Source organism: Arachis stenosperma, chromosome 9, assembly GCF_014773155.1.
Source record: "Arachis stenosperma cultivar V10309 chromosome 9, arast.V10309.gnm1.PFL2, whole genome shotgun sequence".
In the NCBI taxonomy this organism is placed as follows: domain Eukaryota; kingdom Viridiplantae; phylum Streptophyta; class Magnoliopsida; order Fabales; family Fabaceae; genus Arachis; species Arachis stenosperma.
Genome location: NC_080385.1, coordinates 121617741 through 121689829, shown reverse-complemented (window position 1 = coordinate 121689829; position 72089 = coordinate 121617741). Strand labels below are relative to the sequence as shown.

At 39.4% G+C, this 72089-nt stretch overlaps 2 non-coding genes across 2 annotated transcripts; both read left to right on the top strand.

Moving 5' to 3' along the window:
* Window positions 1–56364: 56364 nt before the first annotated feature.
* Window positions 56365–56472, top strand: LOC130952317 (small nucleolar RNA R71). The gene has a single exon (XR_009074498.1). It is a non-coding gene; the product is annotated as a small nucleolar RNA R71 (small nucleolar RNA).
* A 15177-nt stretch (window positions 56473–71649) lies between these two features.
* LOC130952860 (small nucleolar RNA R71) lies at window positions 71650–71753 on the top strand. The gene has a single exon (XR_009075036.1). It is a non-coding gene; the product is annotated as a small nucleolar RNA R71 (small nucleolar RNA).
* The last annotated feature ends 336 nt before the right edge of the window (window positions 71754–72089 follow it).

Here is a 72089-nt window from a genome sequence, read left to right as displayed (position 1 = left end):
AATGGTTCAAGAGTTCTATGCCAATGCATGGATCACCAAGAACCATGATCAAAGTGTGAACCCGGACCCAAAGAATTGGCTTACAATGGTTCGGGGGAAATACTTAGATTTTAGTCCGGAAAATGTAAGGTTGGCATTCAACTTGCCCATGATGCAAGGAGATGAACACCCTTACACTAGAAGGGTCAACTTTGATCAAAGGTTGGACCAAGTCCTCATAGACATCTGTGAAGAGGGTGCCCAATGGAAGAGAGATTCAAGAGGGAAGCCGGTTCAATTGAGAAGGCACGACCTCAAGCCCGTGGCTAGGGGATGGTTGGAGTTTATCCAACGCTCAATCATTCCCACTAGCAACCGGTCCGAAGTTACTCTAGACCGGGCCATCATGATTCATAGCATCATGATTGGAGAAGAAGTAGAAGTTCATGAGGTTATAGCCTAAGAACTTTATAAGGTGGCGGACAAGTCCTCTACCTTGGCAAGGTTAGCCTTTTCTCATCTCATTTGTCACCTCTGTTATTCAGTTGGAGTTGACATAGAAGGAGACATCCCCATTGATGAGGACAAGCCCATCACTAAGAAAAGGATGGAGCAAACAAGAGATCCTCCAGCAGAGCTATCCAAAGACATCTTGGACAGTTCAGACAGACCATCATAGAAAATACCTATGATGCTCCATTCAGAAAGCATGTCAGAGGGACACTTTCTGATCAATTGTTTGTATCTTTCCCAAGCTTCATAGAGGAATTCTCCTTCCTTCTGTCTGAAGGTTTGGACTTCCACTCTAAGCTTACTCAATTTTTGAGGTGGAAAGAACTTTGCCAAGAAGGCATTGAATAGCTTTTCCCAAGAGTTCAGGCTTTCTTTAGGTTGTGAGTCTAACCATATTCTAGCTCTGTCTCTTACAGCAAAAGGGAATAGCATAAGTCTGTAGACTTCAGGGTCAACCCCATTAGTCTTGACAGTGTCACAGATTTGCAAGAACTCAGCTAAAAACTGAAGAGGATCTTCCAATGGAAGTCCATGGAACTTGCAATTCTGTTGCATTAGAGAAATTAATTGAGGCTTAAGCTCAAAGTTGTTTGCTCCAATGGCAGGGATAGAGATGCTTCTCCCATAGAAGTCGGGAGTAGGTGCAGTAAAGTCACCCAGCACCTTCCTTGCATTGTTGGCATTGTTGTTGTTTTCGGCTGCCATGGGTTCTTCTTGTTTGAAGATTTCTGTTAGGTCCTCTACAGAGAGTTGTGCCTTAGCTTCTCTTAGCTTTCGCTTCAAGGTCCTTTCAGGTTCAGGATCAGCCTCAACAAGAATGCTTTTGTCTTTGCTCCTGCTCATATGAAAAAGAAGAGAACAAGAAAATATGGAATCCTCTATGTCACAGTATAGAGATTCTTTGAGGTGTCAGAGGAAAAGAAAAATAGAAGGAGAGGTAGAAGAATTCGAACTTATCAAAAGAGATGGAGTTCGAATTGTTCATTGAGGAATAGTATTAGTCCATAAATACAAGGATGTGAGAAGAGGGGAAGAAATTTTCGAAAATAAATTAAAAAGATTTTAAAAACATTTTGAAAAACACAAATTGATTTTCGAAAACTAAGATTGAAAAAAATCAAGTGATTTTTGAAAAAGATTTTGAAATTAGAAATCAAAAAGATATGATTGAAAACTATTTTGAAAAAGATATGATTAAGAAGATATGATTGAAAGGTTATGGTTTTAAAAAGATGTGATTGTAAAGATATGATTTGAAAAACAATTTTAAAAAGATTTGATTTTAAAAATTAATGACTTGCCTAACAAGAAAAGATATGATTCAAACATTAAACCTTTCTCAACAGAATAGGCAACATACTTGAAATGTTGAATCAAATCATTAATTGATAGCAAGTATTTTTGAAAATGGAAAGAAATTGATTTTGAAAAAGATTTGATTGAAAAGATATGATTTGAAAAAGATTTGATTTTGAAAAATTTTGAAAACTTGAAAAAAATTTGCATTAAAAACAAAATCTTCCCTCTTGTGCCATCCTGGCGTTAAACGCCCAGAATGGTGCACATTCTGGCGTTTAACGCCCAAAGCACTACCCTTTTGGGCGTTAAACGCCCAGCCAGGCACCCTGGCTGGCGTTTAAACGCCAGTTTTCCTTCTTCACTGGGCGTTTTGAACGCCCAGCTTTTTCTGTGTAATTCCTCTGCTGTATGTTTTGAATCTTCAATTCTCTGTATTATTGACTTGAAAAGACACAAAGTAAAATATTTTTGGATTTTTAATAATCAAAATGCAACCAAAATCAAATGACAATGCATGCAAGACACCAAACTTAGCAGTTTGTATACTATTGACACTAACAAAATGAGAATGCATATGAGAAACAATAAAACACTCAAGTCAAGAGAATTTAAAGATCAGAGCAAGGAAATCATCAAGAACAAATTGAAGATTAATGAAGACACATGAATGAATGCAAGAAGAATAGAAACATGCAATTGACACCAAACTTAAAATGAGACACTAGACTCAAACAAGAAACATAGAATATTTTTAGTTTTTATGATTTTGTAAAATTTTTTTGGATTTTTCGAAAATTAAGTGGAAAAGAAAATAAAGGTATCAAAATTCTTAATGAGAATTCCAGGAATCATGCAATGTTAGTCTAAAGCTTCAGTCTAAAGAAATTAGACATGGCTAGCCAAGCTTCAGCAGGACATTGCATTCAAGAGCTAAATTGATGAGAATCAATCAGCTTTGGTGATGATAAGAACATCACCTTGAAACACTAGAATTCATTCTTAAGAACTCTGAAGATAAATACCTAATCTAAGCAACAAGATGAACCGTCAGTTGTCCATACTCGAAACAATCCCCGGCAACGGCGCCAAAAACTTGGTGCACGAAATTGTGATCACTACTTTTCACAACTCAAATAATCCCCGGTAATGAATCCAAAAACTTGGTGCTCAATACCATGGTATAAACACAACTTCGCACAACTAACCAGCAAGTGCACTGGGTCGTCCAAGTAATAAACCTTACGCGAGTAAGGGTCGATCCCACGGAGATTGTTGGTATGAAGCAAGCTATGGTCACCTTGTAAATCTTAGTCAGGCAAATTCAAATGGTTATGGATGATATATGAATAACGCATAGAATAAAGATAGAGATACTTATGTATTTCATTGGTGAGAATTTCAGATAAGCGAATGGAGATGCTTTGTCCCTTCCGTCTCTCTGCTTTCCTACTGTCTTCATCCAATCCTTCTTACTCCTTTCCATGGCAAGCTATATGTTGGGCATCACCGTTGTCAGTGGCTACAGTCCCGTCCTCTCAGTGAAAATGTTCAACGCACCCTGTCATGGCACGGCTAATCATCTGTCGGTTCTCAATCAGGTTGGAATAGAATCCAGTGATTCTTTTGCGTCTGTCACTAACGCCCAGCCTTCAGGAGTTTGAAGCTCGTCATAGTTATTCAATCATTGAATCCTACTCAGAATACCACAGACAAGGTTTAGACCTTCCGGATTCTCTTGAATGCCGCCATCAATTCTAGCTTATACCACGAAGATTCCGGTTAAAGAATCCAAGAGATAAACATTCAAGCCTTGTTTGCTTGTAGAACGGGAGTGGTTGTCAGGCACGCGTTCATAAGTGAGAATGATGATGAGCATCATATAATCATCACATTCATCAAGTTCTTGAGTGCGAATGAATATCTTGGAATAAGAACAAGCTGAATTGAATAGAAGAACAATAGTAATTGCATTAATACTCGAGGTACAGCAGAGCTCCACACCTTAATCTATGGTGTGTAGAAACTCCACCGTTGAAAATACATAAGAACAAGGTCTAGGCATGGCTGAATGGCTAGCCTCCCAATGATCAAAAGATTCAAAGATCTCCAGATGAAAATACAATAGCAAAAGGTCTTATTTATAAAGAAATAGTAGCCTAAGGTTTACAGAAATGAGTAAATGACAGAAAAATCCACTTCCGGGCCCACTTGGTGTGTGCTTGGGCTGAGCATTGAAGCATTTTCGTGTAGAGACTCTTCTTGGAGTTAAACGCCAGCTTTTGTGCCAGTTTGGGCGTTTAACTCCCATTCTTGTGCCAGTTCCGGCGTTTAACGCCGGGCATTCTTGAGCTGATTTGGAATGCCGGTTTGGGCCATCAAATCTCGGGCAAAGTATGGACTATTATACATTGCTGGAAAGACCAGGATGTCTACTTTCCAACGCCGTTGGAGCGCGCCAATTGGGCTTCTGTAGCTTCAAAAAATCCACTTCGAGTGCAGGGAGGTCAGAATCCAACAGCATCTGCAGTCCTTTTCAGTCTCTGAATCAGATTTTTGCTCAGGTCCCTCAATTTCAGCCAGAAAATACCTGAAATCACAGAAAAACACACAAAATCATAGTAAAGTCGAGAAAAGTGAATTTTAATTAAAAACTAATAAAAATATAATAAAAACTAACTAAAACATACTAAAAACATACTAAAAACAATGCCAAAAAGTGTACAAATTATCCGCTCATCACTGGCCGAGAGCTCAAGTCCTGGCCGTGCCAAGATGCTACGCCATGCACCAAGAAATGCTGCCCTGCCCTTGTAGAGGGCAGGGCAATGTGCCAATGGTGAAGTCCCACGTTCGAAACTCGGTGGAGGCACATGTTGCTCCTTTTTTCTTGGTTTTCTTGGCACCAAAGTCACGCCTAGTTCCTTACTTCCTCATGGTGCCGTGTTCGATTCTTGGAGTTTGAAAGCAAGCTTGTTTTTCTTTTGTTTGAGCGCTACTCCTTCCCTCCTTGTCCTTGGGTTCGAAACCCATAGGAAACACTAGGAAGCAATTTCCATTGAATTATTCTTGGGTGAAGCCCGATATTGCCCTTGAGGAGGGCAAGGCAGAGTTTTTGCTTCCTTTGGTCATTGGCAACAAATTGTGCTCCGCCCTTGTTGTGGGCAGGGCAATGTTGCTTTTCAAGGCTTGGTTCAATATGTTGCTCTCCTGGAGGGCATTGTGCTCTTGTGGAGGGCAGTGTTTGCCTCCTCCTTCTTTGTTGCACTACACTTCTCAATTCTTGGCCACACTTCTTAAGCCACGTTTTTCTTCTTTTCTTCCTTTCTTCACCTACAAGAAACCAAAACAACCAATCAAAGTATCTCTAAACTCATAAGGTTTATAATTCATTAAAAATCAATTAATTTTAGCTCAAACCTCATGATTTAGCATCAATTTAATGGTGGTTGTTTGATTTAAAGAAGTTATGCATTTTCATTCCAAATTGCTTACTTAGGATGCAAGAAAGTGCATAAAGACTAGTAAAACAAGTGAAATTAGCTTGAAAAATGGGTATATGATGACCTGTCATCACAAAGCATGAGGACATGCTAATGTTTAAGTGTGGGGAGGTTGATAAACCATTATTTTATGATTCATATTGTGTTTAATTGAGTCATTTTTATCAAGCTTTTACCCACTTATTCATATGATTAGCATGTATTTACAATTCCTTCCCAAATTATTCTATGATTGAAAACTTGCTTCCTAAAGATCTTTTAATTGTATATTTTTATTCTCCTTTACACCATTCGATGCCGTGATCTGTGTGTTAAGTGTTTCAAGCTTCATAGGGCAGGAATGGCTTAGAGATTTGAGAGAAAGCTTGCAAAAAGGGAAGGAGCACAAGAAATAAAGGAGACAACCAGCGGACAGCGATGCGCACGCATGGCTGACACGTGCGCGCGAATTGGATAAAATCACAGTGATGCGTACACGTGCTTGACGCGTACGCGTTGATTGGAGTTCACGCAAACGACGCGAGCGCGTGCCTGACGCACACGCGTGGAGAGGAAAATCGCTGAATGACGCGTACGCGTGTCCGACGCGTATGTGTGTCTGACGCGTACGCGTGACATGTGCGATCTGCAGAAATTACAGAATACGCTGGAGACTGTTTCGGGCAGCGTTTTAACCCAGAGTTCAGCTCAGAAACACAGATTAAAGTCAGGGAGCATGCAGAGACTCATTAGATCAGATCATACAACATACATTCATACATAGTTTTAGGATTTAGATGTAGTTTTTAGAGAGAAAGGTTCTCTCCTCTCTCTTAGGAATTAGGATTAGGATTTTGGATTTCTATTATGTTCAGACTATTTCTCTTTAATTACAGGTTCATTTTTCATTTATTTTCTCAATTTAACTTATGAACTTTTCCATGTTGGATGTGATTTCTTTTATTAATAATTGAGGTATTTCAGACATATGGTTTTTATTTAGTTTCTTATATTCTTGGTTCTAGTTGATTAATTGGTAACTCTTGAGTTATCAAACTCATCGTGATTGATAATTGTTATCTTTGCTGATTGATTTAGATTCCTATAACTCTAGTCTTTCCTTAGGAGTTGACTAGGACTTTAGGTGTTAAATTGGTTTGTCCACTTGACTTACCTTCATAGTTAGAGGTTGACTGAGTGGGAGCAAAAATATAATTCTCATCACCATTGATAAGGATAAGTAGGATAGGACTTCCAGTTTTCTTACTTTGCCAGGAGTTTTTCGTTGCTATTGATTTATTAATTCCTGCAATTTATTTCTCTTGTTCAAACCTTTTCAAAACCCAAAAATACTCTTTTCCATAACCAATAATAAAACACACCTCCCTACAATTCCTTGAGAAGACGACCCGATGTTTGAATACTTCGGTTTATAAATTTTATTGGGTTTGTTACTTGTGACAACCAAACTTTTGTACTAGAGGATTTTCTGTTGGTTTAGAAGCTATACTTACAACGTGATCATTATTTTATATTTCTTTACCGACAGGAAATCCGATCGTCACTACCCTAAATTCTAGAGAGAAGGAAAAGCTTCTCTCTCTAGAATTCTAACCTAAAACATGATGAAAACTATACTATGACTACCCCCCTAATTCCCTTACAAAGAAAAGAGTGGGTCAAGAAAGACAATATGAGGTCATATCAATGCAAAGAGTCATAAAAGATTAAGCATTGATCTAAAAGTTTCATTACCCAACAATATCAAACAAGTCAAGAAGTACCAAATAATCCAAAAAATTCTCAACAATTGAGTAGGAGAATTCAACACCAATGTTAAAATAAGAAATTTAGAAAAGAAAATAAGAACAAGCTACAAAAATAAAATAAAAATGCAATGAATAAAAGCATGCAAATGTAATAAACAAAAGAAAAGAAAGGGGATAAAAAATGAGAAGTGGAGTTTTGAAGAGAGAGAGAGAAGAAGAAGGTAAGAAAGGAAGAAGAAAGAAGAAGAAAGGAAGAAAGAAAGAAGAAGGATAGAAGAAAGAAGAAAGAAAGAAACAAAAACAGGGCAGCTGAGGCGCGAAGGTGACGCGCGCGCATGGGTGTCGTGTGCGCACGAAAAGCAGAAAGGCAAGTGACGCGTAAGCGTTCCCCATGCGTATGCGTGAGATGCCAAAAAGAGAAGGTGACACGTATGCGTGGGCATAGATTTTCCTCTTCGCACAAAAGCCGCACAACTCCAGCACAACTCTCTCGTTTTTGTACCAGAAGTTCAAACATAAGCATACGACGCGTACGCGTTGTCCACGCTTACGCGTGGAGCGACCCCTTTTTTTTCTTTTTAAAGAAGCCTAAAAACAGAATTAAACACTCTCTTAACATGTAAACACTCTAAACTAACCAAAATTCAAATCTAACTAAAAATCTTTTAGATTTTGAAAATTTTTTCAAAGATAATGCAAACAAAACTTGCACTTCAAGCAAAATGCAATTCAAAAACAACTATTCTAATCAAAACATGAATCTAATAAACAACCTAGCAATCAAAGTAAGATATGCAAAAGTATGAAAAGAAGAAAACTAACTAAAAATGGCGACTCAATTCATTCATTGATTATATATACAAGAGAATGGAAAGAGTTTACCATGGTGGGGTGTCTCCCACCTAGCACTTTTATTTATTCTCCCTAAGTTAGACAATTGGGAGGCTCCTTATCAAGGTGGCCTGTGCTTGTATTCTTCATTGAGCTTCTACCAATGCTTAGACTTCCAATAAGCTCCAAAGTTCACAATTAATGACACCAAGCTTTGATGAAGCTCCACACAAGCTAAGGGCTCCCAAAATTGATCTTCATCTATTTTCGGATCCCAAATCTTGTTTCTACACCCATCTTCAAGTTGATCAAGGCAATTCTATTTGGGTGACAAGTGATCCAAATTCTCAAGTAGACACAAAAGCATCTGCCTCCCCTTTTAATTGAGAACTATACCAACCGTTGCACTTAGACTTTGAGTTTCTGACCATAAGGAACCTTGATTGGCATTTCCACCCACTAACCAATTCTCTCTTGCCCTTAACTCCACAAAGAGCTCTAAGTTGCCCATCCGTCTCAATCAAACCATATTCAAGTGGAAAAGTAAGTATTAGAGATAATAATTTTACCCACTTGAATGTTGTGTTGGATGGTGACTTAGGAAGGGATGTCTCCAATGGTTTTGCAAGTGTCATCCCCTTGTGCTCTCCTTTGATTACATTCACCTCTTGACAAGCTTCCTCAACTTCAGTTTCTTGTTCACCAACTCCTTATATACATCCCTCATTGCTCAAGTCATGTGGCGGAGGTTGTGCACGGTCCTCCTTGTCATCAATTTCACAACACAATGAGAAAGATTCAACAATTTTAGAAAGCACATTAGTTGGTGCGATATCATCTTCAATGATGGAGTTCACTTCTTGCTCAACCTCTTCCAATCTTTCATCATCTATAATATGCCCAGGAGGTTGTATATTATCCTCCTCAACATGATCTTCAATTTCAATGGAAGAAGGTTCAACAACTTCCACAAAGTCATCAACAACATCACTTGGTGTGGAAGTGTTCTCAAGCTTGAAATCCATCTTTTGTTCAACTTTGCCTAGGTCTTCAACCACTTCTTCTTCTTCAACAATCTCTTCCTCCTCCGCTTGCTGCAAGACATACCCCATCTGCTTGTCCTTATATTGGGATTCTAAAACCTCCTTCATGCTCCACTCTTCAGTTGATTTTTCATATTCATCCATGGAGATGCTTTGTCTACAGTATAAGTCCCATGAGTCCAAGTTGGCTTTAATTTTGGCAACGTTAGCCTTGATAGCTTCATTCATCCTTTGGGCTTCCTATTACTTCTTTTGACGGATGATTGCTTGAAGCCGATCCATTGCTTCCTTGAGACGATCCATTGGCTTTAGTTCCACTTGGCTAACATAGGTAGGATCATATTGCTCTTGGATTGATAGATTTAGATGTTCTTCTATGGAGGGTTGTGGTGAAAAGGGAAATTCATCTTATGTTTGAAAGTTCTCATACATGGGAGGTGGTTTATCTTGGTAACAGTATAGAGGTGGTCGTTCTTGGAAGTATTGAGGTTAGAATGGTTGTGATTCTATGTGTGGTGTGTATGGCTCATATGGTTGTTGGTATAGTGGGTAAGGATTAGGGTCATATGGAGGTGTTTAGTGGTATAGAGCTTGTGAGTATGGTGGTTGAAGGCTATATTGAGAAAGAGGTTCATAGGCATATGGTGGTGGTTGTTGATAATGACAAGGAGGTCCACCATAGCCATTGAATTGGTATGCATCATAGAATGGTTCTTGCTCATAGCACATTTGGGAAGGTCGTTACCAAGAGGGTTGATCAAATCCTTGAGGCTTCTCCCATCTTTGATTGTTCCATCCTTGATGCACGTTGTCATTGAAATTTCTATTTTCTACAACATAGTTATAACCACACTCATAGCCAAAGTGATGAGAATTCAGAATAGTAAAAGAAAATAAAACAAAAACTAATAAGAAACAAGAGAAACAAAATTCTACAACTAGCAAATAAAGTAAAAATCAAACTATTCACAAAATTCATATATGAACAATAGCTAATAATATAACACCATTGTAATTCCCCGGCAACGGCGCCAAAAACTTGATGTGAGTATTACCATCGGTAGGAATTTCACACAAATAATTACGTTGATAGTATAGTTCCCAACCAACAAATAATACTCAATCAAAGTTTTAATATGGTTGTCACAAATACAAACTCCAATAAAAACCGAGAGTATTTAAACCTTGGGTCGTCTCACAAAGAATTGCAATAAAGTGATCAATTATTGGCTATGAAAAAATAAGAGGGGTTTGATTTGGCAATTGACAAGAAAAATAAATAATAAGAAAGTAATGACAATTAACTAATAAAGGAAAGGAAAAGAGCTCTTGGCTAAGGTATGGAAATTGAGATCACCATCCTTGTCTACAAACCATGTATTGACAATTATGAGGGACCAACCCATCAAGTCTACTTCTATACTTGAAGTACTTCAAATAGGCTTGATCAACATCAACCCATAAGTCCTAACCAAGCTACTAATTGGCTTAGTAGTAGGCTAGCATTAATGGGTATCAAATCGACCACTAAGGGTTCTCAAATCACCAATTCAATGAGACCCGATGACTCAAGGTCACCCAATTCCCTTAGCCTAGGCCAAGAGTATAGAAAACTACTCTAAAACTAGTGAAAACATTTTATCAAACACCTAGAGTGCAATAAAAGTAAACAACACAAAATGCAAGAATTAATAAAAGCTATAACTAACATAAGCGAGAAATCAACAATAGCAATTAAGATAAACATAAAAAGACATGGAAACATAAAATTGCATAAAAAAAATAAAAATCAACAAGAGTACCTGAACATAAAAGCAACAAAATAAAGGGAATGACAAGTAAAACTAGAAAAGTAAAGATGTAATAACAAGAAATTTAAAGGGAAAACCAAATCAAAACAAGAATTTAAAGTTGAATCTAAGAAAATTTGATCTAAACTACCCTAAATTCTAGAGATAAGGGAGAGCTTCTCTCTCTAGAATTCTAACCTAAAACATGATGAAAACTATACTATGTCTACCCCCCAATTCCCTTACAATTCTTGGGTTTAAAAGCATAAAAATGAATTGGATTTGGGCCTCCTTGAGCTCAGAAATTGCCCCCAGTGTATTGCCTTTAAGTTGATCACGTGCTGCTTGTCACGTGTACGCTTGGTTCACGTCGGTCACGCATACGCGTCGCTTGACGATTCCTTCCCACGCGCACGCGTGGGCCACGTACACGCATCGCTGGACAGATTACCTAAATCCCATTTCTTCACGAATGCTCCATTTTTGCATGCTTTTTCTTCATTTTTTCAACCCAATCTTTGCTTTCTAAACCTGAAATCACTTAACAAACATATCATGGAATCGAATGTAATTAAAGTGAATTAAATCTAACAATATTAGGGCCTAAAAATCATGTTTTCACTTTTAAGCACAAATTAGGAGAAATTCAGAAAACCATGCTATTTCATTGAATAAATGTGAGGTAAGTTGATAAAATTCCCTAAATTTAATACCATATAAACCACAAAATTGAGGTTTATCAAAAGCTTTCTCCTCCAATTTGGGGAGCTGCTCCATCAGGCATGTCGAATTGTAGGCCATTGTAGAAGCTGATGGTTGAATTTGACTCGCTAGCGGCTATCAACTTGATTAATGATGGGTGCAGCATTCTCCACCGCTGTAGATCCCTGGTCGATGACATAAAGACCCTCTCCAGCCGAATCCATATTTTCAAATGGGTGCACACCTTGCATGAAGCTAACCATGTCGCAGATCTACTAGCAAAAAAAGGTTAGGAGCTCCCTGATAAGAGAAGATTTACATCGGTTCGGAATTCCACAAAATAACTCCGTTGTTAGTATAGTCCAAACCTATAGTCAATCCTCAAACCAAACTAAATTTGGTTGTCACAAGTAACAAACCCCAAATAAGAATTAACCGGAGTATTTGAACTCCGGGTCGTCTCACAAGAAATTGTAATGAAGTGCTCAATTATTGGCTATGAAGAATAAAGGGGTTTGATTTTTATATTTTTGGCAAGAAAATAAATGGCAAAGAAAGTAAATGAACAATTAACTAATAAAAGAAAGGACAAATACTCTTGGCTAGACATAGGACATTGAGATCACCATCCTTGTCTACAAACCATATATTGACAATTATGAGGAACCAAGCTCATTAAGTCTACCTCCAAGAGCTTTAAGTACGTATTATCTACTCCTAAGCTTGAGGTACATCAAATGGCTTGATCAATATCAACTCATAAGTCCCAACCTATCTACTAATTAGATTAGTAGTGGGTTAGTGTCAATGAGTATCAAATTGATCACCAAGGGTTCTCAAATCACCAATTCATTGAGATCCAATGACTCAAGGTCACTCAATTCCCTTAGCCTAGGCCAAGAGTAAAGAAAACTACTCAAAAACTAGTAAAAGTATTTCATCAAACACCTAGAGTGTAAGAAAAGTAAACATCACAAAAATGCAAGAATTAATGAAACCAATAACTAACATAAGCAAGAAATCAACAATAACAATGAAGATAAACATCAAAGAGGCATAGAAATATAAAATTGCATGAAAGAGAAATTGAGATCCAACAATTGTTCATAAACATAAAAGAGAGCAAAACAAGAAATTAACAAGAGAAACTAAGAAAATTAAAACAATAGAACACTAAAATATAAAGAGAATTGAAATCAAAACAAGAATTGAAAGATAAATTTGAGAGAGATTAACCTAACTTTACCCTAATTTCTATCCTAAATCTAGAGAGGATGGAGAGCTTCTCTCTCTAGAATTCTAACCTAAAACATGATGAAAACTAAACTATGACTACTTGGTTCATTCCCTCTCAATCCTTGGGTTCAATAGCATTAGAAATGAGTTGGATTGGGCCCAAAATGCTTCAGAATTCGCCCCCAACGAGTTGCCAAAATGGACCCACGCTGATCCTGGGACACGTGCGCATCATGTGCGTGTACGCGTCTCTATACGTCAGGCAACTATGGCAAATTTTATATCATTTTGAAGCCCGGATGTTAGTTTTCCTCGATGCAACTAGAACCGCCTCATTTGGACCTCTATAGCTCAAGTTATGATCGATTAAGTGCGAAGAATTCAGGATTGACAACTTTGCAATTCTTTGATTTCTTCATGAGTTCTCCCACTTTGCATGCTTTTCCTTCATTCCTTCAATCCAATCCTTGCCTTCTAAACTTGAGATCACTTAACAAATATATCAAGGCATTGAATGGAATTAAAGTGAATTAAATTTAGCTATTTTAAGGCCTAAAAGCATATTTTTACACTTAAGCACAAATTTAGGGAGAATTACAAAACCATGCTATTTTATTGAATAAATGTGAAAAAAATTGATAAAACTCTCCAAATTGAGCACAAGATAAACCACAAAATTGGGGTTTATCAAACCTCCCCACACTTAAACCAAGCATGTCCTCATGCTAAGAATAAAGAAGGACAAGAAAAGGGGTATGAACATTTATTCAATGCAAATAAACTATATGCACCTATCTATATGAGTTCAACTAAATACAAAATGATTCTACCTTCTTGGTTAAAAGTAAATCAATCCCCAAGAACACATATGCACATGTAGGGATAAGTAGTATGATGATTCATAAATCCTACCAATTCAAAAATGTAGAAATGAAGTTCAAATAGACTTGCAAGAAGAAAGCTCATGAAAGCTAGGAACAAGGAATTGAGCATCGAACCCTCACCAAAAGTGTATCCGCTCTAATCGCTCAAGTGTATAGGGTCAATCACTCAATTCTCTTTTACTCATGCTTTCTAAGATTTGTTTTTCATCTAACAATTAACAATTATTCAATGCATGCATACATTCATCATGAGGGCTTATTCACAGGTTGTAATGGGGCTAGGGTAAAGGTAGGGATGCATATGGTCAAGTGAGATTGAAATTTGAATCTTTGATCAACTTAAACTTCCCACCTAACCTATGACCACCTATACAATTTGAGTACTAACTTAACTATCCATTCTTCACTTTTTCACATACTCATGCATTCCCTTTAATTCACATTCTATATGCATTGATTTTTATTGTACTTTACTTTAGGGCATTTTGTCCCCTTGTTATTTCTTTTTCTCTTTTTCATATATATATATATATATATATATATATATATATATATATTCTTTTTCTTTATCATTTTTTTCTAAGGTATATACAAACGTATCAATGCATATAGTTTTACATATTTAATACAGGAGTATGTACCCAATTCCCAAAATTTTGATGAAAATATAAAAATACCCTTTTATCCCAACCTAATGTTCCCAACTCTCCCAAACTTGAATAATAACCACTCTCACTAGCCTAAGCTAATCAAATATCCAAATAAGGACATTTATTATTTTTTTTTATTTAAGGCTTCTAATGTGCTAAAATTAAGAACAAATGGGTTAAGCATAGACTCAAAGTTGGCTAACAATGGGAGAAAAAAGGTAAGGCTATTTGGGTAAGCGAGCTATTTGAAATGACGGCCTCAATCATATAAATGCATGTATACATGGAATAATGGATATATAGACTCAAAAAATCAAAGATTACAATCATAGAAAGAGAACAATGCACACAAGAATAGAAAATAAGTGGTTATAAGATGTAACCACACAATTGGGCTTAAAACTCACATGCTTGTGTTCTTAGCTCAAAACCCATATTCCAAAATAAATTCTTCAAGCAAGTTTATCACAAAAAAAATTTTCAAATTGGTAGGGTGCCCTAAAAGCAATTTTTTTTAAAAGAAATCATCACCCTAACCAAGTAGTCCTAACATAAAAAGAAATGATAGAATATATACAAATTATAACTAACATGCAACCTATCATGCAATGCAACAACTAGCTAACAAAGAAATTGGTGTTGAAAAAGGAAATTGTTACTCATGGAGATCGGTCGAATGACCTCCCCACACTTAAAAATTTGCACCGTTCTTGGTGCAAGCAAAGAAGAGCAAGGTGGACGGGTTGCTACAACTTGTTGAGCTTCTTCAAAAGGTTGTGCGGATGACTTGTTTGTTTCTCCATTTAGAAAATTTTCCTTTCCCTTTCCTTCTTGGTGGCCAACCTCAAAGGGGAGAAAAAGAAAGAAAATTAAACCTACAACAAGGATGTCAAAGCAAATAGAGCATAGGCGGGGGCTAATGCCAACTAAGAGTAAAGTTTTCAAATACATGGTAGCTACAACATGTAAGTGAGAAAATAATGTAAGCGAATGGCATACCAATTAACACTTGATGCAAGAGTAAAGTCAAAGCATGAAGAGCACTCAAAAGCATCAAGTCCAAATAGAAAGACTGGGTCATGAAAGACATGCAAGTTCATATCAATGCACAAAGAATATACGAGTAATACAAGATTAAGCATTAATTTAAAAGTTTCATCACCTAACAATATCAAACAAGTTAAGAAGCACCAAGATTAACTAAGAAATTTTCAACAATTGAGTAAGAAAATTCAATACCATTATTAAAATAAAAGACTTAGAAAAGAAAAGAAGAACAAGCTATAAAAACAAAATTAAAATGTAAGGAATGATAGTATGCAAATTTAACATATAGAAGAAAATGAAAATCAGGAAAATAAAAAGTGGGATTTTGAAAAGAGAGGAAGGAGAAAGGTAATGGAAGAAAGAAGATAGAAGAATGAATTGAAGTAAAGAAAGAAAGAAGGGCGCGCATGTTTAAAAATTGCGTCGAGCAACCGACGCGCGTGCGCACTGCACGCTTACGCGTGGGTGTGCAGAGGAGAGAAGGACGCGGAAGTGCCAGGTGCGCCTAAGCATGGATGGGGATATGCGCATGGACGCGTACGCGTGATGTACGCGTCCGCGTGGGTCGAGACTTGGGCCAGAGACACAAAGTTGGCCCAGAGTTGGCACAACTCTCGGGTCCTTGGCATGGATGCTGCAGCAGCGTATCGACGCGTACGTGTGCATCGCCCCTTTTTTATACTTAGAACAAAAATAGGGCACTCTCCTAATCTACAAGCATTTTAAAACAATCAAAAATCAAATTTAACAACAAATCTTTTTAGTTTTTGGAAAACTTTCAAATACCAAACAAACAAAACTTACACTTCAAGTAAAATACAATCTAACAACAACTACTCTAATCAAAACATGAATTTAACAAGCAACTTATCAATCAAAGCAAAATGTATAAGAGTATAGAAAATAAGAAGAACTACCTACAATGGCAACTCAATTCATTTATTGGTTATATTTACAAGAGAATGGAAAGAGTTTACCATGGTGGGGTGTCTCCCACCTGTCACTTTTAGTTTAAGTCCTTAAGTTGGACATTTGGGAAGCTCCTTGTCATGGTGGCTTATGCTTGAACTCATCTTGGAACTCCCACCAATGCTTGGTTCTCTATTGTGCTCCAATATTTCCAATAAGTTTCACCAAGTCTTAATCGGGAGGGCTCCTGTTCCGAGGGTTACCTGAAACTGTAGGTCGATCTCGGTCGAGATCTTCTGTGTTGGTCGGAGCTGACGTGTCCGGCAAAAGTATAGCAGCCGGAGCTGGTGTGTCCGACTTGTGGGACTAAAAGTGCAGCTGATTCTTCATCCCCGGAGGGTGGGGGGTACCTGCAAGGGACTCCGATGCTTAAGTTAGCAAGGGTATTAAGCAGGTATTGAGTAGAATCAGAGTATGAGTTATACCTTGGTGCTCCAGTGTATTTATAATGGTGAGATGTGGCCTTCTGTGGATAAGATAAGTTAGTTATCTTATCTTATCTTTATCTTATCTTTACGTGAGGTCATCTTATCTTCAAGGGAACCGCCCTTCTCTCTGTAGGCTTAGGCTACCTTAGGATTTGGGGCATGTTCCTCTATTTGGGCCCTTCTTTGGGCTTTCCTGGGGACTTGACCGAGCTCTTTGGAAAGAGGTCGGTCGCTTTGTCTGTCGAACATCCCGGGTCGGACATCTCGACCCAGGGTATGAACAGTGCCCCTGCTTGAGCTCGGTCTTTCTTTTTTGAGGTCGAATCCTTGACTTCGGTCCTTCTTTGGTGAAGCCGAACTCAAGCATTTTGTCGATTCCTTTGTAGCAGCTTTTGAATGTAGAACGTTTCCTCTAAAAAGCACGCGCTTTTATATCGGCGCTTTGGGAACGTGCGAGGGTTTAATGCCTTCTTTAATTTTAGCATTTAATTTTCCCGTTTCCCTTTGGCTCTTTATTTCGATTTTGAAAACTCAGAAATGGTTTCTCTCCTTTTGCCCTTTTCGTAACTTCTCCACTCTCTCCGCTCTCTGTTTTTTGTTTGCGCTTCTGCTATCTTTGTGTTGTGGCGTTGTTTGGCATTTTTGGAGCCTGGAGTCTTGCGTTTCTTCCTGCGACATTGCTCTTGTTTGCGTTCTTTGTGAGAAGGCGTTCCCCGATTTTGTCTTCCATCTTCAGTTTCTTTGAAGCTCGCTGCTCTTTCCAAGTTGGTACTAGCTTTTTTGCTTCTTTCGTAGCTTCATCTTCAGTTTTTTGGTGAAGTTTTGATTTTGCATGTTTGAAAGTTTGAATCTTTTCGTGGTCTTGTATTTGCTTGTCGCTGTAACATGTTTTTCCTATCTTTCTCTTATGGATTTTCTTGGCATTTCTGTTGAGGCTTTCTAGGGTTTTATTGTTGCTTCTGGTTGTTTCCTGTCTGATACCGATAAAAAATCTGCATCTATTCCTCGCTTTTGGAGATTTGCTTTTTGTCTGATCTTGAAAAAGGTTGCATCTTTAATGGTCTCTGCTTGGCGTGCTTGATGTTTGGGAATGCTTTTTGCTTGGTAGACTTGTAATGATTTTTTGTGTTTTTTGAATTTCTTTTTGAGACATGCTGGGATGTAAGCTTGTAGATTGATTTCTGGAAACCTTGCTTTGTTACTGCCTCCAAAGGATGCCCCAGGACTTTGGTTTGAGTCTTGGGGTTTTTCTTTTCTTTGTTCCATCGCCTGAGAGGTAATGACCGAGTTGTTTTCTCCCTTTGTCCGAGATGTTTGTGGTAACCCCATCTTCTTTTCTTACTTGTAGGGTTAGTTGGCCTCATGTCTTCTCGCAATAACATTGTAGAGATGTCTTCCAGAGTTCCCGAGGGGATGTCCGATTGGCTGGACTCCCTTGTTTTGTTGTGTGTTTCTATTGTGGATGCTGAGTTTTGCACAGAGCTGAGGAAGCGCCATAGGATTTGTGGTAACAATGCTCGTGAGGAGGATTACGAGCTTGTAGCTCCTGATTCTGATGAGAGAGTTTGTTTTCCGACTTCTATTGAGAGGGAGCGTCCCTTCTTCTATGCTTATGAATACTTCTTCAGCCAGTTGAACATTACTTTTTCCTTTTACTACTTTCGAGACCGACCTGTTGTGGTTGTGTAATATTGCCCCATCCCAGCTTCACCCTAATTCCCGGGGTTTTATTAAAATTTTTCAACTTCTCTGCCGTGAATTAGATGTAACACCTTCCCAGACTCTTTTCCTTTATTTGTTTGTTTCCGCCAAGCCTGGCGGTTCTTCAAAAAAGAAAGCTTCATGGGTCTCCTTCAGGTCTGCCTAGGGCCATAAAGTTTTTGCTATGTATGATGAGTCCTTTAAGGACTTCAAGAATTACTTCTTTAAGGTTCGTGCTGTCAAGGGGGCCCGCCCCTTTTTTCTTGATGAATATGATGAGCCTTCTTTCCCTCTAGAGTGGCAGAGGGATGTGAGTGTGTCTCGCTATACCTGGGAGATGCTTGATGATGTTGAGCATGCCTTTGTTGTTGTTCTTGAGGATCTATGGGGGAAACCACCCCATCTTAATACAAAAAGGTTTTTGAATGACCCATCCTTGGTTCGGACTGTTTTGGGTACTTATCTGACTTGTCTTTTATACTTGTTTCTTTAATTTTTTCTTCCTCTTGTTTGTGACCGTAACTCTTTGTTGTGGCTATTTCTGTATTTGTAGAGATGTCAAAGAACAACAACTCTATGAAAGCTTTTAAAAGGGCAAAGAAAGCAACTGCTCCTCTGAACATCTCGGCCAAAGTGGCCGGCGAAGGATCTTCTCAGATCCCAGTGAAGCCTCCTGTGCCGAGTTCTCTCGGGCCGAGGAAAGTAATTCCTACTCCTCAGTTTCATCAGGTCGATCCTCCACAGACTTCTGCCGTTGCTTCTGGTGTCCCTCCCTTGAAAAAGCAAAAAACATCCGAGCCTTTTAACCTAGATGCCCCGGACTTTGATGCTATTGAGTTTGCTGACAAGCAAATTGCTCCCTATGGTGGTCTTTCCATGGACGACGTGTCTCTTCTTCAGCATCTGGATTTCATCACCCAAAGTAGTGTGAAGATGGCTCATATGGGTGCGGCTATTTTCCGAACAGTTCAGGGGATTCCGATTCATGCCACAAAATCCTTCATGGAGGAGGCCAAGTCAGAATTTGATCGGATCAAGGGTCTGAAGGATGAGTTGGAGGTGAAGTTGGCGAAGGTGGAGAAGGAGCTGGAGGGTGAAAAGGCCAGCTCTATTGCCCTGGATGCTTCTTTGAAGTTGGCTGAAGACATGGCCTTAAGGCATAAGGATAGCTATGTCTCGGCTTATAGGGAATTAATGCATCTCCGGGATGATTTGGAAACTGCTCGCGTTAATTATGCCGAGCTTCAGGGTCACCTTGTGGGCAGCGTAACTGTTGCCTCTGAGAACCTGATGGAGCAGTTCTGGATTGTTGCTCCTGATGCCGACTTGACTCTCATAAGCCTGGACAATGTTGTGAGGGATGGTAAGATTGTCCCTGATGACCAGGATGATGATGATGCTGACCCTCCCCCAGTGCCTTCTCTTAAAGTGTCGACCTCCTCGGTTCCTCCCGTTACGTCCGATCCAGATTGCCAGATTCTGAACTGGGATGATGGAACTGTAGATGCTGTGCCTATTCAGACTTGCCCTCCTTCTCCCCGTACTGATGCTGCCGGAAAGGCTCCGGATCTTGGTTGACCTCCCTTTTTAAGTATTTGTGTAAATAGCCCGGTTTGTGGGCTTTGAACTCTTTTTTTTGTAAATGATGCTTTGTTGACTGTTGATACTCCAGTTGCTATTTTTAGCAACTTTATTTTGAAAAACAAACTGGTTTCTCTGAGGTTGATTTTGGTGGCCTCTTGAAGCTATATCATACTATGCTTTTATTGTGCCTTAACAGGGTATCTGTTGGAATATTACTGCTTGGCCCATTTAGATTGCTTTCGTACTTATTGTTTGTAGCTTGGATCCTTTTGAGGCCGTGACTGTGGGGGTTCTGACTTGTTTCTCGGTTTCTTCGCTTTTGTTTGTATTTTTAGCGCCTCATAACCGATTTCTTTATGTTGGTCCCCTTCTAAGTTATTTTTGTAATCTGATAAACCCCATTTGTAGGTTTATCTTGTATTGATTTTAGGGGATTTTATAACCTTTTACCCACATTTATCCATTGAAATAGCATGGTTTTATAACTTCTCCTTTAATTGTGCTTAAGAGTGAAAACATGCTTTTTAGGTCTTAAAATAGCTAAATCTAATTCTCCTTGATTCCATTAGATGCCTTGATATGTTTGTTAAGTGATTTAAGGTTTAGGAGGCAAAGATTGGATCAAGGGAATGAAGAAAGAAGCATGAAAAGTTGGAGAACTCATAAAGAAATGAAAGAACCGGAAAGCTGTCAAGCCGACCTCTTCGCACTTAAACGACCATAACTTGAGCTACAAAGGTCCAAATGATGCGGTTCTAGTTGGGTTAGAAAGCTAACATCCGGGGCTTCAAAACGATATAAGATTTGCCATAGTTGCTACACGTATGGTGGCGCGCACGCGCAAAGTACGTGCACGCGCACATGACGCGTACGCGCCACTCTCGAAATAAATGTTCCTATTTGTATTGTTATTGAAAATATTGGGAATTGGGTACATACTCATGTATTGATCAAATGTAAAACCTTATGCATTGAGATTCTTGTATATAGAAAAAAATGAGAAAAACAAAAGAAAAAGAAAAAAAATAATATGGAAAAGAAAAAATATATATATAGAAAAAGAAGAAAAAAAAAGAAAGGAATAAAAAGGGGACAAAATGCCCCAAATCAAAGTATAGTCCAATAAAATCAATGCATAGGTGTTGTGAAATTAAAAAGGAATACATGAGTATGTGAAAGAGTGAAAATGGGTAGTTAGGTTGGAATTTAATTGTATAGGATGTCATAGGTTAGGTGGGAAGTTTAAGCTTATCAAAGATTCAAATTTCAAACTCACTTAACCAAATATGCATCCTACCTTGACCCTAGCCCCATTACAACCTAAAGAAAAGACCTCATGATACTTGTATGCATGCATGAAATATATGTCGATTGTTAGAAGAAAAACAAATCTTAGAAAGCATGATTAAGAGAGAATTGAGTGAATCAACCCTAAACACTTGAGCGAATAGAGTGCAAATACATCCAGTGAGGGTTTGATGCTCAATTACATGTTTCCACCAATGATCATCTCCTTTCATGCAAGTTTGTAAAAATATTTAATAGCTCAATTCAATTGTGGTTTGGCATGGTTGTTAATACCTTTTGCCCTTGTGCTTATATATGCTTCTTGGGAATTAATTTATTTTGACCAAGCAATTGCATTCATGTAGATAGTTGCATATAGGTAGATTGCATTTAGTTAGTTTTCATTGAATAAATGTTGATCCCTTTGCTTTCTCTTGGTTTTAGCATGAGGACATGCTTGGTTTAAGTGTGGGGAGGTTGATAAACCCCATTTGTAGGGTTTATCCTGTATTGATTTTAGGGGATTTTATAACCTTTTACCCACATTTATCCATTGAAATAGCATGGTTTTATAACTTCTCCTTTAATTGTGCTTAAGAGTGAAAACATGCTTTTTAGGTCTTAAAATAGATAAATCTAATTCTCCTTGATTCCATTAGATGCCTTGATATGTTTGTTAAGTGATTTAAGGTTTAGGAGGCAAAGATTGGATCAAGGGAATGAAGAAAGAAGCATGAAAAGTTGGAGAACTCATGAAGAAATGAAAGAACCGGAAAGCTGTCAAGCCGACCTCTTCACACTTAAATGACCATAACTTGAGCTACAGAGGTCCAAATGATGCGGTTCCAGTTGGGTTAGAAAGCTAACATCCGGGGCTTCGAAACGATATAAGATTTGCCATAGTTGCTACACGTATGGTGGCGCGCACGCGCAAAGTACGCGCACACGCCGTTGGTGCACGTGATCACTTCATGCAAACTCGTGGCTAGCGAATTTACAAGCCTTGTGGGCCCAATCCAACTCATTTCTAATGCTATTTAAGCCAATGATTAAAGGGGGAATGAAGACACTTTTCATACTTTAGATACTTTTGATCATTAGCTTAGTTTTAGTAGTTAGAGTTAGTTTCTAGAGAGAGAAGCTCTCTCTTCTCTCTAGAATTAGGATTAGGATTAGGTTTGGTTCTTAGATATAGATTTTAATCTTTGCTTTCTTCTACTTCTACATCTCAATTCCTTGTAGTTACATTCATTCTTCTTCCACTCTTTTGTTGTAATTTCCTTTATGTTGTTCTTATATTTTGTTGTAGATCTAGTATTGTTCCTTCTACATTCTTCCAATTCAAAAAGAGGTAATTCATACTAAATGTGTCTTCTTTGCTTTTCTATTGTTGATCTCTTGTTTTTGTAGTTGTAGATTCCTTTAATTCTTGCATTTAATAATGATTACTTCTATTACACTTTATGTGTTTGTTGAAATGTCTCTTTTAGTTTTAGTATAGATTTTGTTCCTCTTGGCCTAGGTAGAGTAATTAGTGATACTTGAGTTATCTAATTCCTTTGTTGATTGATAATTGGAGAGATTGCTAATTGGTTTGGAGTGCACTAAAGCTAGTCTTTCCTTGGGAGTTGGCTAGGACTTGTGGCTCAAGTCAATTCATCCACTTGACTTTCCTTTCTTTGGTAAGGGTTAACTAAGTGGTAGCAATGAACAATTCTCATCACAATTGAGAAGGATAACTAGGATAGGACTTCTAGTTCTCATATCTTGCCAAGAGCTTTGTTAGTTGCTAGTTTATTTTCTTTGCCATTTATATTTCTTGTCCAAAAGCTTAAAAACCCCAAATATAATTCACAACCAATAACAAGACACTTCATTACAATTCCTAGGGAGAACGACCCGAGGTCCAATACTTCGGTTTATAAATTTAGGGGTTTGTTTTAGTGACAAACAACTTTTTGTATGAAAGGATTAGTGATTGGTTTAGAAGCTATACTTGCAACGAGAATTCATTTGTGAATTCTAAACCGTCAAAAATCCAATCATCATAATCCTCTTTCCCGGACCTTTGTCAGGTCTCTTTAAGGGATTACTTTTATAACTTATCTCTTGTAGGAGACCGACTTCGTTAGGTCGATCTCTTCTAAGTTGTTTTTGTAATCCTCTTTCTTGGACCTTTGTTAGGTCTCTTTCAGGGATTACTTTTACAACTTGTCTTGTAGGAGACCGACTTCGTTAGGTCGATCTCTTCTAAGTTGTTTTTGTAATCCTCTTTCTTGGACTTTTGTTAGGTCTCTTTCAGGGATTACTTTTACAACTTGTCTTGTAGGAGACCGACTTCGTTAGGTCGATCTCTTCTAAGTTGTTTTTGTAATCCTCTTTCTTGGACCTTTGTTAGGTCTCTTTCAGGGATTACTTTTACAACTTGTCTTGTAGGAGACCGATTTCGTTAGGTCGATCTCTTCTAAGTTATTTTTGTAATCCTCTTTCTTGGACCTTTGTTAGGTCTCTTTCAGGGATTACTTTTACAACTTGTCTTGTAGGAGACCAACTTCGTTAGGTCGATCTCTTCTAAGTTGTTTTTGTAATCCTCTTTCTTGGACCTTTGTTAGGTCTCTTTCAGAGATTACTTTTACAACTTGTCTTGTAGGAGACCGACTTCGTTAGGCCGATCTCTTCTAAGTTATAGCAATTTCTCTTTAATAGGGTTGGCCAGACCTCTTTCCAGGGATTTGCTGATAACTTAGGTTGACTTGGTCCGACTTTTTAGTGTCGGCCAGTCTTTTTAAGTTATTATATAGCAATCCATAAGATCTCGTCAGGTTCTTTTTGGGACCACTTTCGATAACTTCTTGCATTATTCTGTGTTCATCTTTGCCGATTTGTAGATGGTGGTTTCTGTCTTGGTTTAATCGACCTTTAGGTGAATCGTGTTTTCACCTTTGTCGGTCGATCATTCCTATCGAGATTGTTTAGTGAATCTGTTCTTCACTTTCTGTTCGATCCGTTGCTTTATAATCGGACGATGAATGCTTCAGATTAATGCGTCTTGGGAATTTGTAGAATATCTGAAATGTATTTTATTCAAAGAAAGTGCAAATATATATATGCGGGAGTTTTTCGTACCCTTAAGTCGGATTAAATCTCAATCTTGACGCCTCATTAAAAAACCTTTTCAAGAAAAAGAGTGCATCTTGTGATGAGATCTTTTACCTGTCCTAGCTATAGTACCTTCTTAGGTTACAGGCGTGCCATGATCTGGGGAGTTCTCGTCCCTCGAGTTCGGACAGTCTGTAGTAGCCTTTCCCAAGTACTTCTGTGACCCGGTAGGGGCCTTTCCAGTTGGCTGCCAGCTTTCCTTCCCCGGTTCGAGTTGTTCCAATATCATTTCGGATTAAGATGAGATCGTTCTCAGCAAAACCTCTTGGCACTACCTTTTGATTATACCTGGAAGCCATTCGCCGCTTTAGTGCTTCTTCTCTGATTCGAGCTCTTTCTTGGATTTCTGGGAGTAGGTCGAGCTCTTCTCTTTGAAGTTGAGAGTTGGTTTGTTCATTGTAGTGGACTACTCGCGGAGACCCTTCCTCGACTTCTATTGGAATCATTGCCTCCACTCCGTATGCTAATCGAAATGGTGATTCATTCATAGTAGAATGTGGAGTTGTTCGATACGCCCATAGGACTTGTGGAAGTTCCTCGGCCGAAGCTCCCTTTGCTTCTTGTAGTCTCCGTTTTAGCCCGGCCAATTTGACTTTGTTGGCTGCTTCGGCTTGTCCATTGGCTTGGGGATGTTCGACGGAGGTGAACTGGTGTTTTATGTTCAATTCGGCTACTAGTTTTCTGAAGCCTGCATCTGTGAATTGGGTGCCATTATCCGTGGTGATGGAGTATGGAACCCCGAACCTTGTAATAATATTCCTATATAGGAATTTCCGACTTCCTTGAGCAGTGGGGTTGGCTAGGGGTTCTGTCTCGATCCATTTTGTGAAGTAGTCTACCCCTACTATGAGGAACTTGATTTGTCCCGATCCCTGGGAAAAGGATCCGAGAAGATTGAGTCCCCACTTTGCAAATGGCCAGGGCGAGGTTACGCTGATGAGGTTTTCCGGCGGGGCGATGTGAAAGTTGGCATGCTTCTGACATGGTGGACATGTCTTTACAAATTTGGTAGCTTTCTTTTGTAAAGTTGGCCAATAGAATCCCGCCCGGAGTACCTTTTTGGTGAGAGCTTGCGCTCCGAGATGATTGCCACAAATGCCGCTGTGTACTTCCTCCAAGACTTCCTTTGTATTGGAAGTCGGTACGCATTTTAACAATGGTGTTGAGATCCCTCTTTTGTATAGGGTGTTGTTTATGATAGTGTAGTACTGTGCCTCCCTTTTTAACCTCTTTGCCTCCTTTTCATCTGTGGGGAGCGCTTCTGTTTTGAGGTAGTTAATTATGGGGGTCATCCATCCTTGATCCCGACCTGTTATGGCTAGGATTTTTTATTCGTCTGATATTGATGGGTTCTGCAGTATTTCTTGGATGAGGCTTCTACTGTTGCCCCCTGATTTGGTGCTGGCTAGTTTTGAGAGTGCGTCAGCTCGGGCATTTTGCTCGCAGGGTATGTGGCAGATCCTATATTCCTCGAGTTGTCCGAGCTGTTCTTTGGTTTTATCCAAATATTTTTTCATGGTAGGATCTTTGGCTTGGTGATGAGCGGATAATTTATACGCTTTTTGGCATTGTTTTTAGTATGTTTTTAGTATATTTTAGTTAGTTTTTATTACATTTTTATTAGTTTTTAGTTAAAATTCAATTTTCTGGGCTTTACTATGAGTTTGTGTGTTTTTCTGTGATTTTAGGTATTTTCTAGCTGAAATTGAGGGATCTGAGCAAAAATCTGATTTAGAGGCTGAAAAGAACTGCAAATGTTGTTGGATTCTGACTTTCCTGCACTCGAAGTGGATTTTCTGGAGCTACAGAAGCCCAATTGGCGCGCTTTCAATTGCGTTGAAAAGTAGACATCCTGGGCTTTGCAGCAATGTATAATAGTTCATACTTTGCCCGAGATTTGATGGCCCAAACCGGCGTTGCAAATCAGCTTCAGAATTCCCGGCGTTTAACGCCGAAACTGGCACAAAAATTGGAGTTAAACGCCCAAACTGGCATAAAAGTTGGCGTTTAACTCCAGAAAAAGTCTCTACACATGAAAACTTCAATGCTCAGGCCAAGCACACACCAAGTGGACCCCGGAAGTGGATTTTTACGTCATTTACTCATTTCTGTATACCCTAGGTTACTAGTTCACTATTAATAGGATCTTTTGATATTGTATCGGTACCTCATGACACATTACACGTTTCTTATTGTATCTTCTACGGCATGAGTCTCTAAACCCCATGGTTGGGGGTGAGGAGCTCTGCTGTGTCTTGATGGATTAATGCAATTACTACTATTTTTCATTCAATCACGCTTGCTTCTATTCTAAGATATCACTTGTTCCTAAACTTGATGAATGTGATGATCCGTGACACTCATCATCATTCTCACCTATGAACGTGTGCCTGACAACCACCTTCGTTCTACTTTAGATTGAGTAGATATCTCTTGGATTCTTTAATCAGAATCTTCGTGGTATAAGCTAGAACTGATGGCGGCATTCAAGAGAATCCGGAAGGTCTAAACCTTATCTGTGGTATTCTGAGTAGGATTCAAGGATTGAATGATTGTGACGAGCTTCAAACTCCTGAGGGCTGGGCGTTAGTAACAGACACAAAAGAATCACTGGATTCTATTCCAACCTGATTGAGAACCGACAGATGATTAGCCGTGCTGTGACAGAGCGCGTTGAACATTTTCACTGAGAGGATGGGAGGTAGCCATTGACAACGGTGAAACCCTACATACAGCTTGCCATGGAAGGAGCCTTGCGTGCATGAAGAAGAAGACAGTAGGAAAGCAGAGATTCAGAAGATAGAGCATCTCCAAAACCTCAACCTGTTCTCCATTACTGCAAAATAAGTACTTATTTCATGTTCTTCTACTTTTCACAATTTAACCTGATAATTATTGATATCCTGACTAAGAGTTACAAGATAACCATAGCTTGCTTCAAGCCGACAATCTCCGTGGGATCGACCCTATCTTACGTAAGGTATTACTTGGACGACCCAGTGCACTTGCTGGTTAGTTGTGCGGGATTGCAAAAGTGTGATTGCAATTTCGTGCACCAAGTTTTTGGCGCCGTTGCCGGGGATTGTTCGAGTTTGGACAACTGACGGTTTATCTTGTTGCTTAGATTAGGACTGTTTTATTTTTGTTGGTTTAGAGTCTTTTATTTGAGTTTAGTTTCATATTTTAAGTTTGGTGTCAATTGCATGCTTTTGTTTTTGTTTAATTTTTTGAATTTTCTTAGTCCTTTCTTGATCCTTAAAAATTCTAAGTTTGGTGTCTTCTTTGTGTTTTCCTTTAAATTTTCGAAAATTTGTGTTTCATTTTCTAAAAATTTTAAGTTTGGTGTTATTTTGTTGTTTTTCTCTTTCCTTATTTCAAAAATCAAATCTTTTTCAAAATAATTTTCAATCATATCTTTTTCAATTGCTAATTCCAAAATCTTTTTAATTAACTAATTGATTTAGTTTTCAATTTGTTTTTATCTTATTTTCTTTTAGTTTTCAAAATTTTATTTTATTTTCCATTTATTTTATTTTAATTTTTTCAGTCACCTTTAATAAAAAAAAAATTTTACTTTACTTGTGAATCCATATCATATTCCCTTTCTCCATCATGGACCTAAGTGGAATTGAGCAGTCCAGAAGGACTCTGGGGTCATATGCTAACCCCATTACAGCTGCATATGGGAGTAGCATCTGTATACCTCCCATTAAAGCAAGCAGCTTTGAGCTAAATCCTCAACTCATTATCATGGTGCAGCAAATTTGCCAGTATTCCGGTCTTCCACAAGAAGAACCTACTGAGTTTCTGGCACAATTCTTACAAATTGCTGACACAGTACGTGATAAAGAGGTGGATCAGGATGTCTACAGACTATTACTATTTCCATTTGCTGTAAAAGATCAAGCTAAGAGGTGGTTGAATAACCAACCTATAGCAAGCATAAAGACATGGAGACAGTTATCAGACAAATTCCTGAATCAATTTTACCCTCCAAAAAGGATGACATAGCTAAGGCTGGACATCCAACGCTTTAAACAAGAGGATAATGAATCCCTTTATAATGCCTGGGAGAGGTATAGAGGTATGCTAAGGAAATGCCCCTCTGAAATGTTTTCAGAGTGGGTACAGTTAGACATCTTCTACTATGGGCTTACAGAAAAAGCTCAGATGTCTTTAGACCATTCAGCTGGTGGATCTATACACATGAGGAAAACGATTGAAGAGGCTCAAGAACTCATAGATACTGTTGCTAGAAATCAACATTTGTACTCTAGCAATGAGTCCTCTACAAAAGAAGAAGCTATGGCAGTAGCCACTGATCCTAATCCTCAAGAACAGATTGTTGAGCTTAATCAGCAATTACTCCTGATGACAAAACAGTTGGCAGAATTTAAAGAGATGCTCCAAGAAACTAAAATTGCCAACAAGAACATAGAATCACAGTTGAATCAGACAAAATAGCAGTTATCTAAACAGATAACAGAGGAATGCCAAGCAATTCAACTGAGGAGTGGGAAGACATTGAATAACACTGCTCAAAGTAGCAAAAAGCCAAGAAAGGAACAATTGACAGAGGATAACCAAACCTTTGTCCAAAATCCCTCTAAGGACAATAAGAGCCCAGAGAGGAGTACTTCCGGTGTTCAAACGCCAGAAAAGGGGGAAAAGCTGGCGTTAAACGCCCATTTCTTGCCTAGTTCTGGCGTTCAAACGCTAGAAAAGGGGGAAAAGTTGGCGTTAAACGCCCATTCCTCACCCAATCCTGGCGTTCAAACGCCAATGAGGAATCAGACACCTGAGAATGCTGATAGTAACCCCTCTAAAAAGGCTTCTCCAACCACCTCTGTAAGGAATAAACCTGCAGCAACTAAGGTTGAAGAATATAAAGCCAAGATGCCTTATCCTCAGAAACTCCGCAAAGCGAAACAGGATAAGCAATTTGCCCGCTTTGTAGACTATCTAAGGACTCTTGAAATAAAGATTCTGTTTGCAGAGGCACTTGAGCAAATACCCTCTTATGCTAAGTTCATGAAAGACATCTTAAGTCATAAGAAGGATTGGAGAGAAACTGAAAAAGTGTTTCTCACTGAAGAATGCAGTGCAGTCATTCTGAAAAGCTTACCAGAAAAGCTTCAAGATCCAGGAAGCTTTATGATACCATGCACATTAGAAGGTGCTTGCACCAAGACAGCCCTGTGTGACTTTGGAGCAAGTATCAATCTAATACCTGCATCCACTATCAGAAAGCTTGGGTTGACTAAAGAAGTCAAACCAACCCGGATATGTTTCCAACTTGCTGATGGCTCTATTAAATATCCATCAGGCATAATTGAGGACATGATTCTCAAGGTTGGGCCATTCGCCTTTCCAACTGACTTTGTAGTGCTGGAAATGGAGGAGCACAAGAGTACAACTCTCATCCTAGGAAGACCTTTCCTAGCAACTGGACGAACTCTTATTGATGTACAAAAAGGGGAAGTAACCCTGAGAGTCAATGAGGATGAGTTCAAGTTGAATGCTGTCAAAGCTATGCAGCATCCAGACACATCAAATGACTGCATGAGCGCTGACATTATTGACTCTTTGGTGGAAGAGATCAATATGACTGAAAGTCTAGAATCAGAACTAGAGGACATTTTCAAGGATGTTCAGCCTGATCAGGAGGAACCAGAGGAAACAAAAGAATTTTTGAAAATTCCTCAGGAAGAGGATAAGCCTCCCAAACCTAAGCTCAAACCACTACCACCATCCTTGAAGTATGCATTTCTAGGAGAGGGTGACACTTTTCCAGTGATCATAAGCTCTGCTTTAAATCCACAGGAAGAGGAAGCACTAATTCAAGTGCTAAGGACACACAAGACAGCTCTTGGGTGGTCCATAAGTGATCTTAAGGGCATTAGCCCAGCAAGATGCATGCACAAGATCCTATTGGAGGATAATGCCAAACCAGTGGTTCAACCACAAAGGCGGCTAAATCCATCCATGAAGGAGGTGGTGCAGAAAGAGGTCACTAAATTACTAGAGGCTGGGATTATTTATCCTATTTCTGATAGCCCCTGGGTGAGCCCTGTCCAAGTTGTCCCCAAGAAGGGAGGCATGACAGTGGTTCATAATGAAAAGAATGAACTGGTTCCTACAAGAACAGTTACAGGGTGGCGTATGTGTATTGACTACAGAAGGCTCAATACAGCCACCAGAAAGGATTATTTTCCTTTACCATTCATAGACCAAATGCTAGAAAGACTAGCTGGTCATTATTATTACTGCTTTTTGGATGGCTATTCAGGTTGCAACCAAATTGCAGTAGATCCTCAGGACCAGGAGAAAATAGCATTCACTTGCCCTTCTGGCGTGTTTGCCTACAGAAGAATGCCTTTTGGTCTGTGTAATGCACCTGCAACTTTTCAGAGATGCATGCTATCCATCTTCTCTGATATGGTGGAGAAGTTCCTGGAAGTCTTCATGGATGACTTCTCAGTATATGGAGACTCATTCAGCTCCTGTCTTAACCATCTAGCACTTGTCTTGAAAAGGTGCCAAGAGACTAACCTGGTCTTAAACTGGGAGAAATGTCACTTTATGGTGACTGAAGGAATTGTCCTTGGGCACAAAATTTCAAGCAAGGGAATAGAGGTGGATAAAGCAAAGGTAGAGGTAATTGAAAAATTACCACCACCTGCCAATGTTAAGGCAATCAGAAGCTTTCTGAGGCATGCAGGATTCTACAGAAGGTTTATAAAGGATTTTTCAAAAATTGCAAAACCTCTAAGCAACCTGCTAGCTGCTGACACACCATTTGTGTTTGACACACAGTGTCTGCAGGCATTTGAGACCCTGAAAGCCAAGCTGGTCACAGCACCAGTCATCTCTGCACCAGACTGGACATTACCATTCGAACTAATGTGTAATGCCAGTGACCATGCCATTGGTGCAGTGTTGGGATAGAGGCATAACAAGCTTCTATACGTCATTTATTATGCCATCCGTGTTCTAAATGACACACAAAAGAATTACACAACCACAGAAAAAGAGTTACTTGCAGTGGTCTATGCCATTGACAAGTTTAGATCCTATTTAGTAGGATCCAAGGTGATTGTGTACACTGACCATGCTGCTCTTAAGTACTTACTCACAAAGCATGATTTAAAATCCAGGCTCATAAGATGGGTGTTGCTTCTGCAAGAGTTTGATATAGAAATAAGAGACAGAAAATGGACAAAGAACCAAGTAGCTGATCATCTGTCCCGAATAGAACCAGTAGCTGGGGCGTCCCTCCCTTCTACTGAGATCTCTGAGACCTTCCCAGATGAGCAACTTTTTGCCATTCAGGAAGCTCCATGGATTGCAGACATTACAAATTATAAAGCTGTGAGGTTCATACCCCAAAAGTACAGTAGGGTGCAAAGAAAGAAATTAATTTCAGATGCCAAGTACTACCTATGGGATGAGCCATATCTCTTTAAGAGATGTGCAGACGGAATGATCTGCAGATGTTTACCTAGAGAGGAAGCACAAAGGATCCTGTGGCATTGCCATGGATCACAGTATGGGGGACATTTCGAAAGTGAGCAAACAGCCACTAAAGTCCTCCAATGTGGCTTCTACTGGCCTACTCTCTATAGAGATGCCCGAGAGTTTGTGCGTAACTGTGACAGTTGCTAAAGAGCTGGTAACTTGCCTCATGGTTATGCCATGCCTCAACAAGGGATCCTAGAGATTGAATTGTTTGATGTATGGGGTATTGACTTTATGGGTCCGTTCCCACCATCATACTCAAACACTTACATTCTGGTGGCAGTGGACTATGTATCTAAATGGGTAGATGCAATTGCTACACCCACTAATGATACTAAGACCGTGCTGAAATTCCTCCAGAAACACATCTTCAGCAGGTTTGGTGTTCCCAGAGTACTAATCAGTGATGGGGACACTCATTTCTGCAATAAACAGTTGTACTCTGCTATGGTCCGATATGGAATTTGCCACAAAGTGGCAACCTCGTATCATCCATAGACAAATGGGCAAGCTGAAGTCTCTAACAGAGAGCTAAAAAGAATCCTAGAATGGACTGTAATTGCCCGTAGAAAGGATTGGGCAAAGAGCTTGGATGATGCTCTGTGGGCATACAGAACAGCATTCAAGACTCCAATAGGAACCTTTCCATACCAACTTGTGTATGGCAAGGCCTGTCATCTGCCCGTGGAACTGGAATATAAAGCCTACTGGGCAACCAGATTCCTAAACCTGGACGCTAAGTTAGCTGGTGAAAAAATATTACTCCAGCTAAATGAGCTAGATGAATTTAGACTCAGTGCCTTTGAAAATGCAAAAATTTATAAGGAAAAGGCAAAGAAGTGGCATGACAAGAAGTTGTCATCCAGGGTCTTTGAGCCAGGACAAAAAGTTCTACTCTTCAACTCTAGGCTCAGACTATTCCCTGGAAAACTTAAATCCCGGTGGAGGGGTCCGTATGTGATTACAGGAGTGTCACCATATGGATATGCTGAGCTTCAGGATATTGATTCTGACAAAAAGTTCATCGTTAATGGACAGATGATCAAACATTATCTTGAAAGCAATTTTGAGCAAGAATGCTCAAAACTGAGACTTGAATGAATCTCAGTAAAGGTCCAGCTAAAGACAATAAAGAAGCGCTTGCTGGGAGGCAACCCAGTCATTAGCAGATTATCTGTTTTATTTAATAAAAGTTTGATACATATTCTCAAAGGGCGATCATCAAAATTGAAGGAATTCACAGAGTTACAGAAGGATTCAGTGCAAAAAGCAGAGAAAAGGAGCTTGCTGGCGAAAAAATGCCAGTAAGGGGTACTCTGGGCGTTAAATGCCAGAATGGGCACCATTCTGGGCGTTTAACGCCAGTAAAGGTACCATTTTGGGCGTTAAACGCCAGAATGGGCACCATTCTGGGCGTTTAACGCCAGGTGTGCAGCATCCTGGGCGTTTAGCAAAACACCCAGTGATGAAGGGGTTTCTGGCGTTTAACGCCAGCCAGGGTACCTGGCTGGGCGTTAAACGCCCATAATGGCCAACATTTGGGCGTTAAACGCCAAAATGGATACCATTCTGGGAGTTTAACGCCAGATAGGTGGGGGACAGAGATTTTGCTTTCCACTTCAAATTTTTTCAAACTTTCCTGTTTTGATCCATAATTTTCTACATAAACACATTTCAAACTTTCATCATTCACCTTCAAATTTTCAAAATTAAAATCATTCTTCAAATCTCTCTCAAATCCTTTACAAATCTTCTTCAAAAACTCAAATATCTCTCAAATTCTTTCCATATCTTCTCAAATCTCCTTCAAAATTTTCGAAATCTCTCCCCCTCCCTTATAAATATATGTTCGGCCACCCCCCTTCCCCACCATTCGAATTTGCTCTCCTCCTCTCTCTCCTCTTTCTTTTCTTTTGCTTGAGGACAAGCAACCCTCTAAGTGTGGTGTGTTTTTCCGTGATCACTAAGCTAAGGCTCATCAAGATCATGGCCCCCAAAGGAAAACAAGCCAATTCTAGAGTTAAGAAGGAGAATGCTCCAAAAGATCTTTGGAGTCAAGAGAGGTTCTTAACCAAAGAACATGCAGACCATTACCACAAAATAATGGGTCTAAGGTCAGTGATCCCGGAAGTTAAATTTGATCTAAAAGAAGATGAATATTCAGAGATCCAAGAGCAAATTCGAAACAGAGGATGGGAAGTTCTAACCAACCCTGAGACAAAGGTTGGAAGAAAAAAGGTTCAAGAATTCTACTCAAATCTGTGGCTGACAGATAAGCAGAGAATGAATGGAACTACTTTTCATACCTATAGAACCATGGTCAGAGGAAGAATTATTTACTTCCATCTGGACAAAATAAGAGAGGTCTTCAAATTGCCTCAACTACAAGATGATCCTGAATCCTTTAATAGGAGAATTGTGAGAGTAGATAAGGGGTTGGACCAAGTTCTAGAGGACATATGCCTCCCTGGAACCAAGTGGATGACCAATTCAAAAGGTGTCCCAAACCAACTCAAGAGGGGAGATCTCAAACCAGTTGCAAGAGGCTGGTTGGACTTCATAGGGCGTTCTATCTTGCCCACTGATGAATTGATTTTTGACGGTTTAGAATTTATAAATGAATTCTCGTTGCAAATATAGTTTCTAAACCAATCACTAATCCTTTCATACAAAAAGTTGTTTGTCACTAAAACAAACCCCTAAAATTTATAAACCGAAGTATTCAAACCTCGGGTCGTTCTCCCTAGGAATTACAATAAAATGTCTTGTTATTGGTTGTGAGTTATTTTTGGGGTTTTGATAAGTGGCATGAAAGATAAATGGCAAGAAAGTAAACTAATGGCTAAAAAGGTCTTGACAAGGGTTGGTGGTCAAGGATCTCTATCCTAATCACTAACCACAATATGAGAATTGGCAAGGATTAATCTCATTAAATCATCCTCTAACTAGTAGTAAAGGAAAGTCAAATGAGCTATATCAATCCTAGTCCATAATTCCTAACTCTCCACTAATTCAATTAGTGAGAACTAGAGTAAATGGCTCCCAATCATCAATTACTTGGACATTAGTAATTCAAGAGTTCCTAAGTTACCTTTCTAAGCCAAGAGTATAAAATTCTACTCTAAAATCCAACCAAGCATTTCATCAAACACTTGGAAGGCATAAAAGGAAAGCATAGTAAAATTATAAGAAAAGTAAATCTACACTACTCAATTGCAAGGAATTAACAACAACAAATCAAAAGAAACACATTTATTAGGAATTACCTCTAATTGAATTGAAAGAGAGTAGAAGAAACAAAAGTAGATCTACAACAAAACACAAGAACAACATAAAGGAAATTGCAACAAAAGAATGAAAGAAGAATGAATGTAACAACAAGGAATTGAGAAGATAGAAGTAGAAGAAGATGAATTAAAATCTAGATCTAAGAACTAAACCTAATCCTAATCCTAATCCTAGAGAGAAGTGAGAGCTTCTCTCTCTAGAAACTAAATCTAACTACTAAACTAAACTAATGGTTAAAAGTTAGTTGATTCCTCTTCAATCCTTGGCTTAAATAGCATCAGAAATGAGTTGGATTGGGCCCACAAGGCTTCTAAAATCGTTGGCCACGTTTTGCTTTAAGTGGACCAGGTGGCAGCAACGACGCGTGCGCGTACTAGGCATGTGCGCGCCACCATACGTGTGGCAACTATGGCAAATCTTATATCATTTCGAATCCCCGGATGTTAGCTTTCTAACCCAACTGAAACTGCATCATTTGGACCTCTGTAGCTCAAGTTATGGTCATTTAAGTGCGAAGAGGTCGGCTTGACAGCTTTCCGGTTCTTTCATTTCTTCATGAGTTCTCCAACTTTTCATGCTTCTTTCTTCATTCCCTTGATCCAATCTTTGCCTCCTAAACCTTAAATCACTTAACAGACATATCAAGGCATCTAATGGAATCAAGGAGAATTAGATTTAGCTATTTTAAGACCTAAAAAAAATATGTTTTCACTCTTAAGCACAATTAAAGGAGAAGTTATAAAACCATACTATTTCATTGAATAAATGTGGGTAAAAAGTCATAAAATCCCTTAAATGAAGCATAAGATAAACCCTACAAATGGGGTTTATCAACCTCCCCACACTTAAACCAAGCATGTCCTCATGCTTAAGTCAAGAGAGAAACAAAGGATATCAACATTTATTCAATGTAAATAAACTATATGCATCTATCTACATGAAATACACAAATGCATGAATACACAAAATAATGGACATAAAGAATCAAACAAATCAAAGATTACAATCATAGGAAGAGAATAATGCACACAAGAAGGAAGAATAAGTGGTTATAAGATGTAACCACATCATTAGGCTCAAATCTCACTTGCTTGTGTTCTTAGCTCAAAAACCATGTTCCAAAATACATTCTTTCAAGCAAGTTCAACAAAAATTTTTCAAATTGGTAGGTTGCCCTAAAACGGTTTCTCAGAAAAGAATTCATCACTTTAACCAAGTAGTCCTAATAAGAAGGAAGTAGTAAGAATATGTATAAATTCTAACTAAAATGCAACCTATCATGCAAATGTAATTGGTGTTGAAGGAGAAAATCGTTACCCATGGAGATCGGTCGAACGACCTCCCCACACTTGAAGATTGCACCATCCTCGGTGCAGGCAAAGGAGAGCAATGTGGACGGGTTGCTACAATTGATGAGCTCCATCAAAAGATTGTGCGGATGACTTGTTTGTTACCCCATTTAAAGCTATTCATTTCTCCCTTCTTGGTGGCCAACCTAAAAGGGGAGGAAAGAAGAACGACAATTAGGCCTACAACAAAGATATCAAAACAAGTAGAACGTAGGCCGGGGTAATACCAAATAAGAGTAAGGTTCTCACTACATGTTAGCTACGCATGTAAGTGAGAAAACAATATAAGCTAATGGCATATTAACTAATACTTGATGCAAGAGTAAAATCAAATCATGAAGAGCATATGGCACATCAAGTTCACATAAGAAGAAGTGGGTCATTGGTGCACGAATTTGCAATCCGTACAACTAACCAGCAAGTGCACTGGGTCGTCCAAGTAATACCTTACGTGAGTAAGGGTCGATCCCGCGGAGATTATTGGTTTGAAGCAAGCTATGTTTATTTTATTATTCTTAGTCAGGATATTAATTAAAATTATCAATTGGAATTATTAGATTGGAAAAATAAAAGAGAATAAAATCGTTACTTGTTGTGCAGTAATGGGAAATATGTTGGAGTTCTGGAGATGCTCTGTCCTCTGAATTTCTGCAATGTAATATTCAACTCAATTGTTTGTAAAGCACGTCTACGGCAAGCTGTATGTAGGGTGTCACCATTGTCAGTGGCTACCTCCCATCCTCTCAGTGAAAACGGTCCAGATGCTCTGTCACAGCACGGCTAATCAGCTGTTGGTTCTCGATCATGTTGGAATAGGATCCATTGATCCTTTTGCGTTTGTCATCACGCCCAGCAATCGCGAGTTTGAAGCTCGTCACAGCCATTCGATCCTTGAATCCTACTCGGAATACCACAGACAAGGTTTAGACCTTCCGGATTCTCAAGAGTGGCCGCCATCAATTCTAGCTTATACCGCGGAGATTCTGATTGAGGAATCTAAGAGAAGCTCATTCAATCTGATGTAGAACGGAGGTGTTTGTCAGGCACACGTTCATAGATTGAGGGAGGTGATGAGTGTCACGGATCATCACCTTCTCTATAATTAAGTGCGAATGAACATCTTAGATAGGAGCATACAAACGTTTGAGTGAAGAAATAAAAACAATTGCATTAATTCATCGAGACGCTGCAGAGCTCCTCACCCCCAACAATGGAGTTTAGAGACTCATGCCATCAAAGTGTATAAAATTCAGATCTGAAAATGTCATGAGGTACAAAATAAGTCTCTAAAAGTTGTTTAAATAGTAAACTAGTAACCTAGGTTTACAGAAAATGAGTAAACTAAGATAATTGGTGCAGAAATCCACTTCTGGGGCCCACTTGGTGTGTGCTGGGGCTGAGACTAAAGCTATCCACGAGCTAAGGCTTTTCTTGGAGTTGAACTCCAAGTTATAACGTGTTTTGGGCGTTCAACTCCGGATCATGACGTGTTTCTGGCGTTTAACTCTAGACAGTAGCATGTACTTGGCGTTCAACGCCAAATTACGTCATCTATCTTTGCGCAAAGTATGGACTATTATATATTGCTGGAAAGCCCTAGATGTCTACTTTCCAACGCCGTTGAGAGCGCGCCAATTGGACTTCTGTAGCTCCAAAAAATCCATTTCGAGTACAGGGAGGTCAGAATCCAACAGCATCAGCAGTCCTTTTTCAGCCTAACTCAGATTTTTGCTCAGCTCCCTAAATTTCAGCCAGAAAATACCTGAAATCACAGAAAAACACACAAACTCATAGTAAAGTCAAGAAATATGATTTTTGCCTAAAAACTAATAATATTTAACTAAAAACTAATTAAAACATACTAAAATCTACATGAAATTACCCCCAAAAAGCGTATAAAATATCCGCTCATCACAACACCAAACTTAAACTATTGCTTGTCCTCAAGCAACTAGATGAATAAAAGAGGATAAAAAGAAATCAAGAAGCAATAATATCTCAGAGTTTTAAGTGAAGCTCAGATTCTAATTAGATGAGCGGGGCTAGTAGCTTTTTGCTTCCAAACAGTTTTGGCATCTCACTTTATCCTTTGAAATTCAGAATGATTGGCATCCATAGGAACTCAGAATTCAGATAGTATTATTGATTTTCTTAGTTAAGTATGTTGATTCTTGAACACAGCTACTTTTATGAGTCTTGGCTGTGGCCCTAAGCACTTTGTTTTCCAGTATTACCACCGGATACACAAATGCCACAGACACATGACTGGGTGAACCTTTTCAGATTGTGACTCAGCTTTGCTAGAGTCCCCAGTTAGAGGTGTCCAGAGCTCTTAAGCACACTCTTTTTGCTTTGGATCACGACTTTAACCACTCAGTCTCAAGCTTTTCACTTGGACCTTCATGACACAAGCACATGGTTAGGGACAGCTTGATTTAGCCGCTTAGGCCTGGAACTACTTCCTTGGGCCCTCCTATCCACTGATGCTCAAAGCCTTGGATCCTTTTCACCCTTGCCTTTTGGTTTTAAGGGCTATTGGCTTTTGTTCCTTTTTTTTTCCAATGATTCCTTGTAATTACTAATTTTTTTTTCACTGCTTTTTCTTGCTTCAAGACTCAAATTCATGATTTTTCAGATCATCAATAACATTTCTCTTGTTCATCATTCTTTCAAGAGCCAACAATTTTAACATTCATAAAATTCAATATCAAAAATATGCAATGTTCAAGCATTCATTCAGAAGACAAAAAGTATTGCCACAACATATAAATAATTAGAATTTTCCTTATTAAGAACTCGAAAAAATTAAATTGCCTCTTTATTCTACAAATCTACTATTTTATTCATGTTTGATGATGATGAGAAAAATAAATTATAACTTAATTGGAAATAAAACCAAAATAGATATGCTAATTACTACTACTCCTATATAACTTCTAAGGTAAAATCCTATAATAATACTATCACAGAGTTAAAGCTAGAATTAGAACTTAACAACCTGTATTTTGGGAAGTGGATGTTCCTCTAGTCTGTGGGGTGCCTTCAAGAATTAATTTCTGACGCTTCAGCTCCCTTAAGTTCACATCCTTGCTCTTCCTGTTCCCTTAGGTGCCATGATCTTAATGAGTTTTAGCTCAGTGATCATGGCAAATCACACCAAACTTAGAGGTTTGCTTGTCCTCAAGCAAAAGAAAGGAAAGGAGAGGAATAGAAGGAGAGGCAGTTTCGAAAAAAAAGATAAGATGAGTTGAAAAAGATATGAGAAGAAATTAAAAAGATTTAAAAAAGAATTGGATTGGAAAAAGATTTGTGTTTATGAATTAAGATACATTTGATATTTTTGAAAAAGGGATTTTAGAAATTAGGGTTTTTAGAAATTAGGATTAAAATTTCTGGAATTGAAGGATGATATTTTGAAACATGTTTATGCAAGAAATCATGAATTGAAACATAAAAATTAGAAAATTTGTAAAGAAAAACGAATTTTTACCTCCTCCCCACCATCCTGGCGTTAAACGCCCAACTGCTACATGTTTTGGGTGTTTAACGCCCAATTGTTGCTTCTCCTGGGCGTTCAACGCCCAACTGATGCTTCTTTCTGGCGTTGAACGCCAGGAAGTCCTTTGTCACTGGGCATTTTTCTGAACGCCCAGGATGCTGTCAATCTGGCGTTAAACGCCCAGAAGGTGCTTCTTTCTGGCGTTCAACGGCCAGAAGATGCTCCTTTCTGGCGTTTAACGCCCAGATGGCTACCCTTACTCGCGTTGAACGCCCAGTGGGTGCTTCTTTTGGGCGTTCAACGCCCAAAATGTTTCTTACTGGCTTTTTTCGCCAGTGAACTTCCAAATTCCCCTGTAACTCTGTGAATTCAAGCAATTGCTATTTTACCTTGAGGATACTTTGACATATACCTGTAAAAATCAATTAATTAACCAAAACGAATAAAATTAAATTTTGTGAATGGCTGGGTTGCCTCCCAGCAAGCGCTTCTTTAATGTCGTTAGCTGGACTATCACTGAGCTTTAATCAAGTCTCAGTTTTGAGCATTCTTGGTCAAAATTGCTTTCAAGATAATGTTTAACTCTCTGTCCATTAACGATGAACTTTTTGTTAGAGTCATTATCCTGAAGCTCTACGTATCCATATGGTGATACACTTGTAATCACATATGGACCTCTCCACCGGGATTTTAATTTCCCACGGAATAATTTGAGCCTAGAATTAAATAGCAGAACTTTCTGCCCCGGCTCAAAGACTCTGGATGACAATTTCTTATCATGCCATCTTTTCGCTTTCTCTTTGTAAATTTTTGCATTCTCGAAAGCATTGAGTCTAAATTCCTCTAGCTCATTTAACTGGAGCAATCGTTTTTCTCCAGCTAACTTGGCATCAAGGTTTAGGAATCTGGTTGCCCAGTAGGCCTTGTGTTCCAGTTCCACTGGCAAGTGACATGCCTTTCCATACACAAGCTGGTATGGAGAGGTCCTTATAGGGGTCTTGAATGCTGTTCTGTATGCCCATAGAGCATCATCCAAGCTTCTTGCCCAATCCCTTCTACGGTTAATTACAGTCCGTTCCAGGATTCTTTTGAGTTCTCTATTTGAGACTTCAGCTTGCCCATTAGTCTGTGGATGATATGGAGTAGCTACCCTGTGGCTAACTCCATAACGAACCAAAGTAGAGTAAAGCTATTTATTATAGAAATGAGTGCCCCCATCACTGATTAATACTCTAGGGGTGCCAAATCTGCTGAAGATATGTTTCTGGAGGAATTTTAACACTGTTTTAGTGTCATTAGTGGGTGTTGCAATAGCCTCCACCCATTTGGATACATAATCCACTGCCACCAGAATATACGTGTTTGAGTATGATGGTGGGAAAGGTCCCATGAAGTCAATACCTCATACATCAAACAACTCAATCTCCAAGATCCCTTGTTGAGGCATGGCATAACTGTGAGGCAGATTGCCAGATCTTTAGCAACTGTCACAATTAAGTACAAACACTCGGGAATCTTTATAGAGAGTAGGCCAGTAGAAGCCACATTGGAGGACTCTTGTGGCTATTCGCTCACTTCCAAAGTGTCCTCCATACTATGATCCATGGCAGTGCTATAGGATCTTCTGCGCTTCTTCCTTAGGCACACATCTACGGATTACTCCGTCTACACATCTCTTGAAGAGATATGGTTCATCCCAAAGATAGTATTTTGCATCTGTGATCAATTTCTTTGATTGATGCCTACTGTACTCTTTGGGTATGAACCTCACTGCCTTGTAGTTTGCAATGTCTGCAAACCATGGCACTTCCTGGATGGCAAATAGTTGCTCATCCGAAAAGTTTTCAGAGATCTCAGTAAGAGGGAGGGACGCCCCTTCTACTGGTTCTATTCGGGACAAGTGATTTGCTATCTGATTCTCTGTCCCTTTTCTGTCTCTTATTTCTATATCAAACTCTTGCAGAAGCAACACCCATCTTATAAGTCTGGGTTTTGAATCCTGCTTTGTGAGTAAATATTTAAGAGCAACATGATCAGTGTACACAATCACTTTTGATCCTACTAAATAGGATCTGAATTTGTCAATGGCGTAAACCACTGCAAGTAGCTCTTTTTCTGTGGTTGTGTAATTCTTCTGTGCGTCATTTAGAACACGGCTGGAATAGTAAATGATGTGCAGAAGCTTGTCATGCCTTTGTCCCAACACTACGCCAATGGCATGGTCACTGGCATCACACATTAGTTCAAATGGCAATGTCCAGTTTGGTGCAGAGATGATTGGTGCTGTGACCAATTTAGCTTTCAGAGTCTCAAATGCCTGCAGACACTCCTTATCAAAGACAAATGGCGTGTCAGCAGCTAGCAGGTTGCTCAGAGGTTTGGCGATTTTTGAAAAATCCTTTATAAACCTCCTATAGAATCCTGCATGCCCCAAGAAGCTTCTGATTTCCTTAACATTGGCAGGTGGTGGTAATTTTTCAATTACCTCTACCTTAGCTTGATCCACCTCTATTCCCTTGTTTGAGATTTTGTGCCCAAGGACAATTCCTTCAGTCACCATGAAGTGGCATTTTTCCCAGTTTAAAACTAGGTTTGTCTCTTGGCATCTCTTTAGAACAAGTGCTAGATGGTCAAGACAGGAGCTGAATGAGTCTCCAAATACTGAAAAGTCATCCATGAAGACTTCCAGAAATTTTTCCACCATATCAGAGAAAATTGAGAGCATGCACCTCTGAAAGGTTGCAGGTGCATTGCACAGGCCAAATGGCATTCTTCTGTATGCAAATACTCCAGATGGGCATGTGAATGCCGTTTTCTCTTGATCTTGGGGATCTACTGCAATTTGATTATAACCTGAATATCCATCCAGGAAGCAGTAGTATTCATGACCTGCTAGTCTTTCTAACATCTGGTCTATGAATGGTAAAGGAAAATGATCCTTTCTGGTGGCTGTATTGAGCCTTTTATAATCAATACACATACGCCACCCTGTAACTGTTCTTGTAGGAACCAGTTCATTTTTTTCATTGTGAACCACTGTCATGCCACCTTTCTTAGGGACAACTTGGACAGGGCTTACCCAGGGGCTGTCAGAAATAGGATAAATAATCCCAGCCTCTAGTAATTTAGTGACCTCCTTCTGCACCACTTCCTTCATGGCTGGATTTAGCCGCCTTTGTAGTTGGACCACTGGCTTGGCATCACCTTCCAATAGGATCTTGTGCATGCATCTAGCTGGGCTAATGCCCTTAAGATCACTGATGGACTACCCAAGAGCTGTCTTGTGTGTCCTTAGCACTTGAATTAGTGCTTCCTCTTCCTGTGGCTCTAAAGTAGAGCTTATGATTACAGGAAAGGTATCACCTTCTCCCAGAAATGCATATTTCAGGGATGGTGGTAATGGTTTGAGCTTGGGTTTAGGAGGTTTCTCCTCTTCCTGAGGGATTTTCAGAGGTTCTATTATTCTCTCTAATTCCTCCAGATCAGGCTGAACATCTTTAAAGATGTCCTCTAGCTCTGATTCGAGACTCTCAGCCATATTGACCTCTTTTACCAGAGAGTCAATGATATCAACACTCATGCAGTCATTTGGGGTGTCTGGATGTTGCATGGCTTTGACAACATTCAACTTGAACTCCTCCTCATTGACTCTCAAGGTTACTTCCCCTTTTTGGACGTCAATGAGGGTTCGGCCAGTTGCTAGGAAAGGTCTTCCTAGAATGAGAGTTGCACTCTTGTGCTCCTCCATTTCCAGCACCACAAAGTCAGTAGGGAAAGCAAATGGCCCAACCTTGACGATCATGTCTTCAATCACGCCTGATGGGTATTTAATGGAGCCATCAGCAAGTTGAAGATATATCCGGGTTGGTTTGACTTCTTCAGTCAAACCAAGCTTTGTGATAATAGATGCAGGTATTAGGTTGATACTTGCCCCAAGATCGCATAGAGCTTGCTTGGTACAATTACCCTCTAATGTGCATGGTATCATAAAGCTCCCGGGGTCTTTAAGCTTCTCAGGTAAGCTTTTTAGAATGACTGCACTGCATTCTTCAGTGAGGTAAACTTTTTTAATTTCTCTCTAATCCTTCTTATGACTTAAGATCTCTTTCATGAACTTAGCATAAGAGGGTATGTGCTCAAGTGCCTCTGCAAACGGAATCTTTATTTCAAGAGTCCTGAGATAGTCTGCAAAGCGGGCAAATTGCTTATCCTGTTCCGCTTGGCGGAGTTTTTGAGGATAAGGCATTTTGGCTTTATATTCCTCAACCTTAGTTGCTGTAGGTTTATTATCTACAGAAGTGGGTTGGGAAGCCTTTTTAGAAGGGTTGTTATCAGCACTTGTATGTGACTGATCCCCCACTGGCATTTGAATGCTAGGGATGGAAGCTGGAGTGGCGTTAAACGCCAACTCCTTATCTATTATTGGCGTCTGAACGCCAGAACTGTGCTCCCTTTGGGCGTTCAACGCCGGATTCATGCTTGTTTCTGGCGTTGAACGCCAGGAATGAGCATGGTCTGGGCGTTCAGCGCCAGCCTTATTCCTCTCTGGGCTCTGATTGTCCTCAAAGGGATTTTGAGTAGCCATTTGTTCATTTCTTGGCTTCCTGCTGCTTTGAAGTGAGGTATTTAATATTTTTCCACTTCTTAATTGAACTGCTTGGCATTCTTCTGGTATTTATTTTGACAATTGCTTTTCTGTTTGCTTTAACTGTACTTCTATATTCCTGTTAGCCATTCTTGTTTCCTGTAGTATTTCCTTGAATTCGGCTAGCTGCTGAGTTAGAAAGTCTAATTGCTAATTGAATTCAGTAGCCTGATCTACAGGACTGAGTTCAGCAGTTACTGTTTTAGCTTCTTCTTTCATGGAAGATTCACTGCTTAGGTACAGATGCTGATTTCTGGCAACTGTATCAATAAGCTCTTGAGCTTCTTCAATTGTTTTTCTCATATGTATAGATCCACTAGCTGAGTGATCTAGAGAAATCTGAGCTTTTTCTGTTAGCCCATAGTAGAAGATGTCTAATTGCACCCACTCTGAAAACATCTCAGAGGGACATTTTCTTAGCATCTCTCTGTATCTCTCCCAGGCATCATAAAGGGATTCATTATCTCCTTGTTTGAAGCCTTGGATGCTTAGCCTTAGTTGTGTCATCCATTTTGGAGGGAAATAGTGATTCAGAAATTTTTCTGACAGCTGTTTCCATGTTTTTATGCTGTTCTTAGGTTGGTTATTTAACCACCTCTTAGCTTGATCTTTTACAGCAAATGGAAACAGTAATAATCTGTAGACATCCTGATCTACTTCCTTATCATGTACTGTGTCAGCAATTTGTAAAAATTGTGCCAGAAACTCTGTAGGTTCTTCATGTGGAAGACCGGAATACTGGCAGCTTTGCTGCACCATGATAATGAGCTGAGGATTCAACTCAAAGCTACTAACTCCAATGGAGGGAATACAGATACTACTCCCATATGAAGCAGTAGTGGGGCTAGCATATGACCCCAAAGTCCTCTTGGACTGTTCATTTCCGCTTATGTCCATGTTGGAGTAAAGGGGTAATGTGGATTTAAATTTTTAGTTTATAAATAAATAAAAAAAATTTGAAATAAAATAAAAACCAAAATAAAAATAAGATAAAATAAGAAAATTAAAATAAAAAAAATTAATAAGAATTTGAAAATATTTTATGAAGATTTTTGAAAAAGTGAGGAGAGAGAACGTGGTTAGGATATTTTTGAAAAAAATAAATTTTTTTTTAAACTTAAAAAGATAAGAATTGAAAAATTTTAAAATTGAAATCTGAATTTTTATAAAAAAAATAGTTCAAAATTAGTTAAAAAAGATATTTTTTTTTGAATTTTGAATTTTATGATGAAAGAGAAAAACACATAGAAGACACAAGACTTAAAATTTTTATATCTAATGCTCCTTATTTTCGAAAATTTTGGAGGGAAAACACCAAGGAACACCAAACTTAAAAATTTTAAGATCAAAACACAAGAAAGACTCAAGAACACCTTGAAGATTCACAAGAACACCAAGAACAAAAGAAAGAACACCAAACTTAAAATTTTTAGAAAACCAAGATAAATTTTCGAAAATTTAAGAAAGATCAACAAGAAAACACCAAACTTAAAGTTTGGCACAAGATTAAATTAAGAAAAATTATTTTTGAAAAAAGATTTTGAAAAGAAGATGCCCAATTGCCAAGAACATAAGCCAACGCTATAACCAACTGAGTTAAAAATGTAACGTATTTTAAGGATGTATTATTTTTATGGATAAAATATATTTTTAAAAACTAAAGTTTTGAAAAAGCACAAGAAAAACAAGAAAAGACACAGAACAAGAAAAATTAAAGATCAACAAGAAAAATAAACAAGAACAACTTGAAGATCAAGGAAGAATAAAGAACACTAATACGAAATTTTAAAGAAAAATATAAAATATGCAATTGACACCAAACTTAGAACAACACACTAAACTCACGAAAAAAAATTAAAAATTGATAAAGAAAAATAATATTTTTGAAAAATTTTTAAAAAAGGGATAATAAAAGATGCAATTCTAGTAAAAAAAAAGGGTAAATTCTTCCTAATCTAAGCAACAAAATAAACCTTTAGTTGTTCAAACTCGAATAATCCCCAGCAACGGTGCCAAAAACTTGGTGCACAAATTTGCAATCCGTACAACTAACCAGCAAGTGCACTGGGTCGTCCAAGTAATACCTTACGTGAGTAAGGGTCGATCCCACGGAGATTATTGGTTTGAAGCAAGCTATGTTTATTTTATTATTCTTAGTCAGGATATTAATTAAAATTATCAATTGGAATTATTAGATTGGAAAAATAAAAGAGAATAAAATCGTTACTTGTTGTGCAGTAATGGGAAATATGTTGGAGTTCTGGAGATGCTCTGTCCTCTGAATTTCTGCAATGTAATATTCAACTCAATTGTTTGTAAAGCACGTCTACGGCAAGCTGTATGTAGGGTGTCACCATTGTCAGTGGCTACCTCCCATCCTCTCAGTGAAAACGGTCCAGATGCTCTGTCACAGCACGGCTAATCAGCTGTTGGTTCTCGATCATGTTGGAATAGGATCCATTGATCCTTTTGCGTTTGTCATCACGCCCAGCAATCGCGAGTTTGAAGCTCGTCACAGCCATTCGATCCTTGAATCCTACTCGGAATACCACAGACAAGGTTTAGACCTTCCGGATTCTCAAGAGTGGCCGCCATCAATTCTAGCTTATACCGCGGAGATTCTGATTGAGGAATCTAAGAGAAGTTCATTCAATCTGATGTAGAACGGAGGTGTTTTTTAGGCACACGTTCATAGATTGAGGGAGGTGATGAGTGTCACGGATCATCACCTTCTCTATAATTAAGTGCGAATGAACATCTTAGATAGGAGCATACAAACGTTTGAGTGAAGAAATAAAAACAATTGCATTAATTCATCGAGACGCTGCAGAGCTCCTCACCCCCAACAATGGAGTTTAGAGACTCATGCCGTCAAAGTGTATAAAATTCAGATCTGAAAATGTCATGAGGTACAAAATAAGTCTCTAAAAGTTGTTTAAATAGTAAACTAGTAACCTAGGTTTACAGAAAATGAGTAAACTAAGATAATTGGTGCAGAAATCCACTTCTGGGGCCCACTTGGTGTGTGCTGGGGCTGAGACTAAAGCTATCCACGAGCTAAGGCTTTTCTTGGAGTTGAACTCCAAGTTATAACGTGTTTTGGGCGTTCAACTCCGGATCATGACGTGTTTCTGGCGTTTAACTCCAGACAGTAGCATGTACTTGGCGTTCAACGCCAAATTACGTCGTCTATCTTCGCGCAAAGTATGGACTATTATATATTGCTGAAAAGCCCTGGATGTCTACTTTCCAACGCCGTTGAGAGCGCGCCGATTGAACTTCTGTAGCACCAAAAAATCCATTTCGAGTGCAGAGAGGTCAGGATCCAACAGCATCAGCAGTCCTTTTTCAGCCTAACTCGGATTTTTGCTCAGCTCCCTAAATTTCAGCCAGAAAATACCTGAAATCACAGAAAAATACACAAACTCATAGTAAAGTCCAGAAATATGATTTTTGCCTAAAAACTAACAATATTTAACTAAAAACTAATTAAAACATACTAAAATCTACATGAAATTACCCCCAAAAAGCGTATAAAATATCCGCTCATCAGTCATGAAAGACAATATGAGGTCATATCAATGCACAAAGACATAAGAGTCATACAAGATGAAGCATTGATTTAAAAGTTTCATCACCCAACAATATCAAACAAGTCAAGAAGCACCAAAATAATGCAAGAATTTCTCAACAATTGAGTGTAAGAATCCAACACCATTATTGAAATGACACTTAGAAAAAAAAAACTGAAAACATGCTATAGAAACAAAATGAAAATGGAAAGAGTAGAAGTATGTAAATGCAGTGAACAAAAGAAAGTGGAAGATGAGAAAAAAAAACTCTTTTTTTTTTACCGACGCGTGTGCGTCATGCACGTTTATGCGTCGATGGGTATATTGGTCGAAGGACGCGTACGCGTCAAGTGCGCGCACGCGTGCGTCGAGTTAGGCGAGAGGTTTAGTGTTGGCCCAAAAGTGGCACAACTCTCTGGTAAAAGTACCAGGAGTGTGGATCGTGCAATCGACGCGCGCGCAAAGTGTGCGTGCGCGTGCATTGCGAATTTAAGATCATGTGCGCGTACGCGCCAGGTGCGCGCACGCGTGCATAGACTTGTGCCTTAGGCCCAATGTTCGCACAGCGCAGGCCTAACTCTCGGGTTTTTGGCTGGGGTCGAATTTTTTTGCATCCACGCGTACGCGTACAGTGCATGTCCGCGTGGATGGTCAAAAAAATGCTCAGGTGCGCGTACGCGTTAGGTGTGCGCACGCGTGGATGGTGTTCTGTTTTTCAAAAATTTTTGCTATGTTTTTGCACCAATCCAAGCATTCCAAACCTCCAAGCTACTATCAAAACACCCTAAAACCTTATTTAACATGTTAAAATACTAATTAAACTCAACCAACTAATCTAAACATGAAATTAAACTAGTTCTACCAATATGTACAAAAGAGGAAATGAAAGGATTTTACCATGGTGGGGTGTCTCCCACCTAGCACTTTTGTTTATTGTCCTTAAGTTGGACTTATGGGGAGCTCCTCATCAAGGTGGCTTGTGCTTGTACTCATCTTGGAACTCCCACCAATGCTTGGTTCTCCATTGTGCCCCAAGATTTCTCATGGATAGAGCCAAGTGTTGATGGAGTTCTTCACAAGCTTGGGGCTCCCAAAGTTGATCCTCTTCTTCTAATCCGGGATCCCACGCTTTATTTTCACACCCGTCTTGAAGTTGATTATCATTATTAGTCCATCCGGGTGGTAAGTAAAGTGAATTCTCTATATAGTGGCCAACAATCCTCCTAGACCCATCTATTTGAGCATTACTCCAACCTTTATATCTCATGTTTGATGCATCAACCATGATGAGCCTCGATTTGCAACGCCCACCACAAAACCTTTTTCGCTTACGCTTCATCCCACAAACTTCCCTAAGTTGGCCATCCGTTTCAAGCAAACCATATTCCAGTGGGATAATAAAGCTAATAGAAATGAATTTTACCCACTCAAATGAAGGTATAGATGGCAACCTAGGCAAAGATGCTTCCAAAGATCTTGACAAAGCATAGCCAACCCTCGTTCTTCTATTTCTAGGGACTTTCACCTCTTCACAAGATCTCTTGATCTCAATCCCTTGTTTAACAATTTTATCTAAACCTTTTCCTTTACTCAAATCATAATAGGGAGGGTGAGAAAAATTTACCTCCTCAATGCTTTCAAATCCAACCGGAGAAGGTTCTTCATGCTCAAAGGATTCTTCACCACTAAGACTTGATGCTTGATCTTCATCACCAAGGGAACTCAATTCTTTCTCTATCCCATCCAAGTCTTCATATGGAATATGCCTTGAAAGGTGTGCACTTTCCTTCCTAGCATCAATTTCAATCATCTTGGAGGGGTTTTCTTCAACTCTATGTTCCCATTGAGGCTCTGCATCTCCTAAGTCTTCTACTACTTCTTCCTTGTCTTCAACAAGTAAAGCTTCCTCCAATTGTTCCAATACAAAGCAACTTCCCTCATTTCCCACCGGAGTTTCTAATCTCTCCTTCATGCTATGTTCTTCATTTGATTCTTCACATGTAGCCATGGGAGTTCTTTGAGTGTTCAAGCATTGGGAGGCTAATTGATTTGTTACCGCATCCAAGGCGGCCATGAAATTTTGCACATCCATTTTCATCTCTTCTTGCCCTTGAACAAGAACACCAAGGATTTCATCCATTAGAGATTGGGGTGGTTGGAAGGGTTCATCATTTTGGGGAAAGGGTTCATAATAGGAAGGTGGTTCTTCTTGGTAGAATTGTGGTGGTTCAATGTTTTCCATTCTTTTCACTTGTTGCACAACACACTCCATGGTTGCTTGAAATTGATCCAATGCTTCCTTGAGATGATCCCTTGACTCTTGTTCCTCTTGGATAATATGATTAGGATCATGTGGCTCTTGGATCAATGGGTATGAGTATTCTTCCATGGGAGGTTGTGGTGGAAAGTAGTATTCATCTTGTGGTTGAAAATTTTCATATGTTGGAGGTGGTTCATCTTGGTAATAATGTGGAGGAGGTGGCTCTTGAAAATATTGATGTTGGAATGGTGGTGGCTCTATATGTGGTTCATATGGCTCATATGGTTGTTGGTAGGATGGATATGGATTAGGGTCATATGAAGGTGGTTGGTGAAAAGAGGCTTGTGAGTGTGGTTGGGGGCCATGTTGAGGAGGGGGTTCATAAGCATATGGTGGTGGCTCTTGAAAGTCACAAGGAGATTCACCATAGCCATTGGATTGATATGCATCAAAAAATGGCTCTTCTTCATAGTGCATTGGTGGAGGTTGTTGCCATGAAGATTGATCATATGCACATTGCTCCTCCCACCTTTGATTGTCCCATCCTTGATACACATCCTCATTGTAGCTCTCATCACCTACAACATAATTATAATCACACTCATAGCCAAAATGAAAATTCATGGTAGCTGGTGCACAAAATTGTGATCAATACTTTTCACAACTTCGCACAACTAACCAGCAAGTGCACTGGGTCGTCCAAGTAATACCTTACGTGAGTAAGGGTCGATCCCACGGAGATTGTTGGTATGAAGCAAGCTATGGTCACCTTGTAAATCTCAGTCAGGCAGACTCAATGGGTATAGATGATGAACGAAATAAACATAAAGGTAAAGATAGAGATACTTATGTATATCATTGGTGTACGAGCTTCAGACAAGCGTATGAAGATGCCTTCCCTTCCGTCTCTCTGCTTTCCTACTGTCTTCATCCAATCCTTCTTACTCCTTTCCATGGCAAGCTCGTGTAGGGTTTCACCGTTGTCAATGGCTACCTCCCATCCTCTCAGTGAAAGCGATTGCATATGCTCCGTCACAGCATAGCGGAATTCATCTGTCGGTTCTCAATCAGACCGGAATAGAATCCATTGATTCTTTTGGCGTCTGTCACTAACGCCCCGCCCTCAGGAGTTTGAAGCACGTCACAGTCATTCAATCATTGAATCCTACTCAGAATACCACAGACAAGGTTTAGACCTTCCGGATTCTCTTGAATGCCGCCATCAGGTCCTGCCTATACCACGAAGATTCCGATTAAAGAATCCAAGAGATATTCACTATGGCCTTAGTTGCTTGTAGAACAAGAGTGGTTGTCAGTCACTTTGTTCATGGGTGAGAATGGTGATGGGCGTCAATCATCACCTTCATCAAGTTGAAGAACAAGTGATATCTTGGACAAAGAACAAGCGGAATTGAATAGAAGAACAATAGTAATTGCATTAATACTCGAGGTACAGCAGAGCTCCACACCTTAATCTATGGTGTGTAGAAACTCTACCGTTGAAAATACATAAGAACAAGAGTGATCATTGGTTTCGGCCCCAGAGAGGGAACCAGAAGAACCAAGATGAAAATACAATAGTAAAAGGTCCTATATATAGAAAACTAGTAACCTATGGTGTACAGAGATGAGTAAATGACATAAAAATCCACTTCCGGGCCCACTTGGTGTGTGCTTGGGCTGAGCAATGAAGCATTTTTCGTGTAGAGACTCTTCTTGGAGTTAAACGCCAGCTTTTATGCCAGTTTGGGCGTTTAACTCCCATTTAGGTGCCAGTTCCGGCGTTTAACGCTGGGATTTCTTGAGGTGACTTTGAACGCCGATTTGGGCCATCAAATCTTGGGCAAAGTATGGACTATTATATATTGCTGGAAAGCCCAGGATGTCTACTTTCCAACGCCGTTGAGAGCGCGCCAATTGGGCTTCTGTAGCTCCAAAAAATCTACTTCGAGTGCAGGGAGGTCAGAATCCAACAGCATCTGCAGTCCTTTTTGGTCTCTAAATCAGATTTTTGCTCAGGTCCCTCAATTTCAGCCAGAAAATACCTGAAATCACAGAAAAACACACAAACTCATAGTAAAGTCCAGAAAAGTGAATTTCAACTAAAAACTAATAAAAATATAATAAAAACTCAACTAAAACTACCAAAAACATACTAAAAACAATGCCAAAAAGCGTACAAATTATCCGCTCATCACAACACCAAACTTAAATTGTTGCTTGTCCTCAAGCAACTGAAAATCAAATAAGATAAAAAGAAGAGAATATACTATAGACTCCAAATTATCAATGAAACATAGCTCCAAATTAGATGAGCGGGACTAGTAGCTTTTTGCCTCCGAACAGTTTTGGCATCTCACTTTATCCTTTGAAATTCAGAATGATTGGCTTCTTTAGGAACTCAGAATCCAGATAGTGTTATTGATTCTCCTAGTTAAGTATGATGATTCTTGAACACAGCTACTTATTGAGTCTTGGCCGTGGCCCAAAGCACTCTGTCTTCCAGTATTACCACCGGATACATACATGCCACAGACACATAATTGGGTGAACCTTTTCAGATTGTGACTCAGCTTTGCTAAAGTCCCCAATTAGAGGTGTCCAGGGTTCTTAAGCACACTCTTATTGCCTTGGATCACAACTTTATTTCTTTCTTTTTCTTTCTTTTTCTCTTTCTCCCCTTTTTTTTCGTTTTTCTCCTTCTTTTTCTCTTTTTTTTTTTTTTGTATTCACTGCTTTTTCTTGCTTCAAGAATCATTTTTATGATTTTTCAGATCCTCAGTAACATGTCTCCTTTTTCATCATTCTTTCAAGAGCCAACAATTTTAACATTCATGAACCACAAATTCAAAAGACATATACACTGTTTAAGCATACATTCAGAAAACAACAAGTATTGTCACCACATCAAACCAATTAAGCTAGTTTTAAAGATGAATTTGAAATCCTGTACTTCTTGTTCTTTTGTGATAAAAACAGTTTTCATTTAAGAAAGGTGATGGATTCATATTCATAGCTTTAAGGCATAGACACTAAGACACTAATGATCATAAGACACAAACATGGATAAACATAAAGCACTAAATTTTCGAAAAACAGAAAAATAAAGAACAAGGAGATTAAAGAACGGGTCCACCTTAGTGATAGCGGCTCTTTCTTTCTCTTAAAGATCCTATGGAGTGCTTGAGCTCCTCAATGTCTCTTCCTTGTCTTTGTTGCTCCTCTCTCATGATCCTTTGATCTTCTCCAATTTCATGGAGGAGGATGGCATGTTCTTGGTGCTCCACCCTTAGTTGTCCCATGTTGGAACTTAATTCTCCTAGGGAGTTGTTCAGTTGCTCCCAATAGTCTTGTGGAGGAAGGTGTATCCCTTGAGGTATCTCAGGGATCTCATGATGAGAGGGGTCTCTTGTTTGCTCCATCTTCTTCTTAGTGATGGGCTTGAGGTCATGCCTTCTTAGTTGAACTGGCTTTGGATGCCATAAATGGTTATGGAAAAACAAAAAGCAATGCTTTTACCACACCAAACTTAAAAGGTTTGCTCGTCCTCGAGCAAAAGAAGAAAGAAAAGAGTAGAAGAAGAAGAAATGGAGGAGAGGGAGATGGCTTTGTGGTTAGGCCAAAAGGGGAAGAAGTAGTGGTTTGAATTTGGATGGTGAGGTAAGTGGGGTTTGATGGAGGTGAGTGGTGAAGAGAGAGATGGGATTTGATAGGTGAGGGGTTTGTGGGGATCCTGTGGGGTCCACAGATCCTTAGGTGTCAAGGAAAAGTCATCCCTGCACCAAATGGCAATCAAAATCTCGTTTTGTGCCAAATCTGGCGTTAAACACCGGGCTGGTGCCCATTTCTGGCGTTTAACGCCAGGTTCTAGCCCTTTTCTGGCGTTTAACGCCAGTCTGGTGCCCCTTTCTGGCGTTAAACGCCCAGAATGGTGCCAGACTGGGCGTTAAACGCCCAACTGCTAGCCTCACTGGCGTTTAAACGCCAGTGAGTTCTTCCTCCAGGGTGTGCTGTTTTTCTTCCTGTTTTTCATTCTGTTTTTGCTTTTTTCATTGATTTTGTGACTTCTTATGATCATCAACCTACAAAAAAGATAAAATAACAAAAGGAAATAGTTAATTATAAAACATTGGGTTGCCTCCCAACAAGCGCTTCTTTAATGTCAGTAGCTTGACAGAGGACTCTCATGGAGCCTCGTAAATGATCAGAGCAATGTTGGAACCTCCCAACACCAAACTTAGAGTTTGAATGTGGGGGTTCAACACCAAACTTAGAGTTTGGTTGTGGCCTCCCAACACCAAACTTAGAGTTTGACTGTGGGGGCTCTATTTGTCTCTGATTTGAGGGAAGCTCTTCAAGCTTCCTCTCCATGGTGACAGAGGGATATCCTTGAGCCTTAAACACATAGGATTCTTCATTCACTTGAATGATCAGTTCACCTCCATCAACATCAATCACAGCCTTTACTGTGGCTAGGAAGGGTCTGCCAAGGATGATGGATTCATCCATGCACTTCCCAGTCTCTAGGACTATGAAATCAGTAGGGATGTAATGGTCTTCAACTTTTACCAAAACATTCTCTACAAATCCATGAGCTTATTTTCTTGAGTTGTCTGCCATCTCCAATGAGATTCTTGCAGCTTGCACCTCAAAGATCCCTAGCTTCTCCATTACAGAGAGAGGCATGAGGTTTACACTTGACCCTAAGTCACACAAGGCCTTCTTGAAGGTCATGGTGCCTATGGTACAAGGTATTGAAAACTTCCCAGGATCCTGCCTCTTTTGAGGCAGTTTCTGCCTAGACAAGTCATCCAGTTCTTTGGTGAGCAAAGGGGGTTCATCTTCCCAAGTCTCATTTCCAAACAACTTGTCATTTAACTTCATGATTGCTCCAGGGTATTTAGCAATTTGCTCTTCAGTGACATACTCATCCTCTTCAGAGGAAGAATACTTATCAGAGCTCATGAAAGGCAGAAGTAAGTCCAATGGAATCTCTATGGTCTCATTTTGAGCCTCAGATTCCCATGGTTCCTCATTGGGGAACTCAGTGGAGGTCAGTGCACGCCCATTGAGGTCTTCCTCAGTGGCGTCCACCTCCTCTTTTTCCTCTCCATATTCGGCCATGTTTATGGCTTTGCACTCTCCTTTTGGATTTTCTTCTGTGTTGCTTGGGAGAGTACTAGGAGGGAGTTCAGTAACTTTCTTGCTCAGCTGACCCACTTGTCCTTCCAAATTTCTGATGGAGGACCTTGTTTCATTCATGAAACTTTGAGTGGTTTTGATTAGATCAGAGACCATGGTTGCTAAGTCAGAGGTATTCTGCTTAGAATTCTCTGTCTGTTGCTGAGAAGATGATGGAAAAGGCTTGCCATTGCTAAACCTGTTTCTTCCACCATTGTTGTTGTTGAAACCTTGTTGAGGTCTCTCTTGATTCTTCCATGGGAAATTTGGGTGATTTCTCCATGAAGAATTATAGGTGTTTCCATAGGGTTCTCCTAGGTTATTCACCTCTTCCATTGAAGGGTTCTCAGGATCATAAGCTTCTTCCTTAGATGAAGCATCCTTAGTACTACTTGGTGCATTTTGCATTCCAAACAGACTTTGAGAAATCAAATTGACTTGTTGAGTCAATATTTTATTCTGAGCCAATATGGCATTCAGAGTATCAGTCTCAAGAACTCCTTTCTTCTGACTAGTCCCATTGTTCACAGGATTCCTTTCAGAAGTGTACATGAATTGGTTATTTGCAACCATCTCAATTAGCTCTTGAGCCTCTGTAGGCGTCTTCTTCAAATGAAGAGATCCTCCAGCAGAGCTATCCAAAGACATCTTGGGTAGTTCAGAGAGACCATCATAAAAAATACCTATGATGCTCCATTCAGAAAGCATGTCAGAAGGACACTTTCTGATTAATTGTTTGTATCTTTCCCAAGCTTCATAGAGGGATTCTCCATCCTTCTGTCTGAAGGTTTGGACTTCCACTCTAAGCTTACTCCATTTTTGAGGTGGAAAGAATTTTGCCAAGAAGGCATTGACTAGCTTTTCCCAAGAGTCCAGGCTATCTTTAGGTTGTGAGTCCAACCATATTCTAGCTCTGTCTCTTACAGCAAAAGGGAATAGCATCAGTCTGTAGACCTCAGGGTCAACCCCATTAGTCTTGACTGTGTCACAGATTTGCAAGAACTCAGCTAAAAACTGATGAGGATCTTCCATTGGAAGTCCATGGAACTTGCAATTCTGTTGCATTAGAGAAACTAATTGAGGCTTAAGCTCAAAGTTGTTTGCTCTAATGGCAGGGATAGAGATGCTTCTCCCATAGAAGTTGGGAGTAGGTGCAGTAAAGTCACCCAGCACCTTCCTTGCATTGTTGGCATTGTTGTTGTTTTCGGCTGCCATGTGTTCTTCTTCTTTGAAGAATTCGGTCAGGTCCTCTAAAGAGAGTTGTGTTTTGGCTTCTCTTAGCTTTCTCTTCAAGGTCCTTTCAGGTTCAGGGTCAGCTTCAACAAGAATGCCTTTGTCTTTGTTCCTGCTCATATGAAAGAGAAGAGAACAAGAAAATATGGAATCCTCTATGTCACAGTATAGAGATTCCTTGAGGTGTCAGAGGAAAAGAAAAATGGAAGACAGAGGTAGAAAATTCGAACTTATCAAAGAAGATGGAGTTCAAATTTTGCATTAAAGAATAGTGTTAGTCCATGAATAGAAGGATGTGAGAAGAAGGGAAGTAATTTTCGAAAATTTAAGTAAAAGATTTTAAAAACATTTTGAAAAATACTAATTAATTTTCGAAAATAAGAGTGGGAAAGAATTCAATTGATTTTTGAAAAAGATTTTGAAATTAGAAACCAAAAAGATTTGATTGAAAACTATTTTGAAAAAGATGTGGTTAAGAAGATATGATTGGTTTTTAAAAAAGATGTGATTGAGAAGATATGATTTGAAAACAATTTTAAAAAGATATGATTTTAAAAAAAATTAATGACTTGCCTAACAAGAAAAGATATGATTCAAACATAAAACCTTCCTCAACAGAAAAGGCAAAAAAAATGTTCAATCAAATCATTAATTGTTAGTAAGTATCTTTGAAAAAGGAAAGAAATTGATTTTGAAAACATTTGATTGAAAAGATATGATTTGAAAAAGATTTGATTTTGAAAAACTTTGAAAACAAAATCTTCCCCCTTGCCATCCTGGCGTTAAACGCCCAGAATGGTGCACATTCTGGCGTTTAACGCCCAAACTACTACCCTTTTGGGCGTTAAACGCCCAGCCAGGCACCCTGGCTGGCGTTTAAACGCTAGTCTGTCTTCTTCACTGGGCATTTTTGAATGCCCAGCTTTTTCTGTGTGGTTCCTCTGCAGTATGTTCTGAATCTTCAATTCTCTGTATCATTGACTTGAAAAGACACAAATTAAAAATATTTTTGGATTTTTAATAATCAAAATGCAACAAGAATAAATAACAATGCATGCAAGACATCAAACTTAGCAGTTTGTATACTACTAACACTAACAAGATGAAAATGCATATGAGAAACAACAAAACACTCAAGTCAATAGAATTCAAAGATCAAAACAAGGAAATCATCAAGAACAACTTGAAGATCAATGAGGACACATGCATGAATGCAATAAGAACAAAAACATGCTATTGACACTAAACTTAAGATGAGACTCTAGACTCAAGCAAAAAATATTTTTGGATTTTATGATTTTGTAAATTTTTTTGTGCTTTTTCGAAAATTAAGTGAAAAGGAAAATAAAGGTATCAAAATTCTTAATTAGAATTCCAGGAATCATGCAATGTTAGTCTAAAGCTTTAGTCTAAAGGAATTAGACATAGCTAGCTAAGCTTCAGCAGGACATTGCATTCAAGAGCTCAATTGATGAGGATCAATCAGCTTTGGTGATGATAAGAACATCACCATGAAACACTAGAATTCATTCTTAAGAACTCTGAAAAAAAAAATACCTAATCTAAGCAACAAGATGAACCGTCAGTTGTCCATACACAAACAATCCCCGACAACGGTGCCAAAAACTTGGTGCACGAAATTGTGATCAATACTTTTCACAACTTCGCACAACTAACCAGCAAGTGCACTGGGTCGTCCAAGTAATACCTTACGTGAGTAAGGGTCGATCCCACGGAGATTGTTGGTATGAAGCAAGCTATGGTCACCTTGTAAATCTCAGTCAGGCAGACTCAATGGGTATAGATGATGAACGAAATAAACATAAAGGTAAAGATAGAGATACTTATGTATATCATTGGTGTACGAGCTTCAGACAAGCGTATGAAGATGCCTTCCCTTCCGTCTCTCTGCTTTCCTACTGTCTTCATCCAATCCTTCTTACTCCTTTCCATGGCAAGCTCGTGTAGGGTTTCACCGTTGTCAATGGCTACCTCCCATCCTCTCAGTGAAAGCGATTGCATATGCTCCGTCACAGCATAGCGGAATTCATCTGTCGGTTCTCAATCAGACCGGAATAGAATCCATTGATTCTTTTGGCGTCTGTCACTAACGCCCCGCCCTCAGGAGTTTGAAGCACGTCACAGTCATTCAATCATTGAATCCTACTCAGAATACCACAGACAAGGTTTAGACCTTCCGGATTCTCTTGAATGCCGCCATCAGGTCCTGCCTATACCACGAAGATTCCGATTAAAGAATCCAAGAGATATTCACTATGGCCTTAGTTGCTTGTAGAACAAGAGTGGTTGTCAGTCACTTTGTTCATGGGTGAGAATGGTGATGGGCGTCAATCATCACCTTCATCAAGTTGAAGAACAAGTGATATCTTGGACAAAGAACAAGCGGAATTGAATAGAAGAACAATAGTAATTGCATTAATACTCGAGGTACAGCAGAGCTCCACACCTTAATCTATGGTGTGTAGAAACTCCACCATTGAAAATACATAAGAACAAGAGTGATCATTGGTTTCGGCCCCAGAGAGGGAACCAGAAGAACCAAGATGAAAATACAATAGTAAAAGGTCCTATATATAGAAAACTAGTAACCTAGGGTGTACAGAGATGAGTAAATGACATAAAAATCCACTTCCGGGCCCACTTGGTGTGTGCTTGGGCTGAGCAATGAAGCATTTTTCGTGTAGAGACTCTTCTTGGAGTTAAACGCCAGCTTTTATGCCAGTTTGGGCGTTTAACTCCCATTTAGGTGCCAGTTCCGGCGTTTAACGCTGGGATTTCTTGAGGTGACTTTGAACGCCGATTTGGGCCATCAAATCTTGGGCAAAGTATGGACTATTATATATTGCTGGAAAGCCCAGGATGTCTACTTTCCAACGCCGTTGAGAGCGCGCCAATTGGGCTTCTGTAGCTCCAAAAAATCCACTTCGAGTGCAGGGAGGTCAGAATCCAACAGCATCTGCAGTCCTTTTTGGTCTCTGAATCAGATTTTTGCTCAGGTCCCTCAATTTCAGCCAGAAAATACCTGAAATCACAGAAAAACACACAAACTCATAGTAAAGTCCAGAAAAGTGAATTTTAACTAAAAACTAATAAAAATATAATAAAAACTCAACTAAAACTACCAAAAACATACTAAAAACAATGCCAAAAAGCGTACAAATTATCCGCTCATCAGTAGCAAGAGAAAATAAGAAACAAAAAAACTAATAAGAAATAATGAAACAAAATACTAAGACTAGCAAAAACTAACAAGCAATCTAAAAAGCAAGTTATTCACAATATTCACATATATACAATAACCAATAACATAACACCATTGCAATTCCCCGGCAATGGCGCCATTTTGATGAATTGATTTTTGACGGTTTAGAATTTACAAATGAATTCTTGTTGCAAGTATAGTTTCTAAACCAATCACTAATCCTTTCATACAAAAAGTTGTTTGTCACTAAAACAAACCCCTAAAATTTATAAACCGAAGTATTCAAACCTCGGGTCGTTCTCCCTAGGAATTACAATAAAGTGTCTTGTTATTGGTTGTGAGTTATTTTTGGGGTTTTGATAAGAGGCATGAAAGATAAATGGCAAGAAAGTAAACTAATGGCTAAAAAGGTCTTGACAAGGGTTGGTGGTCAAGGATCTCTATCCTAATCACTAACCATAATATGAGAATTGGCAAGGATTAATCTCATTAAATCATCCTCTAACTAGTAGTAAAGGAAAGTCAAATGAGCTATATCAATCCTAGTCCATAAGTCCTAACTCTCCACTAATTCAATTAGTGAGAACTAGAGTAAATGGCTCCCAATCATCAATTACTTGGACATTAGTAATTCAAGAGTTCCTAAGTTACCTTTCCAAGCCAAGAGTATAAAATTCTACTCTAAAATCCAACCAAGCATTTCATCAAACACTTGGAAGGCATAAAAGGAAAGCATAGTAAAATTGCAAGAAAAGTAAATCTACACTACTCAATTGCAAGGAATTAACAACAACAAATCAAAAGAAACACATTATTAGGAATTACCTCTAATTGAATTGAAAGAGAGTAGAAGAAACAAAAGTAGATCTACAACAAAACACAAGAACAACATAAAGGAAATTGCAACAAAAGAATAAAAGAAGAATGAATGTAACAACAAGGAATTGAGAAGATAGAAGTAGAAGAAGATGAATTAAAATCTAGATCTAAGAACTAAACCTAATCCTAATCCTAATCCTAGAGAGAAGTGAGAGCTTCTCTCTCTAGAAACTAACTCTAACTACTAAACTAAACTAATGGTTAAAAGTTAGTTGATTCCTCTTCAATCCCTCGCTTAAATAGCATCAGAAATGAGTTGGATTGGGCCCACAAGGCTTCTGAAATCGCTGGCCACATTTTGCTTTAAGTGGACCAGGTGGCAGCAACGGCACGTGCACGTACTATGCGCGTGCGCGCCACCATACGTGTGGCAACTATGACAAATCTTATATCTTTTCGAAGCTCCGGATGTTAGCTTTCTAACCCAACTAGAACCGCATCATTTGGATCTCTGTAGCTCAAGTTATGGTCATTTTAGTGCGAAGAGGTTGGCTTGATAGCTTTCCGGTTCTTTCATTTCTTCATGAGTTCTCCAACTTTTCATGCTTCTTTCTTCATTTCCTTGATCCAATCTTTGCCTCCTAAACCTTAAATCACTTAACAGACATATCAAGGCATCTAATGGAATCAAGGAGAATTAGATTTAGCTATTTTAAGACCTAAAAAAAACATGTTTTCACTCTTAAGCACAATTAAAGGAGAAGTTATAAAACCATGCTATTTCATTGAATAAATGTGGGTAAAAGGTCATAAAATTCCTTAAATGAAGCATAAGATAAACCCTACAAATGGGGTTTATCACCCACTAGTAACCGTTCTGAGGTTACTATCAAGAGAGCAGTGATAATTCATTGCATCATGCTGGGAAAAGAAGTGGAGATTCATCATCTGATTGCTTGTGAGATTTACACAATTGCAAACAAGAACTCCACTGAAGCCAAACTGGCTTACCCAAGCTTAATCTCTTTGCTCTGTAAAGATGCTGGGGTGAGGATGGGAGTAGATGAATTCATCCCAATTGAGCACCCAATCACCAAGAAGTCAATGGAAGGACAAATGCAAGATAACTCTATCAAAAGGAGGGCGCAGGAGTTCCTCTCTGAACTTCCTGAAATTGACTACTGGACTCGCCTAGAAGCATCTGTTGCCAAGCTGCAAAAAGCTATGGAACAAATTAAGGAAGAACAGCAAAATCAAAACTGCATGCTCTGCAAATTGCTTAAGGAACAAGAGAAGCAGGGGCGTGAGCTACAGGAGCTGAAGCGCCAAAAGCTCTCCCTTGAAGGGTCAAATCCCCCACAAGTTGAGGGAGCATCCACTTTTCAAGATCAAGGTTGTTGAGTCCTAACTTTGTGATAATCTCTATCATTAGGAGTCTAATTTAGAGTCATTTAAAATTCTGTTTTCTATTACTATTAGTCTTATCTTATATCTATTTTTTAGTCTTGTTCTTAATTCATGATTAATAAAATTTAAGGTTCATGTCTTAAAGCTATGAATATCCTATGAATCCATCACCTCTCTTAAATGAAAAATGCTTTAATCACAAAAGAACAAGAAGTACAGGATTTCGAATTCATCTTTGAAACTAGTTGAATTAGTTTGATGTGGTGACTATACTTTTTGTTTTCTGAATGAATGCCTGAACAGTGCATATGTCTTTTGAATTTGTTGTTTTAAGAATGTTAAAATTGTTGGCTCTTGAAAGAATGATGGAAACGGAGAAATGTTATTGAGGATCTGAAAAATCATCAAATTGATTCTTGAAGCAAGAAAAAGCAGTGAATACAAAAAAAAAGAGAAAAAGAAAAATATATAAAGTTGTGATCCAAGGCAAAAAGAGTGTGCTTAAGAACCCTGGACACCTCTGATTGGGGACTCTAGCAAAGCTGAGTCACAATCTGAAAAGGTTCACCCAGTCATGTGTCTGTGGCATGTATGTATCCGGTGGTAATACTGGAAGACAGAGTGCTTTGGGCCACAGCCAAGACTCACAAAGTAGCTATGTTCAAGAATCATCATACTTAACTAGGAGAATCAATAACACTATCTGAATTCTGAGTTCCTATAGATGCCAATCATTCTAAACTTCAAAGGATAAAGTGAGATGCCAAAACTGTTCAGAAGCAAAAAGCTACTAGTCCCGCTCATCTAATTGGAGCTAAGTTTCTTTGATATTTTGGAGTCTATAGTATATTCTCTTCTTTTTATTCTATTTTGATTTTCAGTTGCTTGGGGACAAGCAACAATTTAAGTTTGGTGTTGTGATGAGCGGATAATTTATACGCTTTTTGGCATTATTTTTGGTATGTTTTTAGTATATTTTAGTTAGTTTTTATTACATTTTTATTAGTTTTTAGTTAAAATTTACTTTTCTGGGCTTTACTATGAGTTTGTATGTTTTTCTGTGATTTCAGGTATTTTCTGGCTGAAATTGAGGGATCTGAGCAAAAATCTGATTTAGAGGCTGAAAAGAACTGCAGATGCTGTTGGATTCTGACTTCCCTGCACTCTAAGTGGATTTTCTGGAGCTACAAAAGCCCAATTGGCGCGCTCTCAATTGTGTTGGAAAGTAGACATCCTGGGCTTTCCAGCAATATATAATAGTCCATACTTTTCCTGAGATTTGATGGCCCAAACTGGCGTTGCAAATCAGATTTAGAATTCCCGGCGTTTAACGCCGGAACTGGCACAAAAATTGGAGTTAAGCGCCCAAACTGGTATAAAAGCTGGCGTTTAACTCCAGAAAAAGTCTCTACACATGAAAGCTTCAATGCTCAGCCCAAGCACACACCAAGTGGACCCCGAAAGTGGATTTTTACGTTATTTACTCATTTCTGTATACCCTAGGTTACTTGTTCACTATTAATAGGATCTTTTGATATTGTATCGGTACCTCATGACACATTACATGTTTCTTATTGTATCTTCTACGGCATGAGTCTCTAAACCCCATGGTTGGGGGTGAGGAGCTCTGCTGTGTCTTGATGGATTAATGCAATTACTACTATTTTTCATTCAATCACGCTTGCTTCTATTCTAAGATATCACTTGTTCCTAAACTTGATGAATGTGATGATCCGTGACACTCATCATCATTCTCACCTATGAACGTGTGCCTGACAACCACCTCCGTTCTACTTTAGATTGAGTAGATATCTCTTGGATTCTTTAATCAGAATCTTCGTGGTATAAGCTAGAACTGATGGCGGCATTCAAGAGAATCCGGAAGGCCTAAACCTTGTCTGTGGTATTCTGAGTAGGATTCAAGGATTGAATGACTGTGACAAGCTTCAAACTCCTGAGGCTGGGCGTTAGTGACAGACGCAAAAGAATCACTGGATTCTATTCCAACCTGATTGAGAACCGACAGATGATTAGCCGTGCTGTGACAGAGTGCGTTGAACATTTCACTGAGAGGATGGGAGGTAGCCATTGACAACGGTGAAACCCTACATACAGCTTGCCACGGAAGGAGCCTTGCGTGCATGAAGAAGAACACAGTAGGAAAGCAGAGATTCAGAAGATAGAGCATCTCCAAAACCTCAACCTATTCTCCATTACTGCAAAACAAGTACTTATTTCATGTTCTTCAACTTTTCACATTTAAACCTGATAATTATTGATATCCTGACTAAGAGTTACAAGATAACCATAGCTTACTTCAAGCCGACAATCTCCGTGGGATCGACCCTTACTCACGTAAGGTATTACTTGGACGACCCAGTGCACTTGCTGGTTAGTTGTGCGGGATTGCAAAAGTATGATTGCAATTTCGTGCACCACTTGGTAATCTCCCGTTATTTGTGAGGTAATGACTTGTGAGTCACTGTAGATGTTGAGTTTCTGAGCTCCAACTTCCCTAGCCAGCTTCAAACCAGCTAATAACGCTTGATATTCCGCCTGGTTGTTTGAAGCCAGGAATCCAAATTTCAGGGAAAGCTCAAGTTGGGTTCCTTGGTTGCTTTCGATTATCACACCTGCACCGCTTCCAATTTTATTCGAGGAACCGTCCACGTATATGTTCCACTCTATGGGGATTTCTGTGGTGTCTGTGAATTCTGCAATGAAGTCGGCTAGGTATTGTGATTTGATGGCTGTCCGCGCCTCGTATTGGAGGTCGAATTCGAACAACTCGATTGCCCACTGTAGGATTCTTCCTGCTAGATCTATTTTCTGCAATATCCCTTTTATGGGCTGGTTGGTCCGAACTTTAATGGTGTGCGCTTGGAAGCATGGGCGAAGTCATCGGGATGTGAGTATCAGTGCGTAGGCAAACTTCTCTATTTTCTGGTAGTTCAGCTCTGACCCTTGTAGTGCTTTACTAATAAAGTATATGGGTTGTTGTCCCCCTTCATCTTCTCTAATTAGTGCTGAGGCTATTGCCCGACTTCCTACTGCGAGGTACAGTTGGTGCGCGAAATTGTGAACAATACTTTTTCACAACTCAAATAATCCCCGGTAATGGCTCCAAGAACTTGGTGCGCCTAATACCATGGCATTACACAACTTCGCACAACTAACCAGCAAGTGTACTGGGTCGTCCAAGTAATAAAACCTTACGTGAGTAAGGGTCGATCCCACGGAGATTGTTAGTATTGAAGCAAGCTATGGTCATCTTGTAAATCTTAGTCAGGCAGACTCAAATGTATATGATGATGATAAACGAAAATAACAGAAAAGGTAAAGATAGAGATACTTATGTATATCATTGGTGTATGAGCTTCAGACAAGTGTATGAAGATGCCTTCCCTTCCGTCTCTCTGCTTTCCTACAGTCTTCATCCAATCCTTCTTACTCCTTTCCATGGCAAACTTGTGTAGGGTCTCACTGTTGTCAGCAGCTACCTCCCATCCGCGCAGTGAAAGCTAATGCAGAGCACTCTGTCACAGTGCCGCCAATCACCGGTTTGGTTCCCTCCCCTACCGGAATAGAATCACTCTTTTGCGTCTGTCACTAACGCCCAGTAGGTTACAGGTTTGAAGCACGTCACAGTCATTCAGTCATTGAATCCTACTCAGAACACCACAGACAAGGTTAGACCTTCCGGATTCTCTTGAATGCCGCCATCAGTTCTTGCCTATACCACGAAGACTCTGATCTCATGGAATGGCTGGCTCGTTTGTCAGACGAGCACTCGGTTGTCAGGCGATCAACCATGCATCATGCAATCAGAAATCCAAGAGATATTCACTAAAGCCTTGAATGCTTGTAGAACAAGAATGGTGTCAGTCATCTTGTTCATAGGTTGAAGAACAGTGATATCTTAGATAAAGAACAAGCGGAGTTGAATGGAAGAACAATAGTAATTGCATTAATACTCGAGGTACAGCAGAGCTCCACACCCTTAATCTATGGTGTGTAGAAACTCCACTTGAAAATACATAAGAACAAAGGTTAGGCATCTCCAGACTCTCTGACTCTCTGTCATACAATAGTAGAAGGTCCTACTTATAGAAAACTATTACATAGATGAGTAAATGACATAAAAATCCACTTCCGGGCCCACTTGGTGTGCTTGGGCTGAGCAATCAAGGAATTCGTGTAGAGACCCTTTCTGGAGTTAAACGCCAGCTCCCATGCCAGTTTGGGCGTTTAACTCCAACTTTTATTCCTGTTCCGGCGTTTAACGCTGGAATTTCTGAGGCCGGATTGCTTCGCGGGTTTGGGCCATCAAATCTTGGATAAAGTATGGACTATTATATTGCTGGAAAGCCCTGGATGTCTACTTTCCAACGCCGTTGAGAGCGCGCCAATTGGGCTTCTGTAGCTCCAGAAAATCCACTTCGAGTGCAGGGAGGTCAGAATCCAACAGCATCTGCAGTCCTTTTTGGTCTCTGAATCAGATTTTTGCTCAAGTCCCTCAATTTCAGCCAGAAAATACCTGAAATCACAGAAAAACACACAAACTCATAGTAAAGTCCAGAAAAGTGAATTTTAAATAAAAACTAATAAAAATATACTAAAATCTAACTAAAAGATATCAAAAACATACTAAAAACAATGCCAAAAAGTATACAAATTATCCGCTCATCACAACACCAAACTTAAATTGTTGCTTGTCCTCAAGCAACTGAAAATCAAATAAGATAAAAAGAAGAGAATATGCAATGAATTCCAAAAACATCTGTGAAGATCAGTATTAATTAGATGAGCGGGGCTTTTAACTTTTTGCTTCTGAACAGTTTTGGCATCTCAATCTCCTTTGAAATCCAGAATGGTTGGCTTCTTTAGGAACTCAGAGTCCAGATAGTGTTAATGATTCTCCTAGTGAAGTATGATGATTCTTGAACATAGCTATTTATGAGTCTTGGCTGTGGCCCAAAGCACTCTGTCTTCCAGTATTACCACCGGATACATACATGCCACAGACACATAATTGGGTGAACCTTTTCAGATTGTGACTCAGCTTTGCTAAAGTCCCCAATTAGAGGTGTCCAGGGTTCTTAAGCACACTCTTATTTACCTTGGATCACAACTCTTATTCTTTCTTTTCTTCTTTTTCTTTCTTTTTTCGATTTTTTTTTTTTTTTTTTTTTTTTTTTTGAATAGCTTTTTCTTGCTTCAAGAATCATTTTATTGATTTTTCAGATCCTCAGTAACATGTCTCCTTTTTCATCATTCTTTCAAGAGCCAACATTCATGAACCACAAATTCAAGATACATATGCACTGTTTAAGCATACATTCAGAGAACAAAAATATTGCCACCACATCAAAATAATTAAACTATTATAAAATTCAAAATTCATGCAATTCTTCCTTTTTCAATTAAGCACATTTTTATTCAAGAAAGGTGATGGATTCATAGGACATTCATAACTTTAAGGCATAGACACTAAGACACTAATGATCATAAGACACAAACATGGATAACATAAAGCATAGAATTCGAAAAACAGAGAGATAAAGAACAAGGAAATCAAGGAATGGGTCCACCTTAGTGATGGCGGCTCTTCCTTGCTTTTGAAGGTCCTATGGAGTGCTTGAGCTCCTCAATGTCTCTTCCTTGTCTTTGTTGTTCCTCCCTCATGATTCTTTGATCTTCTCTAATCTCATGAAGGATGATGGAGTGTTCTTGGTGCTCCGCCCTTAGTTGTCCCATGTTGGGACTCAATTCTCCTAGGGAGGTGTTCAGTTGCTCCCAATAGTTGTATGGAGGAAAATGCATCCCTTGAGGTGTCTCAGGGATCTCATGATGAGAGGGCTCCTTGTGTACTCCATCCTTTGTTTAGTGATGGGCTTGTCCTCATCAATGGGGGTGTCTCCCTCTATGTCAACTCCAACTGAATAACAGAGGTGACAAATGAGGTGAGGAAAGGCTAATCTTGCCAAAGTGGAGGTCTTGTCCGCCACTTTATAGAGTTCTTGAGCTATAACCTCATGAACTTCTATTTCTTCTCTAATCATGATACTATGGATCATGATGGCCCGGTCTATGGTCACTTCGGACCGGTTGCTAGTGGGAATGATTGAGCGTTGTATGAACTCTAACCATCCTCTAGCTACGGGCTTGAGGTCATGCCTTCTTAATTGAACCGGCTTTCCTCTTGAGTCTTGCCTCCATTGTGCGCCCTCTTCACATATGACTGTGAGGACTTGGTCCAACCTTTGATCAAAGTTGACCCTTCTAGTGTAAGGATGCTCATCTCCTTGCATCATGGGCAAGTTGAACGCCATCCTCACACTCTCCGGACTGAAATCCAAGTATTTCCCCCGAACCATAGTAAGATAATTCTTTGGATTCGGGTTCACACTTTGGTCATGGTTCTTGGTGATCCATGCATTGGCATAGAACTCTTGAACCATCAAGATTCCGACTTGTTGAATGGGGTTGGTAAGTACTTCCCAACCTCTTCTTCGGATCTCATGGCGGATCTCCGGATATTCACCCTTTTTGAGTGAAAAAGGGACTTCGGGGATCACCTTCTTCAAGGCCACAACTTCATAGAAGTGGTCTTGATGCACCTTTGAGAGGAATCTATCCATCTCCCATGACTCGGAGGTGGAAGCCTTTGCCTTCCCTTTCCTCTTTTTAGAGGTTTCTCCGGCCTTTGGTGCCATAATGGTTATGGAAAAACGAAAAAGCAACGCTTTTACCACACCAAACTTAAAATGTTTGCTCGTCCTCGAGCAAAAGAAGAAAGAAGGGAGTAGAAGAAGAAGAAATGAGGAAGAGGGAGATGGAGGTGTATTCGGCCAAAGGGGGAAGAAGTGGTGTTTAGGTTGTGTGGAAATGAAGGGTGTAAAGAGGGGTTTATATAGGAGAGAGGGGGATGAAAGTTCGGTCATTTGAGGGTGGGTTTGGGAGGGAAAGTGGTTTGAATTTGAAGTGTGAGGTTGGTGGGGTTTTATGAAGGATGGATGTGAGTGGTGAAGAGAAAGATGGGATTTGATAGGTGAGGGGTTTTTGGGGAAGAGGTGTTGAGGTGATTGGTGAATGGGGGAAGAAGAGAGAGTGATTGTAGGGTCCTGTGGGGTCCACAGATCCTGTAGTAGGGTCCTGTGGGGTCCACAGATCCTGTAGTGTCAAGGAAAAGGCATCCCTGCACCAATTGGCACCAAAATCCACGTTTTGGGCCAATTCTGGCGTTAAACGCCGGGCTGGTGCCCATTCCTGGCGTTTAACGCCAGGTTTTATACCTTTACTGGCGTTTAACGCCAGTTTGGTGCCCCTTTCTGGCGTTAAACGCCCAGAAAGGTGCCAGACTGGGCGTTAAACGCCCATCTGCTAGGCTGACTGGCGTTTGAACGCCAGCAGCATCTTCCTCCAGGGTGTGCTGTTTTTCTTCCTGTTTTTCATTCTGTTTTTGCTTTTTTCATTATTTTTATGACTTCTTATGATCATCAACCTACAAAAAAGATAAAATAACAAAAGAAAATAATTAATTATAAATCATTGGGTTGCCTCCCAACAAGCGCTTCTTTACTGTCACTAGCTTGACAGAGGTCTCTCATGGAGCCTCAGAAATGCTCAGAACCGTGTTGGACCTTCCCAACACCAAACTTAGAGTTTGAATGTGGGGGTTCAACACCAAACTTAGAGTTTGGTTGTGGCCTCCCAACACCAAACTTAGAGTTTGACTGTGGGGGCTCTGCTTGGCTCTGTTTTGAGAGAAGCTCTTCATGCTTCTTCTCCATGATGATAGAGGGATATCCTTGGGCCTTAAACACCATGGATTCTTCATTCACTTGAATGATCAACTCTCCTCCATCAACATCAATCACAGCCTTTGCTGTGGCTAGGAATGGTCTGCCAAGGATGATGGATTCATCCATGCACTTCCCAGTCTCTAGGACTATGAAATCAGTAGGGATGTAATGGTCTTCAACCTTACCAGAACATCCTCTACAAGTCCATAGGCTTGTTTTCTTGAGTTGTCTGCCATCTCTAGTGAGATTTTTGCAGCTTGCACCTCAAAGATCCCTAATTTCTCCATTACAGAGAGGGGCATGAGGTTCACACTTGACCCTAAGTCACACAAGGCCTTCTTGAAGGTCATGGTGCCTATGGTACAAGGTATAGAAAACTTCCCAGGATCCTGCCTCTTTTGAGGCAGTTTCTGCCTAGACAAGTTATCCAGTTCTTTGGTGAGCAAGGGAGGTTCATCTTCCCAAGTCTCATTTCCAAATAACTTGTCATTTAGCTCCATGATTGCTCCAAGGTATTTAGCAACTTGCTCTTCAGTGACATACTCATCCTCTTCAGAGGAAGAATACTCATCAGAGCTCATGAAAGGCAGTAGTAAGTCCAAGGGAATCTCTATGGTCTCAGTTTGAGCCTCAGATTCCCAAGGTTCCTCATTGGGGAACTCACTGGAGGCCAGTGCACGCCCATTGAGGTCTTCCTTAGTGGCGTTCACTGCCTCTTCTTCCTCCCAGAATTCGGCCATATTGATGGCTTTGCACTCTCCTTTTGGATTTTCTTCAGTGTTACTTGGGAGAGTGCTTGGAGGAAGTTCAGTAATTTTCTTGCTCAGCTGACCCACTTGTCCTTCCAAGTTTCTAATGGAGGATCTTGTTTCATTCATGAAACTTTGAGTGGTCTTTATTAGATCAGAGACCATGGTTGCTAAGTCAGAATTATTCTGCTTAGAACTCTCTGTCTGTTGCTGAGAAGATGATGGAAAAGGCTTGCTATTGCTAAGCCTGTTTCTTCCACCATTATTATTGAAACCTTGTTGAGGTCTCTCTTGATTCTTCCATGAGAGGTTTGGGTGATTTCTCCATGAAGAATTATAGGTATTACCATAGGGTTCTCCTAGGTAATTCACCTCTTCCATGGAAGGGTTCTCAGGATCATAGGCTTCTTCCTCAGATGAAGCATCCTTAGTACTGTTTGGTGCATTTTGCATTCCAGACAGACTTTGAGAAATCAAATTGACTTGTTGAGTCAATATTTTGTTCTGAGCCAATATGGCATTCAGAGCATCAATCTCAAGAACTCCTTTCTTCTGACCAGTCCCATTGTTCACAGGATTCCTCTCAGAAGTGTACATGAATTGGTTATTTGCAACCATTTCAATCAGTTCTTGAGCTTCTGCAGGCGTCTTCTTCAAATGAAGAGATCCTCCTGCAGAGCTATCCAAAGACATCTTGGATAGTTCAGAGAGACCATCATAGAAAATACCTATGATGCTCCATTCAGAAAGCATGTCAGATGGACATCTTCTGATTAATTGTTTGTATCTTTCCCAAGCTTCATAGAGGGATTCTCCATCCTTCTGTCTGAAGGTTTGGACTTCCACTCTAAGCTTACTCCATCTTTGTGGAGGAAAGAACTTTGCCAAGAAGGCATTGACTAGCTTTTCCCAAGAGTCCAGGCTTTCTTTAGGTTGAGAGTCCAACCATATTCTAGCTCTGTCTCTCACAGCAAAAGGGAATAGCATCAGTCTATAGACCTCAGGGTTAACCCCATTAGTCTTGACTGTGTCACAGATTTGCAAGAACTCAGCTAAAAACTGATGAGGATCTTCCATTGGAAGTCCATGAAACTTGCAATTCTGTTGCATTAGAGAAACTAATTGAGGCTTAAGCTCAAAGTTGTTTGCTCCAATGGCAGGGATTGAGATGCTTCTCCCATAGAAATCAGG